Source organism: Bactrocera neohumeralis, chromosome 4 (assembly GCF_024586455.1).
Source record: "Bactrocera neohumeralis isolate Rockhampton chromosome 4, APGP_CSIRO_Bneo_wtdbg2-racon-allhic-juicebox.fasta_v2, whole genome shotgun sequence".
NCBI classification, from domain to species: Eukaryota; Metazoa; Arthropoda; class Insecta; order Diptera; family Tephritidae; genus Bactrocera; species Bactrocera neohumeralis.
The window spans coordinates 44,264,664-44,336,752 of NC_065921.1; the positions used below are offsets into that span (position 1 = coordinate 44,264,664).

The 72,089-nt window shown below is 37.0% G+C and overlaps 3 protein-coding genes across 4 annotated transcripts; all 3 read right to left on the bottom strand.

The window, feature by feature from the left end:
• Positions 1-8,269: 8,269 nt before the first annotated feature.
• Positions 8,270-22,764, bottom strand: LOC126755710 (uncharacterized). The gene is made up of 9 exons (XM_050468456.1): positions 22,276-22,764; positions 19,524-20,749; positions 18,612-18,750; positions 18,390-18,509; positions 15,632-16,539; positions 15,417-15,570; positions 8,789-9,702; positions 8,576-8,720; positions 8,270-8,522 (listed from the first exon to the last, which is right to left on the bottom strand). The coding sequence occupies exons 1-9, from the start codon at positions 22,298-22,300 to the stop codon at positions 8,401-8,403; spliced, it is 3,753 nt and encodes a 1,250-aa protein (XP_050324413.1). The 5' UTR covers positions 22,301-22,764; the 3' UTR covers positions 8,270-8,400.
• LOC126754563 (antichymotrypsin-2) lies at positions 15,219-16,848 on the bottom strand. The gene is made up of 4 exons (XM_050466653.1): positions 16,641-16,848; positions 15,632-16,539; positions 15,417-15,570; positions 15,219-15,350 (listed from the first exon to the last, which is right to left on the bottom strand). The coding sequence occupies exons 1-4, from the start codon at positions 16,654-16,656 to the stop codon at positions 15,238-15,240; spliced, it is 1,191 nt and encodes a 396-aa protein (XP_050322610.1). The 5' UTR covers positions 16,657-16,848; the 3' UTR covers positions 15,219-15,237.
• A 42,270-nt stretch (positions 22,765-65,034) lies between the features above and the next one.
• LOC126754540 (tektin-4) lies at positions 65,035-67,732 on the bottom strand. 2 transcript variants are annotated; one of them, XM_050466617.1, is made up of 7 exons: positions 67,585-67,732; positions 67,445-67,519; positions 67,116-67,390; positions 66,822-67,048; positions 66,109-66,403; positions 65,829-66,051; positions 65,035-65,525 (listed from the first exon to the last, which is right to left on the bottom strand). In XM_050466617.1, exons 1-7 carry the CDS (start codon positions 67,630-67,632, stop codon positions 65,148-65,150), a joined length of 1,521 nt encoding a protein of 506 aa, XP_050322574.1. In that variant the 5' UTR covers positions 67,633-67,732; the 3' UTR covers positions 65,035-65,147. The 2 variants fall into 2 exon arrangements, with proteins under 2 accessions (XP_050322574.1, XP_050322573.1); XM_050466616.1 differs by having other exon boundaries at positions 67,445-67,522.
• Between the last annotated feature and the right edge of the window lie 4,357 nt (positions 67,733-72,089).

Sequence of the window (72,089 nt, forward strand, 5' to 3'; positions counted from 1 at the left end):
TCGGCCTCAACACCCGCGCCGTTAGTTCTGCTTTCTCCAGGCTGGACAAGGAAGCACAGAAAATGGGTCTGGCAGTGAACGAGGGCAAAACGAAATATCTCCTGTCATCAAAAAAACAGTCGTCGCACTCGCGACTAGGCTCTCACGTCACTGTTGACAGTCATAACTTTGAAGTCGTAGATGATTTCGTCTATCTTGCAACCAGCGTAAACACCACCAACAATGTCAGCCTAGAAATCCAACGCAGGATAACTCTTGCCAACAGGTGCTACTTCGGACTGAGTAGGCAATTGAGAAGCAAAGTCCTTTTTCGACGAACAAAAACCAAACTCTATAAGTCGCTCATAATTCCCGTCCTGCTATATGGTGCAGAGGCTTGGGCGATGACAACAACCGATGAGTCGACGTTACGAGTTTTCGAGAGAAAAATTCTGCGAAAGATTTATGGTCCTTTGCGTATTGACCACGGCGAATATCGCATTCGATGGAACGATGAGCTGTACGAGATATACGACGACATTGACATAGTTCAGCGAATTAAAAGACAGCGGCTACGCTGGCTAGGTCATGTTATCCGGATGGATGAAAACACTCCAGCTCTGAAAGTATTCGACGCAGTACCCACCGTGGGAAGCAGAGGAAGAGGAAGACCTCCACTCCGTTGGAAGAACCAAGAGGAGAAGGACCTGGCTTCGCTTGGAATATCCAATTGGCGCCACGTAGCGAAAAGAAGAAACGACTGGCGCGCTGTTGTTAACTCGGCTATAATCGCTTAAGCGGTGTCTACGCCAATTAAGAAGAAGAATGTATGTATATGCTAAATCTCTCAAAAGAGTCTAAATTATCAACACCATTAAAATGACGACTTTGAAATTTTATTCAGTATTGAAATATAATTTGTTTTGCCTAAACATTATAAGCACATTGCTATCCGACTAACTTCTATTGGCTATCGTTGATCGTTATTAAATAAAGAAACTCCGAAATTATAATCGAGCCCAGGCCGTCTGTAGTGTAGTGTCTGTAGGCGGACCTTATTTAAGGATGGATGAATAAGAGTTTGGTTGAATGGATTCAGTTCAGTTCATTTTATTGGATTCTTAAACTTATTATGTTGTATATGTAAGCATTTTTTACAATCTAACTGATATGTTTCTTCGTACTTTTCGCACAATGTTTCAAGCTAAAAATGCATTACCGATTATACTGCAAATTTCAAACGTAGCTCGTAACTAGGTGCTATTTGGAGTTAAAGTGAAACTAGTTAGATTACAAACTCTGAATGCATAGTGCTAACTACTTCATTCAGTATGGGCCAAATTTATTTTGTTTTTACACAGAAAACAAGTTTTTGAGAGAGTGCCGACAAAGTTATGAGCGCTCAATCGCACATACATATGTATGTACATATGGCTCACCACTCAATTGCTCCCATTGGCGCTGCGTCGACTCCAAGCGCTCACAATTCACATTGTAATTTGTTTATCACTCGTCGTTGATTTGTTGATGTGTTCACCGCGCGACGCAGTTCATCCCGAAGTTCATTTCGACTACACCAGCAGCGCAGCAACTGCAGCCGAAGAACGGACCAACTGACAACAGCAGCAGCGAACACGCCAGTTAGCGGCAGCATACAGCGGAGTAGTGGCCGACGAAGTCAGAGCAACGACAGTCAGCAACAGTTTGGCGTCCATCGCGTGAATTGCTGCACACAGCATAGAAGTAACGCGTCGTGTTCGGTTGTTTTGCGCGGATTTTCAACTCAATTTAAATTTATTTTCAGTTCGTGTGCGCATTTTTACGTTGAAAGAAGTGCAATTTAGCGGAAGCGTTACAATTAGCAAAGACTGCAGTTAGAAAAGAAAACAATTTAAACGATACGAAATGCAAAAGCTGCGCAACACGTGAATATCGCGAATTGTGAAGGTGGAAGTCACAGACGAAGTGAACAACAAGATGTGTAAGTTTAGGTAAGTGAAGTAAGCGCGATGCACGCGATCGTGTGTTGACGTTGCGGTTGAGGAGTGCAGTTTCGGCAAGGAAAAAAGGGTTGCGCCATTTAGTTGAGCGGTGGCGAAGAACATGAATTAGAAGTGAAAAATAGGCAATCGTTGCTTGTTGAGTGAATTTAGCAAAAGTTAACAAAGTGGAAAAGTGAAGTGTCGCTAATGAAATTATATAAGTTTTTAGAATGGATTATGCAAATCAGAAGGAAAAATAAATACATAATCTTATATAAGAAATTAGCATTGTAACGGCAAAAAGGGGAAATGCAAACATGATTTCAAAAAATTACCAAAATAAGTGATTTCTGGTTTAATTTGCAACTAAAGCTAAAGTGTTTTTATGTATTTTTTGTTGTTGCTACCAAAGTATTTGTAGCATGCGCAGTAGCACTAACAGAAACAACGGCAGTAGCCGCTTCAAAGCGCTACCGTTGTAACAGTGCGCCGACCGAACCAAGCCGAGATGGTCTCTGATATGCGCGCAAAATCGGAAAAGAAGTGAAAAAGAACATAAGCAGTGTACATACAAATTTTATTCACCTTATTACATACTTACACACATATTTGCACAAAAATAATCGCATACATACTTACGTACAAAACTAGCGCTTGCGTGTCGCACAGCGCGCCAGGAACAACAGCGAACCCTCCTTGCCACAACAAAGCAGTGCAACCTTCGCTGCAACAGCGCAAGTCCCAACAGTCAAACAGCCAGTCGGCGTTTATCGACAAGCAACAATTGCCGACAGCCAACAAAAGTTGCTTTGGTACTCGTACCTACTTAAAAAGCAACAGCCTGCCTCATTATTGACTTCAAAACGGCAGCGCTAAAAAACTACAACAAAAAATATCGAAAAAAATTAAATAAAATTGTGCACAAAAATTGCAACGTTGCAAAGAAAGGCTGACAAAAACGCAGCAGCAGAATTTATGCAGCTAATTTTTTGTTGCAACTTTTAATGCCGTGCAACCTTGTCTGATTTGGTTGTGTTTTCGGTGCGCATTCAATTTACAAAACAAAAAAAAATTTCAGACTAAAGCTGAAAATCGCATTAACAGTGCTCTAGCTACGGTGAAAGTTCGTCAAAGTTTATGGTGTGGCAGTCAGTGAAAACAAATTGTGAATAAGAAATAGTTTTTATACTAAAACAAAAATAGTTAAGGTACAAGTATCCTAAATGTCAAACATCGTTGAAATCTGTAAACCACTAGTTCTACTCAAAAGCTTTATATATATTTTTAAAATTGTGTCGTCCATCCCTCACTTTATAAATTCCTTAGTTAGTTGTCCATTAATCTTGATTTGATCGGTCAGTTTGTATGACAGCTACATAAATATATGCTTTAGCTACTCGATTAACAAACCCAAGTTACTCGAACAATTGAGACTGCAACGTTGCCTGCGACAATAGCCAATGACAAATTTCGTGAAAATATCTCGACAGTGAAAAAAGTTATCAATAAAAGCTCTTGATTCAGATCGTTCAGCAAACTACATATGATTATATTGATCCCATACGAAAAATTTGAAACCTTTTAGATAATTTTGCAGAATTTTTCTCAAAATGCCTCCAGAAATTCTAAGGTTGTTTGCTGTTGGACTTATAGTTCTTTTTTTCTTTTACATTCCAATGTCATGTAATGGATGCTCTAAAATTATTTTACTAAGAACTTCGCAAGTTCTATTTAACTTCTATGGTAACATTCTTCCGAAATGACTTGAAAATTTGTAACGAGTTAGACAAGATAGTGAGAATAAGGTATTGATTATAGTTTTCTTCTTTTTAAGGCGCTTAAGATTTACATCATATAGCCAACGAGTAGTTTATGGAGATACTCCAAAAAGATAAGTGTACATCCAAATGGCAGATGAAAATATATACAAGATCGTCGCATAATTCATCCTAAAAGCCTCAGTATGCTACTCCAACTTTTCATTACCTAGGAAGGTAGGTAGAGTGTAGTGAAACCACCAGGACTAAAATCCCCTCACTTTATTATGTCTGTATTACATGTTATAATGTTTGCCTACTAAATGTCTACAAGTAAGTTTCTTTATATCGTTATCCTTAGCTCCAGAGTCCTCGTCTCTCAGAGCACTAACATTTCGCTACATAAATTACTTTGCTCGGTCTCATTATCGGTTTATCGTACTAAGTTTTCGGACTCCACATTCTAAAAAGTTTGTTTAAAAGTATTTCCCGTCAATTTTCGAAATTACTGTCATTAATTATTTCGAAATGTACAACTTTCAAAAGTGGTGGAATAGTGAGCTTGAAACCGTATATATTTTTCTCTAAATAGCAATCCTTCAAAATTGGTACTTTTAGTACCTACTTTGTGAGAGTCAAAGCTTAGGATACCTACTTTGCTGTATGATCATTGGACTAATTATCTAATTATATTTTTATACTCTGAACAAAAACATCGGAGATGCACTGATTCCCTGGTTTCCTCCTCAATTGGCGATATGCAACGGGGCTGATTTTGACTTAGACCGATATGGTAACCCTACATACGTAAATGTATTTATCTGCCAAAACCCATTATCATTGCTATTTAACTAGATATCTTCACGAAATTTGGCACTGAATTTTGCCTAAAATATCGTTATACTTTTCAAACAAATTGTTCCGAATTCTTTGAATTTTATTTTTTACACCTTATTTCTAAAATTATCTAGTGACTCATAGCTATTAACAATTGTGTCGCCAAATTAAAAAAAAAAAAAAATATTACCAAAATCGCCTAAAATCGACTCCTTGACTTGGATTAGCCGGAATATACATACATATACTTACATATGCAGTTATGTATCTACAAATTGACACAACACAGCCAATGCCTGTCTATTGGAAAAATTAACGAAAAATTTAAAACTGCAAAGAAATGTGGCGATAATAAAAAGAAACCGCTATAATAAATAATGAAGTTAAAAGTGAACAATTCGCCACAGTGGGCCGGTGTGCCATGACGGCCGAGCGCAGCTTCTACCAAATTGCTGGAGTCAGACCTTATAGACCTACTATGTATGTATGTACGTATGGATGCTGACGGTGAGGGTGTCGCCGTTGGCTATTGAGGTTTCTGCGCTGCGCATTCGCATTGGTCGCGCATAATTTGTGATTTACGTCAGTTGATTGTAATCGACAATAAGCCAGTGAATAACTGCAAAAATACATACTTACATATAGACAGCTAACAGTAATAATTTTTGGAAATAAAATAAATGTGAAAAAATCATAAAATTGAATTTTTAAATTATTAATAAAATCAACAACAACAAATAAACGACACCTGGAGCTGCAAAATCTTAATCAGTGCGAAAATCATTAGCCAACACAACAACAGCAACAAAGAAGTGATTTAAATGGTGCGGTGTTATAAATTTTGTGTGTGTCGAAAATAAAAATTATGGAGCAGAAAACTACATATATCCAAGTATGCTTGTGTGTTTGGCTACCTACGGTGGTTCCAGCATAATTCCACTGAAGTCATTAAGTTTTTATATTCACCGCCAAATATTTGTGCTTAGGAATGTGTCGGTTGTGTGACATAATCACGCATTTTCAATCGGTGGAATTATCAAATTTTGGTGAATAAAATTATTTCAAGGTATTCTATCACGCCTAGATACCTACATATTTATATTTGCAACAATTACGCTGAGTTATGATATAATAATGTGTGTAAGAAGCGATTTTTAGAATTTCAAAAAAATTAATAAATATAAATAAAAATAAATTTATAAATGAAAGTAAAATAAGAAGTGAATAAATATAAAATAAAGTGCAGTGTTTAGTGAAATAAATAACAAACTAAGCATCATAACACTAAATACCGAGTTATTCCAGTCTTAAAAGCAAAATTACGGAAATATGGATAATAGACCGCCGAATAATATGGAGCTTGAAAGGTAAGAGATTATTTTTTGCAAAATTAATTTAACCTATGTATATATGTATATAAATAATGTATCTCTAGTTGAATCGCAATTGGAGTTCACCACTCACAAACGTGTTAGAATATAATTAGAGCTTTTTGTTAATTTTTCAAAATTACATTAGGTTAGGTTAGATGACTGATCAAAAATCTCACGTAGTCTTTACTGTGAGGCCATAGAAAATGAGAACTATTGTGTTCGGACTTATAGATTGGCAATACACTTTGTAGCCAATGCAAACTGGCACAGGCGTTTAATTTCCATTCCCGCCAGCTTCGGTCTGAAGGTATGCGGTCCAAAGTGCGTATGACCTTCCAAACGCGAAACAGTCAAAAAGGAAGCGTTAAGTTATTTTTACCTCATCTTCTGCAGATGGCGTCTAGTAGGATTCCCAGGCTTACTACGTGAACGCCAATAGGGCAATGTCCCAAAACTAGGGAGATGCTAACCTTACTGAGAGCAAAGAGATCACTAGATCTCTTGCGATCGATCTTGGGCAAAAGGCTTTTGCGACAGCGCATGTACTAACGGTGGCCCAGAGCTGATCAAGCTTCCGCGAGGCTCAGCTATTCAGTAGTAGAACACAAGACGATACGGACGCACCGATCCGCTCTCATTCTACCGATGGCTTTTCTTACGAGCTCATTAGCTTTACAGTTTACTGCGATTCCTCTGTAGCCTGGCACCTATACCAGTCTTATCACAAACATACTCGATGTTATAGATAGCAAGGTTAGGCCTTATTTGACCAGCTCTTAACGCACTGTTAATGAGTTCAAGGCTAGTATTGCCGCTCTGCTATTTGAGTGGATGCTCACTTCTCTGAAGGAGGCTTCACTCCGAAGCAGTAAATTTACTGCTACCTTAATGGCTGCAACCTCAACTGGATGTCGCTGCAATAGTCCGTGAAATCTGAAACTGCAGTTGATCTCTTGACAGTAAACCCCTCCACCAACCTTCTCCCCAAGCTTTGATCCATCCGTGAAGAAGTTCACTGTCCCTCTCCTCTTCTGACTTCTTCCCACCCTCGTCGGCATATGGGTAGAAAAGGAGCCGCCAGAGTTCGGTTTAGCGACTCCATGATCCATTACATTACATTAGATTAGATTAAAAATTGTTTGCACTGCGACCCGTGGTCTTTTGTGCATTTTTCTGTTCTGACAACACCTCGCTTAACCCAGTCCCGCGGATACAACTGGCCAATAGCCCAACTCCTTCTTCTTGCAAATGCTGGACAACCCAGAAGTCTATGCTATGATGTTTCTACTACATGGTCGCAAAAACGACATTGATTTGTGGAACAATATCCTACCTGTATAAAATCCCAAAAACTGGGAAGGACGATTGGTACAATACAATCTCCCAGAAACAACTTCGCCTGTCGAAGCCCAGGCATTTGTTGCCAGTGTGGACTTCTACCAACTCTTTACTCTTTCCGAAACTCCTCTTGCAAAGTGTGAAGGCACGGTTCCGGACCTGTCGGACTGGTCGCCACCCATTCTTTCACCAGAAGAACGGCTAGCACGTTTCCACTGATTCCTCTATGCCCATAACTCCACCCCAGTAGGATATTTTTTTTAGTGGGAACCCTGTAAATACACTTCAGTACCATTTTTAATTTGTTTCAACGGTTGAGGTTGCTTAAAATGCCTCTTGACTGTGATTGAGTATGGCAATTAGTTTTCCGTGATAGTTCCTCTCTAGAATGATCTCTGCTCAGCTGCTAATGGCATAGACTTTAGCTTGAAATTTGCCCATGGCACTGGCAGTTTGGGACCACATACCACTTATCAGCATTAATTCCATCTAACTTTTTCAAGCCGTCTGTATACTACCGCATTGTGCTCCTATTTCTGCATAAAATTATTGTTGACATATTTTTACCTTTAAATCAACATCTCATTTATGAAGTTGTGTTTGGTATGTAAGAATTTAATATTAATATTAGACTATATTAGTTCGGAAATTTTATAACATTTAGTGAGTGAGGCAAATCATATTACATTGACTATCAATTGAGAGGCATAAAACATGGTTCCATCATTCTCTATGATGATGGTGACCTAAACGAAAAATTGATAGGCCTATTTTTTTACATAATTCTGACATAAAGGGAGATAGCTCGAAACCATAGATAGCCGATTGATACTGAAAATGGACTAAGACTTCATCTTCACTCCAAAACAAAGGATGGATCAAACCATGCGAATCCCGTAAAACAGTCCGTTCAGTATGTTTATTTTTTTTGATGGTAGGGAATCTGAAGAGTATTTTTATTTTTGTTTGCACTCAAAAAAATTTTGTTTTGAAAGATTAAACCTTAGTTTTCTCACTGAATATATTGTATATTAAATAGTAGTTCAGTTAATAACAATTGTGCCTAAATTTCAATCGAAAACATTTTCGTTCAGTTAAAAATTTTAGAGAATTTCCAACACCCACCTAAATTCTTTAAACATTGTGTGTCACATGACCCATGAAAATAATTGAGTCCTGATGTTTAACGGCAAATACAAAAGGATGATCCACTTCCAAAGATTTTGGGCGTGAGAAGGTCAAAAAGCTCTTTATACCTAAAAGATAAAATAGATTAGAAAAATATTTATATATGCCAGAAGGTAATTACCACCGGATTCCAATGAAGGTACTGAACCTTCCTCGGTAATTTCCACATATGCTTTGTGGCTAGCGCTATTGATATAGTGGCTGACGAACATGCGATACATGTGACCGAAATCGCCTTGACGGGTAAACATAGTCGTGACACCGAGCTGGAGGGTTAAGAATTTTTTAGATACTGCTAAATAAGTTAAATATCTTTTGACAATCAAAAACTTACCTTACGGAATGGCTCCTCCAGACTGACACCAAATTCAAAACCGAATTTAGGTAGACGCAACTCAATCTTTTGCGAACTCAAGCGACTATCCACAAGTCCGACCAAATTCTTGCCCACCAAACGTTGTACAAGATTAGACAAACCGTTCATTTGGTTCGGCAATAACACAAGCATTGAGTACTCAGTATTTTGATAGGGTAGTTCGATCACTTTTGCATCCAATTCATTTACTTCAGCATAACGGAAATTATTTACCGTCCACATCATATCCACATTCACTGACCGCCGACCACCGGATGAAAATTCACGACGTTCTGTCTTATCAGCTTTGAAGGCATTCAACCAGGGTGCACTATAGGCAATACCATTGACCATCACACCTTCCGTTAGATCATTTAACAGTTGCGGTTGTAGAATATTCGTGACTTTATTCAAGGTTTTCTCTTGCACTTCTTTGCTAATGCGATCGGCGGTGCGTTTATTGTAGGGCGGATGAAAGTCGGCTGTTTCGAGATCCGACTCGAAACTACGACGTGCCACATCGCGGAAATTAGCCTTGAATTCCAAATTCTCATTTATGTAGATCTTGTTGAATAAACGTAAATTGTTGCTGCGTGTGAAGGCAGTTTGAAAAGCACTGAAACGACGCACCACATCATCGGAATTGGCCGAACCGAGCCGTATGCCCGCTTGTATTTCATTTGCGGTGCGTCCTTTGGCGCCGTAGAAGGCCAAGGCCATGGCGGTTTGTATGGCTGCAGGGGAGATCACGACATTTTCACCCAAATGATTCGAAGCGACAGCCTGATAGATATCGGCAGCAAAAAGATTGCGTTCAGTAGCTTCACTTTGAGTACCTAAAGTGGCGGCATGAGCTACCAGGCAACCACTCAGCGCGACTAATACGGCCAAAACTAGGAAGATGATAATAATTTACCTTGAGTATTTGAATTGATTTTAATCATCTTATATTTTTTCCCCACTTACATAATAGTGATTTCATGCTGTGCGCGGTGTGTGTATTCAATTAAGACTCGATTGTAACGATTAGCGACGCTTAGGCTCCGAACTGCTGTTACGCTAAATTACGACTAAGCGCTTGGTACAAATCTCGAACTTCTCGCGGCACTGACGCATATATTTAATTCGTCAAAGAATTAGACTAGCGGCAGCTGATTAGGTGGTATGAGAAAATTACTACACTGGAAAAAATATTTAATATAAATAATTGATTTTATGAATCAGCATTTTTTATATTTTTAGATTCATAATCATTCATTCATAAGAGCTTGATTTTGATCCATAAGTTCAATCTGGACAATACGTTCTCAGTCTATGATAATGTTTTGGATAACAATTCATCCGAAAGTTTGTACAGATATCTTGCCAATAAATAAAGTTTGCATACAATTTTGGATTGGAATTTTATCTGCCAGTTTGTATGACAGCTTTATGTTAAAGTGATCCGATCTTAACAAACTCTTCAGATATTATAGCAATGCTTCGGTTAATAATCTGAGCTAAAACTCGTGAAGATACCTTATCATATAAAAAAGTTTTTCTTGCAAGAACTTTAGTTTGATCGGTTAGTTCGTATGTCAGCTATATGCCAAGGTTGTCCGTTATCAGCGGTTCCGACAAATGAGCAGCTTCTTGTAGAGAAAAGGACATGTACGACAATTTAGATCGTTTTCTATAACTGAGAGCGACTTTGAGCAAAGCGCAATGAATATTTGTTTTTCTCACTTCAATAACTCTACAAGAATCAAATGATATAATTATCTTGTATGTGGGTCACATTTTCATATTTATAGTGGCAATATTTCTGCTCTAAGAAAACTCAATAATAAATGACATGAATTTCAAGCTTTATACCTTGTTTTGGCCCATTTTCTTTCCGCTTTTACTTGAAGGTATGAAATGTTTCAAACTTATGTGAGTTTAGCATTGACAGGTTTTTTCTCGGGGAGCCTCAAAAGAAAGTCGTTAAATATCTTCGAAAAAAGGCCTCCGAAAATCTTGTTTCTAGGTATTTTAATCTCTGTAGGGTTAAAAGCCCCATTAGTTCTATAGTAATAGTAATAATTCTTAGCGTTGTAAACATTATTTAGATTTTAACTGAGAATGATTCGTCAGGTGAGTACTTTTTATGATAGAAAATATTTACAGGACTGTTTGAGATTAACTGAATGGAGCGCTTTTATAACTGTCTAGCGTTTTGTTGTAATACACGAAAGTCTGTTATCATGCGCAATAACATGTAAAATTATTGGTTCTTAATAGGAGATAGAGTCAAAATCGGACACTAAGTCTTTGAGGAACTATATATTTGATTGAATTTTCATTAGAGAATTTATTATCATTTCTCTATTCTTTTCGAAAAAATATGTAGATTTATGAGCAATTAATATCAATTTAAATTTTTTCAAGTGCAGTCACTTTCTACCGAGCTCACAGTTGTCTATTTACGAAACTAATTAACAACTTCGACTAAGTGGTTGAGGAAAGCTGAAAAGCGAACTCAAGTACCTTCGTAAATATGTATATGTATATAAATACATATATATGCAATATAATTATTTATACACATATATATGTATGTATGTTTGTTTGTATTTATGTATAAGTTTTTTGTGCTGTTTGTTTATGATTTGTGCAATTTTCGCTTAAGAAGAGCAAAAAAAAAACAAATAGAACTTATCAGTAAACAAATGAGCATTTTTAAATGCATACATATACATATATACTCGTATGTATTAATGTAAATTTGTTTATTCTTGAAATATTTTTGTATAAATCAGCCTCTAAATTTATTTCGCTGCATATCAATGAGTAACTTTCTGACCCCAATTTTTTTTCTTATTCATCAGCTGATAAAGAACTTCGTTAACCAAGCACACTACAATTGATATGGTTTGTCGTATATACATTTGCGGAGCTTGATTAGTACAGAAAGCTATGCTTTAAAGGCAAAGACTTCTTCAAAATAATTTGCAGATGTATTTAAGAACCAATAAAATAAAACTTCATACATACATCTTATTTTCATTTGGAAATAAATTTAAAGTATCAATCTTCGGTTCGGCTCTCTATGTTTGAGCTTTGCTTTCTTATTAAGAATGTTTATGCATATTGAAAGACGACAAAAAACCTGTACACCTGACTGCTTCCGTTATAAGTAATTTATGCCAATTGTGTGTTTGATAAGAAACTTACTGAGTTTCACTAGATGGCAAACAGCTGATACTTCATTGAAGTCGAATAATTGCTTGCTGTTTTCTCACTGCTTTTGCAATTGATTTAAACGGGTACCAGTTGATTGTTCGATTCGATACTATCCTACACATTTGGTTAAATCTTTTAATCTTAAAATATTAAGATAAATATATTAGGATTGCACCACGACCTTAGGTCTATTGTGGCCTCTACTAAATCACAACGACCCAAGTAGCTCCAGCATATTGATAAAATCCAATATACCGCTAGGTGCTAGTGAGACGAACTTCCTATTTGGAAACAGGGATCTAAGGATCTTTATAAGAAAATGAGTCTCCGCGAATTTCAATAATATCTGATAGATTGACTGTTATTTTCGCTAAAAAGTCAGCTATAAGCACTGGCCGTAAAAAACAAATTTTCCAAAATTTGGCCTTGTACTTTAAGCACTCTGAAACGCCTTTTCAAATTTGCGTGTAACTTCGAAAATATTCACCGCAACGATAAAAAATTCTTTGGGTATTCTTAAATATATGTATGTGCATTAAGAAAAAAAATTAAAAAAAGAATCTACTTTTTGAAAATTCTGACTGCATAAAACTCCTTAAGCTGAGACATTTATTGGTGTTTCTCTTATAAATATGTAAATATGTATACTGTAAAATGAGAGAATCATAAAGAAAAAATCATGGGAAGTATGTATAGGTGTTCTATTTTTCCAATTGTCATACCAATTAATAATAAGGTTGAATAATAATTTTGTTGCAATTTTAGTAGAGTTTTCCCCTTCATTGAGGCGTTTTGTGGGCGTGGCAAGAGTCCGATTCGGTTCATCTGCAATACCAACCTTCTATTGTGCAAATAAAAAGGTGTACAAAGTTCCGTCAGTATATTTAAATCTTTACTCAGTTACAAATTGCACCGATGGACGGACAGACAGTCAGTCACCTGGATTTTAACGCGCCTGGTCATTCTTATTATCAAATATATGTATATGTATACTCTTTATCTGTGGTATCTCGATTTGTATTAGGTGATATATAAACCGTTTTCATCAATATGTTGCCATAAAAATAAAAAATTTTAAATTTCATTTTCTTTGTTAACCACTGTAACAACTCAACTATGAAATGTAAGTATGTAAGAGTTGAAAATCTTGTTTATGGTAAACAAAATGTAAGCAAAATCATAATTTCCAAGAAATTGTTTATGCATGTTTCGTTTCCTATTAATTGTCTATAATATATAGCATACAAGTATATACACATAAATTCTATTCGGAGAGATAATTGCGGAAACATATTGTTAATGAATCAGTTAGAAGCTCTTTTTAAATACTTTGACGTTTAGCTTGCATTCGCAAACAAGTTCTCTCACCTATTTGCAAATGCAATTTATAGCGCTCTTTCAGTAAGCCTTGTAGGAAAAACATGTAGTTCACTTTTACTAAGCCTTCTTTTTTGCTATTTTTTCATTTACTTCTCTACTTTGAATTTTAATTCTTATTTCAAACTTAATTGACGGATGATATATTAAATAAACTCATTCGCAAGTTAAGAGTGAAGAGCATACTCTTTTCTCAAGTTTAGTCATTGACCTTTACTTTCATCTAGCAAATTATTATTTAAGTTGAAAGGAATGAAAAAATTGCAATGGTAGTGAATTATAATTCGAAAACATCTCGGCAATTGTCAAATACTTTTTTAACAAAAATCTATTTTAAAAAATAATATTGTGAAATTGCTCTCTCTTTGGGTTTTTCAGAAGTGAATTTCCTACAAGGAACCTGTCGCCATTGCACATTCAAAGAGCGAGTAATCAAACTGCTGCAGAATATTGATCGGTTAAAGAGGGAAATTTATTATTATGAAGAGCAAAATATCGATGCGCAATATTTAAGCACGCATTTTTGTATTTATCTTGTCCATTGCATCACTATAATCTAAGCTAGCGGTTTATTAAGTTCATTTCTCTGATTCGTGCAGTGTAAGTTTGGTGCTGGTCCATAAGCTACTCCGAGATGGAACAACAAATACACGTGACAGAGTGTACCTTTACGGATTTGGAGGAAGAAAAAAAGCGGCTTCAAAATGCTGCTAAAGAACCGGCCTCAGCAACACGTTTCGTAGAGTCAGTGGGACCGACTGCAATTGAAGCGCCTGCGGACGATTTTTGTTTATTTCTGTGTTGTTTTGAATGGTGTTTTAGCGGTGATATCTGTTCTGGCAACGATGATGCAGATTGTTGTGGTTCTTGTTTTGATTAAAATAACAACAATATAGTTTTATATATTTAATTTATATTTTTTATATTTGCATTGAAATACAATTTTTTAATAAAACGAAAATGCATTGATTTCTTGTTTAATTTCTATTCATCGTTATTTGTAAATCTCCGTTAACCAAACCAGTTCGGTAAAATATGTATTTTTTCGTATTCGCTGCTTGAAGTCACATTATTTCGTACTGACCCAGTGGCAAGTTTTGCCGGTATACTGAAAACCACTTCTACATCATCATATAATATTATCTAGTATCTTTATTTATTTTTGAAGTTTTTATTTTCTTTAAGGAAACACTACATTCATAGCAACACTAAAGCTGTTCATTGTCTTTTGCCGACGACTATAATAGACGAAGCTTTCTGAGCTTACCACAAATTTTTTAAGGCGGTTAAAATCCATTCTAGTCACTTCGCTAAGTCCGCAAAGATGATATTTCAATCTCAGTCTGGCAAAAGCCATGCAATAGAGGACGAAGTGAGAAGATAATTCCACCTTGCCTTCTTCCATATATCTTTGGCTAAGAGCATGCCTCAGAATATTGAGCCGTGCCGTATGTAAATCTATTGGACAGTGTCCAGTCAGAACACCTACACTTGTGACGAGATTGGCTTTGCTAAAAGTCAATGGTTCGGAGAACCTTCTACGCTTTACACAGATCATAAGGATCTCGCGGTCGCACAATGGAAGTCCAAAGGTCCAACGGCAGAACGCAAGAAGACATCGAAAAACCGACTCGCTTTCAATAGGATGAAATTGAGGAAAAGTGCTCTGTCTAGCAAGCTCTTCATTTTTGCAGCTTCCGGGTACAGTAATACTCAAAATATTTAGAGGTGTATATTCCACTCGCAGGAACCTAGAACTACTATCCATGGCTTTCTTGAACTTCACAATGGACATTCTTCAGCACATTTTGAAAAAAAAACTGTATCATAATTTGAAATTTCTTTATTCAAACATTCACAATGTGTCCAGCCATTAAAACGGCTGTTTCGGATTTTATTAAGAAGTAAAATGGATGATTTACAACTAGCTGCATGGGGCGTTTAAAAAATCCACTGAGTGCTAAAGAATAGAGATTATAAAAGTCAGCGAACAGTGTTCTCTTTTTATTTCAAAAGTCAAACTTACAAAATTCATCCTCGGCAGAAGCACCGCCGTCTTCATCCACACGCCAGACCGCTTTATGTGGCACATTTGTCACAGCTGGTGAGCGCGTATTGAAAAACGAGGAGAACATGTGCGTGAATTTTGTCTCACCATCGAAAATGCGTGCGAAGCCCAACTGAAAAATGTAATAAATTTATTAATATATGAGCACAGAAACAACATATTATGCAACAAACAGCACTCAAGGCGCCCTTGAGGTCCACATCATATTCGGCACGGAATTTCGGCACCGTTAACACAATTTTTTGCTCACTCAATTGCTCCTCAAGCTTGGTGAGATCTTCGTGTAACAGTTGCTCTTCGAGCTTTATCAGCCCATCCACTTGGTTGGGCACCAGCAGCCACAATTTGAGTGTCTGATTCGCGTATGGCAACTCAACTAGCTTGGCATCCAAATGCGCTGATTCGGCATAGCGGAATTTATGCGTCACATACATGCTATCCACTAATTTATGCTTCGTGCGATCGGTGAAAAAATTCAATTTCTCCGTTTCTTTCACATTGAAGCCTACCGCCCATGGTGCGTGAAATACCGCCGCGGAGGCCAAAACAAAGCGATCACGCAAATCGGCCAACTTCGGGTCAAGAACCTCACCACAACTATAGTTGGATTGTTGCAAGAACCAATAGTTCAGCTCATCAATGCTTTTCCGCTTGAAGTCGCTCATTTGTGTAGGTGTTTCAAAATGTCTGGACATTTCCAAGAACTCATCCTGAAATTTGAATAACACATGTTCCTGCACATAGATGGCGCTCAGCAGACGCGCTTTGTTTTGAGCTTGTGTCTTAATCGAGCTCAATAGCAGTGACATATTGAGTGTGGCAGTTTGTTTGCGCTCCGTTTGTGGCAAATGCAAGGCGGCGCGTAGTGCTGCAGCCTCTTGTTCGTTGGTGCCATAGGAAAGTAGTGTGAGCAGGGCTTGTATGAGCACTGGCGAAAGGAGCACATTCTGCGCCGGTGATTGCAGGCCAAGCGCTGTGCTCAGTGTCAAGGCGAAACGATCGCTGGCGAGCTTCGCAGTGAGTGCCGGTGCATTGGCGGTGATCGTCTGAAGCACGAAAATGCGACTGAGCGCAACGAAGACTGATGGCAAGTGTGATAAGAAAAGGGAAATTAGTAGGAAGTTTTAATTTTTTGTAGTTCATTTCTATATTTTATATAAAATTATTTATTTTGCAACTTACATGGCCTTAAAATCATTTCACTTTTCTAATTGTTACGAAAGCCTTTGATCGAAAGTGAAAAAATTAAAAACGGAGTACGTTTTCAAAGAATGTGTACTCTTATCGCCTGCTAGTTGACTAAATTCTAGAAGCGCAGCTCAGTCTACTTTTTGTCATATTTAATTTTTGGCTAAATAATAGCTGCGAATTATTGTGTACATATACATACATATGTACATAGTACAGCTATGATTAGATTTTTCCCAAATACAGTTTGGTTCTAAAGTCCAGCATTAACTTTTGATTGCCTTTATGATTTAGTTTAAGACGAGAAAATAAGAAGAAAAAATTGATTTAATCTTTTCTAAGCCTATAAATTAGTTCTAGCATATTTTGCTTATTGACGAAGCCATTCAGCCAGAAATAAGCCTCATCACTGAAGACGATTTTTCAGCCCAATTCACGAACATATGACGGCTCTGGTGGCCAAGCGGTTTCACTTCTTGCGTCAATTCGATCTTGTAAGGATGTAGGCCAATATCAATATATTGATAGCGACGTGTGAGAGACTGATTTGGGTCTTCTTCATTTGATGCATTAGCGGCAGCAATGCTATCGACACTACGGGGACTTCTTTGTCTCAGAGGTACGGGAATATTTTGTACTGTGCCTGTGGATTAAAATTTTTCCACTAGACGTTTAATTGTTGATCTGATAGGCCGATTATGACGACCTTAGAGTGGACGTAACGCTCTTAAAGTTAAGGCCACTCACTCCGAATTGCGGTACTAAATTTTAATAATTTCGACTCGTTGTTGGGTCGTATTTTTTTCCATGATGAAATGGTAAACCTTTCTTGAGAGAAATGTCAAAAGAGCGGGGAAAATATGGCGTCGTTTGTTGTCCCTATCGGCCTACTTTTGTAGCGTCCCTATTGAAAACCCCAAATAACTAGAAGAGGGCCTTGCTGATAACACCTTCCCTCAGTTTTTCGATATTGTCTTTTCATTTTTTGCAATGGTGGATAAGAGACAAACACGTGGTGAGTTTCTTGTCATGCGCTCTTTAGATTATGTTTTTGATCTTGCTCGAACCAAATTAAAAGTAGCTCATTTAAGTTCGATGTTCAGCAGTCGATGAACACAGCCGTTCAAAGGCCTTTCTCAAATAAGCGCTAGATCAGGGGTCTTTTGTTGGGGCTCTCTCGGCGTTTGCTCTTTAATAGAAAGTGACTTTTTACCCTTACGGTTATGCTTTCAGAAAGATATTTAATATTAGAACAGCGATCTGCTTCCACAACAGACCGATTATATGGAATAAACTGAAATTTTTATTTAGATGAGGACTGTCAATTCCATCACATCTTACCAGAAAAATTTAGGTGAATACAACAAAAATAATTCCAAACATTTATATTTTTATTTGCACGCACATTTTTCTTCAACACTGTAACAAAAATTAGTGTGTTTCTCTTTCAAAAAGTTTGCTTATCACATACTTGTATGAACTGAAAAATACTAATTTGTAGGTTTGTTGATATAAAAACTTTTATTGAAAGCTCTTGAAAGCTTATTATTACTGCACATCATACACACATACATATCTCCGTGAGTATTTAGTTTTAAAAGTATTCTTAGTTTTCTTTTTATTTTGCGATTCTCTTGTGCAGTTTCTTTCTATCTTTGTTAAAAATGTTCTCTCTAAAGTTCTTTAGAGAATGTATAAATTACTAATTATGAGTAAAAGTATTGTAAGTCTTATTTTATTATATTTTAACGACATGTCCAATGAAGAAGACAGCTTGCGGACTGCGAATGGCGAACATGAACGGATGATCGGCTGTGAAGCGGATGATGCGGTTGGGCAGTGAGAGCGGCACTAGCTTGATAACTGCAATGAACGGAGAGTGCGAAGATAAAATTAAATGAATTTAGTTATTCCAATATTTTTTTTATAAATATTCAATATTTTTGTGTGATGTAAATTACTTACATGATGCTGCAGCCGCTTCGGAGCCTGCCTCATTGACATCGAGGTAGGCCTTGTGATGTACTTGCGACACACTAACTGTTTGTGGATAGAAGAAATTTTTTAAATCAGCGCGTTCGCTGAAAAGATCTGTAATTCCAAGCTGCAATGTAAAAGAGGAAAAGAAATTTAACGGTGGATTATAAAGAAATGTTCTTAAATTAAATAACGGTACAGATGTTCTTGAGAAATTCGTTGCGACTTAATGGCGTGGATGACGAAAATGCAGACGCCTCAAAAATTGACTTTAAAACTATGATGCCCTTACTAAGACTTTTCCTTCTAAATATTTCAGACACAGTCAGGAGGTTTTGAACGGTTATAGAGGTGTCATAGCGTGAGGAGCTTAAATTTTGGAATTTTATCTAAGTCTGTGCCTACATTGAACGAAGGAAAGTAAGTGTTGGAAATCTCTAAAAGCATCACCCTTTTTTCTTCAGAAGAGAGACGAGTAAACGCCCACCTTTTTCAACTGTTCGATATGTGGTTATGTCAGATCCAATAAAAATTTTCTGGAACTTTTCTGTTTCTGTTCTTTGCTTAAAAACCATTTAACTATTTGAAATGGACTAAAAAATTTTAACCAAGTATTAGGTTCCACAGAGACTACCAGAATAGAAAACTTTTCAACTTTTGTTTAGCCATAGTTTTAGTCCCAGTTATGCCAATCAACCGGATAAGATCAAGCAATTGATACTTTAGAACCCCTTTCAACGGAGAAACTGTGATGAATTGGTAACCTAAAACTCGAAGTTTCGGTTTGTAACATTTGTACGTTGTCGATAGTACTTACTATTTTGATTTATTGCAATTTCGTCTTAACTAATGGAATTTTTTCGGAAAAATAAATAAATAAAAATTTTAATCGTAACTCACCTTAGTTAAAGGAGCTTTCATATTTACGTCGTAGCTAATGCGAAATTTGGGTATTCTTATCGTCACTGTCTCCGAAAGCATGCGCTTCGACAAACTATTCAAGTCGACGTCATGCATACGCTGCTCCATCTCTGCCAAGCCGTCAAGCTTGTTCGGCAGCAGGATCATCATTGTTAACTGCGAATTTGCATATTTCAACTCCACACCGGTGGCATCCAATTCCGGAAATTCACCATAAGCGTATGTGTCATCACCGTACATCATATCGACCGGCACTGTACGCGCCGGTGTCACATAGAAATTCTGTCGCTCGGTGTCACGCGTAGAGAACTCCTTCGCCCATTTGGCCTTGAAGTAGATGGCATTAATGAGCATCGCCTGCGTTTGCCCATCCAATTGTGCTGGTGTAACGAGTTCGCGTATAATATTTTGTGTCTTCTGCGCAACCCAATTGTTAATAGCCGACGCTGCAACATTCGGCGAACGGAAGTCGATCGCTTCGATGGCGCTGTCAAAATTGCGTGCACGTTGCTGTACGTACGGCTGCAGCGTCAGGTGTCGGCTATGATACATTTTATTCGCCATCACTAGCTGTGCACTACCGGCATACAGTTGAGTCTGCAACAGATTATAGAACAGTTTATCCGTGTCCTCTCTATTGGCAGGTAGTCCAAGTGCATCCTGCAGCTGATTATAGGTCTCCCCACCGGCGCCAATAGAAACGAATGCCAACAACAATTGCAGTGAAATGGGCGAGTAAATGACGTTGTATTGTGACGATGGTCCGGTGATTACGCGGAAAAGATTCGCATTGAATTTGTTGGGCGCGTATGTGTCCCGATGATTGGGAGCGATAACACCAGCCGGCTGACGTTTCGAACTGTCCCAAACGGGATTCCGTTCAGACACTGTGGCGTGCGGTGAATATGCTTGCAGGAGTGGATAATTTGGTTTAGGTGGTGCTGGATACCGTACATTGAGCCCTGCTGGGTGCGCGACAGTAGGCGCTGTTGTTGGTCTTATGTTATAATGCGGCAATAAAATCGCGTTGTTATAGGAGGTTGTCGTCAATGATATCCTTGTCAAGTAAGCGGGTGTGCTCTGCTGCTCTCTGCGTGCTGCATACTCAGCTTGTTGTGCCTCATATTGTTTCTTATATTGTGCTTGTTGTTGCTGTTCGTAATAGGATTGTGATTGTGCGGCTGCAGTAGCGATCAGTAAGGCAACTGAAAATGTGGACGGACATTTTTTTTAATTTAAAAGTATATTTAATATTATAAATAAGTAAATGTATATTCTGAATATTATATAATTGATATGCCGTTATATTTACTCATAGCATTTGTTGTGGCAAAAGTCGCGGTTTCAGTTAATCTCACAGTTTCAGTTATTGCGTCATCAAATATGCGATAATTAGCAGCTGCAATGTTCGAAATGCAATCATATTTGTGAGTAATGATCTTTCAAGAACGCTCATTGAGCAAATATTTACGATAAGCTGTTTACTCTTTCTCGTTCTCTCCCAAAGTGTTTTAAACGAGAATGTGTATCATTAACCTGAGAGAAATTTTCAAAATAATCGGGGGATTTTAATATTATTTTTTTGTATATCATCTATAGGTGGGAAATTTCTAATATTCGCAAGTACTGAGAGCCCAAAATCGGCTTCATCAGAGCAAGCCAATGCCAAATACATGTATGGCTACCACATTTTTCAACAGATCCCCTGACTCTTTTCGTATCAATGGTGAAAGCATATTTGAAAGCCCGTCATGTTATGAAGTAGAGACCACCAGGTTCTAAAGTGAGTCAGACAATGCGAAACACCAAAGGAATGTGAGAGTCGATCGATCGATATTCTCATTTGTGTTACTGACCCTGTGAAGTAGTTCCGTAGTGTTTAAAATTCAAAAGGGTCTTGAGCTCGTGTAAATGATCAGCGTAACGAGCTGAATCGTTTTAGTCATGTCTGAGTTTTTGAGACATCGATCAAATTTTGTAGGCGTCCTTTTCTCACCAGGAACCTGATAATTTATCGGAACCGCGGATATCGGACAACTATGACATATAGCTGTCATACAAACTGTCCGATTAAACTCAAGTCCTTGTATAAAAAACTCATTCATTTGACAAGCTATCTTCATGACATTTGGTTCAGATTATAACCCAAAGCATTGCTAAAATCTCTGAAAAAATTATTAAGATCGAACCGCTGTAGCATAAAGCTGTCCTGCAAACTGGCAGTATGCAAACTTATTTTTATTGATAAGATATCTTCACAAAATTTGGCATGCATTTTTATCTAAAATGGTACCATAATCTTTGAACATATTGTTCAGATCGGACGACTATAGCATATAACTGCCATACAAACTGGGCGTTCAAAATCAAGTTCTTGTATGGAATTTTGCTTATTTTTGATTTTTTATTTTCCGCTTTATAAAATTTGCATTGCAGACAGCTCCAGAATTTCTACGATTTGCCGTTTTGTGTGTGTGGTGCAGCCCAAATTTAAACCTTCTATGGGGTACTTCTGTATTTTGGTTTATTAGAATAATTGGTGATTTAGATTATAACTTCATGTAGCAACACTGAAGAACGAGGTTTTGCCATTTTATATTTCCGAATAATTTATCTCAGCGTCTTCTGATATTTCTGCTAAGCCTCACTTTTTAGCCGTCTGTGAATGTGATTACTCACCAAGCTCTCAGTTTAAATTTAAAACTAATTAAATGTATCTTATTATGCTTACGTAAAATCCCCTGCATTGTGCACATTTTTCTTGTTGTCTTAACACTCTCGCAATACAGCTGGTCAGTCTTCAAAAAGATAGTCTGTTGCTCTCTACAAACGCGTATTTTCCAGTTTCAGCAACTGGTCACTTGTTATTCACTACTGGCTTGCGCTTATGAAAAACACCTTACCGGTCGGATTGGTACTCGTGCACTTTATCTGTTTGTTGTAGTTATAAAAATCGTATGTGCATCTCTGTTTATATATCACTTGTACATATGCACGCATGTAATTTGCACTGATTTGCCACAACAATTTTGATATGTGCCGATTTTATTGCATTTTATTTTAACTTGCATATATATTTCTTCGTATTATTATTGCTTGTATTCTTATTGTTTTCTTCTATTTATATGATTACCAGTTCTTTGTCGCGAAAAAGTTCTCGAGCGCGCCTTTCGAAAACCTTTGTCGTTGCGGCTGCTAAGGCGAAGCAGCACTGATCGCCCGTTTAGCAGCTTCGTAGTATAAATATTTCTTAAATCGCGCTCACAGTTAAAGAGAGTCACGCAGAACGTCGTCAAATTGTATTTGCTCTGTTTTTTTTGGCCGGCCGTCTGTATTCTCCGCTTTCAATATAACATCCCATTTTGTTTTGTTTTTGTAGCAAACACGTTTACTCGTTTCGCCGATTACTCGTAAGCGGTTAAGATCAACTGTTATCAGAGCCTTTTAGAATATACGAGTAGATGCATGTAATATTTCTGGGCTTTTTCTATGTTTATTCAATGAAATTTCCATTCGATTTTGCAAATTATTTCCATTGTTTTCACTTAAAGTGGCATTAAACTGAAATACTTGTATGTAAATGCCGAACTGATAAGGGATCGAGTAAGGTCGGTATAATGTGGCAATGCTTTAAAATGCTGTAGAAATATAAGGAGTAAGGTGGAGGTCTCCACATAACATTTAATCAGAGAATTTTATTATGAGTTTGGGATACTCCCAAAATGCGAAACTATAGAGTGAAGTGTAGCAGTTGAGTGAGTAAAATTTTTATATATATAATGCAGTTCATTTCTCATATCACGGTATTATTCCGGGAAGCACAAAAACAATCCGAACAATGATTGGCATTATAATAGTATTGTCGTTCTGCATACGAATTTCGTCCAATGGAAACTTAGCTTTCCTATATTGTCATAAGATTCATCCTATGCCATATTCAATCATAAGATGCATTCTATGGCATATTCAATTCTTTTAGTTTCTTGGACTTCCAAAAAGTTTATATAATTGCCGTTAATAGAATTTGAGAAGAATCAAAAATTCAGTCAGCTGGTTAACTGTTTGGTAACGTGTGAAATGAAAAACAGATACTCGTCGGAACATAAGCAAATAATCTGGATCCATACTGACATAACTGAAAAATCGAGCCGAGAAAGAGAAAGCCAAAGGTCTAGAACTCAGGACTTCATTAGGTCCAATGATTTAAGTTTCTTATAAAAACTTACAATACTCGTATAACATAAAACCATGAGATCAGAATTGTTTAAAGCAGCTTTATGAATAAAAGTTTCCGTTATGGGCTATGTAGCAAACTCTAGTCCCATCGCATTGATTCTCCAACCTACATCTACTAACAGTTCTGAAATTGAAATGTGATATGGGATTGTAGAAAATATTACATGTAAACACTCAGAATCGTGACAAAACTGTCAAGTAAGGTATAAAGTGTATATTTTAACGTTTCTGAAATGTGCCATTTCGGAGTAAAATACTTTTGGGGATTTTTGTAGGGAGTTTTTTTGTCATTTTATTTCAAACCTGGACAAAAATAACTTTCATTATACTATAAAAAAAAGAAAAATGGGGAGAAAAGGACGTGTAAAATTTCAGATGTTATGTAAGAAAAATGTAGGCTCGAAATAGTCAATAATTCGACGAATAGCTAGCTCAGGTGGACGATTATTACAACAATAAAATGGCAAAAGCGTTTTATGGGATCTCAGACATTTCCTTCTGGGTGTTACAAGCTGCATAGCAAACTACCCTGTACAGGGCATAAAAACAATATGAGGTCAATTGTTTGCATTTCTGCCAAAGTGAATGAAATATAGATTAATTGTGTTTAATTTACATATTTAATCTCTCAACGAGATGCCGAAATACGCAATCAAGTTCTGAAGAAAAAGCACTGAAAAACTGAAATTCCCACAATCTTTCTTGGAAGAAATAAATTCAGTTTCTATAGAATTCAACAGATAAGCCTCTAACTGGGTGAAGATGGCTACATAAATAGATGTTTGGAATTTCCCAATGAATCAGTTTCGACAAATATTATAATGCGTTTGTGTAGGAAACATTTTAGGTAGGTGTGGTTAATGACAAGATTTAAGAAAGTGATATTTCTCTTTATTTGCGATGAAGATTATAAAAGAGTATATATTTTTTCATCCGTAATATTTCTGAACCTCTAATAGCCTTTAAATGCCAATTTTGTAATAGTTACAGCATCTGAAAAGGTTTAATTAAAACTTGGAACATGTGGCAATATTTTCCATGAAATTATTTCGTTCTAAAGCTATTTAAACTTTAATAATTTAACTACTATATACTTATATCAATATTGTAGATTTTCTTTAGAAAAGTCTTTAGTACCTACTAATTTTCAATTGTGTGGCAACCCTTCTTGTGTTAGTTTTTGATGCTCGGATATTAATTGGAGATTTATATAAATAATTTTTAAATTTATTTTAATATAGATACATATTTATTTTCATGCATAAATTTTTATTTTAAATAGGTGGCAACGTTTTTGATTTTTTTTTTAATTTAAATTTTCTAATTTCTTATGGAAGTTCTTCATTCTATGGGAATAGATGACAAAGAGATTCGTTGCATAAGAAATCTATATTGGCAACAAATTGCCCATGTAAGCATCAATGGTGATATAACCGAAGAAATATCTATTTCACGAGGTGTAAGACAAGGATGCATTCTGTCACCCTTGTTATTTAACATACATATATTCGGAAGTAATATTTCAAGAAGCGGTAACCAGTATTGATCAAGGTGTGAAAGTGAATGGTATTTTCATAAATGATATACGCTATGCAGATGACACTACACTTATAGCCGATAGCTTGATGGGATTACAAGAACTTGTAAACCGAGTTAACTTACGTAGTGATGAATATGGCCTACGCATTAACATAAACAAGACGAAGTAGATGATTATTAGTAGAAAAAACATATACAATGACACACACCTCATGATTAATAATAATCTAATCGAAAGAGTTAAAAATTTCAAGTACCTTGGTTGTCAGATCAATGAAAGTTGGGATTGTTCAAAAGAAATAAAATGTCGAATCGAATTTGAGCGAACAACTTTTCTCAAATACAAAAACATATTATGTGGTCATGAATCACAACCAAAATACGTTTTTTAAATGCTATGTTTGGTCAGTGCTTCTCTATGCGATGGAAACGTGGACTCTAAAAATCATAGATATGAACAAGCTAGAGTCCTTCGAGCTATGGCTTATTAGAACAATCCTAAAAATTCCATGGACAGATCGAGTTATAAACAGTGAAGTTTTGAGAAGAGTGAACCGCAATAGAGAGTTGTTAAAGACTATAAAACAAAGAAAAGCAGCCTACCTAGGATATATTATGAGGAACTCTAAGTATGAGCTACTACAAATAATTATCCAAGGAAAAATTGAAGGAAAACGGGGTATTGGCCGTAAACAACTTTCGTGGCTTCGAAACATTCGACAATGGACAGGAATCCAGAACGTTGCCAACCTTATAGATGTGACGAGAGATAGAGAGAAATATGCTGCGATAATTCAAAATCTGTGAATTTTTTTATTTTTTTATACCCTGAACAGGGTATATTAAGTTTGTCACGAAGTTTGTAACACCCAGAAGGAATCGTCGGAGACCCTATAAAGTATATATATAAATGATCAGTATGTTGAGCTGAATCGATTTAGCCATGTCCGTCTGTCTGTCTGTATATATACGAACTAGTCCCTCAGTTTTTAAGATATCGTTTTGAAATTTTGCAAACTTCATTTTCTCTTCAAGAAGCTGCTCATTTGTCGGAACGGCCGATATCGGACCACTATAACATATAGCTGCAATACAAACTGAACGATCGGTATCAAGTTCTTGTATGGACAGCTTTCACATTTGACAAGATATATTCACGAAATTTGGTATATATTATTTCCTAAAGCAACAATGTAATCTCCGAAGAAATTGATCAGATCGGTTGACTATAGCATATAGCTTCCATACAAACTGAACACATAATTACTAAAAGAAATGCACCTGTGAAGGGTATTTAGCTTCGGTGCAACCGAAGTTAACGTTTTTTCTTGTTTTTTAATAAACAATAGATATATTACATTATTATATTATTATTAAGCTTATTAATATTGTACATTTTATTAAATGTTATATGATCACCAATATTCGAATACGAATTGGCAAATAAAGAAGAAGAATTTTTTTAAAATTTATTTCAGTATGGATGCATATTTATTTTAATGCATGTAAGTTTATTTTAAATAGGTGGCAACGCTTTTATTTTATTTATTTGTTCGAATTCTAATTTTTTTAATTCTAATTTTTCTAATTTATTTTAATGTAGATGCATATTAATTTTAATGCATAAATTTTATTTTAAATATGTAGATGGCAACGCTATTTTTTTACACTCTAAAATTATTTAATTTTTTTACTTAATGTGAATATGGTAATATATCGGTTTACTCAACAGAACTTAATTTAAAATTAAAACTTTTCAAACATGTGGCAATATTTCTCAAAAAGTTTACAGTTTTGTTCTTTACCTATATAATAGTCTTTTGGTATTTTATTATTTTTTTACTAAAATTTTCCAAACAGCTGGCAACCCTCTAATTATAACTTTATTTGTTTAGCTAAAACCGTTTTTTATTGGACTTTCTTACTTCGTTGGACTTTACTTTGCACGTGACATTAGCACTATTCACCCAGTTTGCACAATACGGTTGCCACCGGGGTTTTCCAATACATTACAAATAGTGACAGCTTTTATAGACAACATAAATAATATTAAATCAAACCATATCCATTTATACAAGAACAAATATGAATAATAGCATCAAAATAGTAAACAAATAATAAATTTTTTTATAACAAAATTCAATAATAATAAAATTTAGCCTTGTTTGGGGCCAAACCATAAACAAAAAAATACGTAAAAGACAAAAAAATATAAGCAAAATATTCTGAATACAAAAAAGTTGTGTTTAACCGTGAATGATTTGTTGCTTTGCGATTAACCAGTTTTTAAGAGGTTTAAGCTTCATAATTGTCTTCAATACTACGAGTATTACGATGTATTTGCATACCTATGTACATAGTACATACAGACATGTACATATTTATGTCGGGAATTCAGAGTTTAATAACGCTAGATATATATTACAGATACGATTATTAAGAATGCTTTTATACATTGTGACCAAAAAGCATCCAGAAATTATAACTAAATTCCCCGGGTAAATGATATCTCTAAAAAATGTAATTTGCCAAGTTGGTAGGACTGTCCTTAATTACTGTGCCAAATATGAGCAGAAGCTGTCAACGAGTTTATTTACAGCAGCTGCTTAAGTCGGTACACCTCAGTAATGCGTTGCGATTTTTATAATGGATAAATATATCGTAGAAAGAATTTCCCTCAAATTTTGTATTTCTAAATATATTTCGTGTGCGGAATTCGTTCTGGATGACCTTCGGTCCATTCAACTTACGAAAATATTAAACAAGTGAAGGATATGGTGCTTGAAAATCGTCAAGCAAGTGTTGGAAAGATGGCAAGAGAGTTCGACATCTCTCGCGAATCGAATGATTTTGGTGGAAAATTTGGGTATGAAACGAGTTCTTGCTCGACTCGTCCCGATAAAACTGAATTTTTTTAAGAAGAATACCGTAAATAGGGCTCTTTGGACATGCTAGAGTATTACAATTCCCGATAAGATATGGGTTTATGAGTTTGACTTGCAAACAAGTCAAAAATCATCGGAATTGAGGGGAAAAAACGAGCCGAAACCTAAAGAATCCATGACAAAGTCGCTCAAAAATCAAAGTGATGCTAAGTGTTTTTTTTCGATATTCGTAGTTTGGTGCATCATGAATTTGTGCAGGAGGGACAGATGGTCAATGAGGAGTTCTACTTAGCCGTATTGAGGCGTTTGCGTGAGAACATCGGTCGAAAACGGCCGGAATTTCCCAAGAACACTTCATGGATTTACACCATATCCACCAGATTTGGCTCCGTGTGATTTTTTCTTGTTCCCCCAACTAAAGTTGTCGCTCCGTGGAACCCGTTTTCAGCCGATCGAAGTGATAAAACAAAATTCACTGAGGGAGCTGAAGGCTTTCCCAAAAAGTGCTTATTTAAAGTGTTTCGGGGACCAGAAAAATCGTTGTCATATGTGTATTACATCTGGTGGGAATTACTTTGAAGGCGCCCAAATAAATATTAATTTCCGGGTAATTTTTAGTCACAATGTATCTCACGGTATTCATAACAGATTGTGTTTATCGTTTGTAAAACAGGAATTCCCTAAGTAATGCGGTAATACAGACATGGAACTGTCTGCGATAACAAACGAACTAGTTGGAAAACCTGCAAACGTCCAGAAAATCTTACATTAAGGTGTATATATCTCAGTCTCACCGCAATTATCTCAGAGAATATTGAAATAGTTGTCTACTAAGCTTAATGTATTGAGAGTTGCTACTTGTTATGAAAATCAACAAGTATCCAGAAGATATACAGGGTACCACATCTACTAATTTCAGACTCGTTGCCTTTCACAACGGAATCGCTGGAAAATGTAAAGCTGATGAGCTCAAGAGGCGGCATCTTCCATTCAGGAGTAGGAAGTATTCTAGCGTGTATGTATGTAGCTCGCGTGAGTTTAGCAGGCGTTTGTCGATGATCAGCAGCTTTGCAACTGCGTGATCCTTCTGGCCTAGAATAGAATACAGAAGATCCACTGAACTACTTGCTCTCAGGAAGATTCAACTTGACGCAATCGAAGCTAATTATCTGTTTGCGGACGCAAACTGCCGGAGGATGGAGTCATGTGTAGAAGTTCACGTGAGGAAAGTTCTCTGACCGCCATTCACTTGGGAATGGCCAGAAACGATTCTTTTACACATGGCTCAAGCAGCTCACTACTTCCGGTCTTTGACCAAGTATCCTCTGGGTAGCCTAAGAACATCCGTTCGAAGGCGAGCTAAAGTGAGAAGGCGAAACATTCCCTACAAGGGTTGTGCGCTGGGTTTGGGACCCGCCACGTAAAAAAAACACCCCCAGTGAAGAGCTATAACCAGCCTCGGATGAGAGACCCCCCTTTTGATGACGACCATTGCAAACGAAATAAGGACTACGAATTGAGGGCATGCACCTGGAATGTCCGGTCCCTTAATTGGGAAGGTGCCGCTGCCCAGCTGGTTGATGTCCTCGTAAAAACAAAGGCTGACATCACCGCCGTCCAAGAAATGCGATGGACGGGACAAGGACAGAGACGAGTAGGTCCTTGTGACATTTACTACAGTGGCCATATAAAGGAGCGCAAGTTTGGTGTAGGATTCGTGGTGGGAGAGAGACTCCGTCGCCGAGTACTATCATTCACTGCGGTGAATGAACGTCTAGCCACAATCCGCATCAAAGCGAGGTTCTTCAACATATCGCTGATCTGCGCCCACGCCCCGACGGAAGAGAAGGACGATGTGACCAAAGATGCCTTTTATGAGTGCTTGGAGCGCACTTATGAAGGCTGCCCCCGCCACGATGTCAAAATCGTGCTGGGCGACTTTAACGCCAGGGTGGGCAAAGAAGGTGTCTTTGGCACTACGGTCGGTAAATTCGGCCTCCACGACGAAACATCCCCTAATGGGTTGAGGCTGATTGACTTCGCCGGGGCCCGAAATATGGTTATCTGTAGTACTAGATTCCAGCATAAGAAGATTCATCAAGCTACCTGGCTGTCTCCGGATCGAAAAACTACCAACCAGATCGATCATGTTGTGATAGACGGAAGACACGTCTCCAGTGTTTTAGATGTGCGTGCGCTCCGAGGTCCTAACATCGACTCGGACCACTATCTTGTTGCAGCTAAGATTCGCACCCGCCTCTGTGCAGCAAAAAACGCGCGCCACCAAACACAAGGAAGGTTCGACGTCGAGAAGCTGCAATCACAACAGACAGCCGAACGATTTTCTACTCGGCTTGCACTCCTGCTCTCTGAGAGCACTCGTCAACAACTCGGTATAAGGGAACTGTGGGACGGAATTTCAAACTCCTTACGTGCAGCTGCAACCGAAACCATTGGTTTTCGGAAAGTGCAAAAGAACAGCTGGTACGACGAGGAGTGCCGTGTCGCAGCGGAGAGAAAACAGGCTGCCTACCTCGCAACGTTACGATCGACCACTACACGTGCGGGATGGGATAGATACCGAGAGTTGAAGAGGGAAGCGAGACGCATTTGTAGACAGAAGAAGAAAGAGGCTGAAATGCGTGAGTACGAAGAGCTTGATAAGCTGGCCGACAGGGGTAATGCTCGAAAATTCTACGAAAAAATGCGGCGACTTACGGAAGGTTTCAAGACCGGAGCGTATTCTTGTAGAACCCCCAAAGGTGATCTAGTCACTGATGCCCAGAGCATACTTAAATTATGGAGGGAACACTTCTCCAGCCTGCTGAATGGCAGTGAACGCACAACACCAGGAGAAGGAGAACCCGATTCCCCAATCAATGACGATAGAGCAGACGTTCCATTACCCGACCATGAAGAAGTTCGAATAGCAATTGCCCGCCTGAAGAACAACAAAGCGGCAGGGGCCGACGGATTGCCGGCCGAGCTATTCAAACACGGCGGCGAAGAACTGATAAGGTGCATGCATCAGCTTCTTTGTAAAATATGGTCGGACGAAAGCATGCCCAACGATTGGAATTTAAGTGTGCTATGCCCAATCCATAAAAAAGGAGATCCCACAATCTGCGCCAACTACCGTGGGATTAGCCTCCTCAACATCGCATATAAGGTTCTATCGAGCGTATTGTGTGAAAGATTAAAGCCCACCGTCAACAAACTGATTGGACCTTATCAGTGTGGCTTTAGACCTGGCAAATCAACAACCGACCAGATATTCACCATGCGCCAAATCTTGGAAAAGACCCGTGAAAGGAGAATCGACACACACCACCTCTTCGTCGATTTCAAAGCTGCTTTCGACAGCACGAAAAGGAGCTGCCTTTATGCCGCGATGTCTGAATTTGGTATCCCCGCAAAACTAATACGGCTGTGTAAACTGACGTTGAGTAACACCAAAAGCTCCGTCAGGATCGGGAAGGACCTCTCCGAGCCGTTCGATACCAAACGAGGTTTCAGACAAGGCGATTCCCTATCGTGCGACTTTTTCAACCTGCTTTTGGAGAAAATAGTTCGAGCCGCAGAACTAAATAGAGAAGGTACCATCTTCTATAAGAGTGTACAGCTACTGGCGTATGCCGATGATATTGATATCATCGGCCTCAACACCCGCGCCGTTAGTTCTGCTTTCTCCAGGCTGGACAAGGAAGCACAGAAAATGGGTCTGGCAGTGAACGAGGGCAAGACGAAATATCTCCTGTCATCAAACAAACAGTCGTCGCATTCGCGACTTGGCACTCACGTCACTGTTGACAGTCATAACTTTGAAGTCGTAGATAATTTCGTTTATCTTGGAACCAGCGTAAATTATTAACAACAATGTAAGTCTCGAAATCCAAAGCAGAATAACTCTTGCCAACAGGTGCTACTTGGGACTGAGTTGGCAATTGAGAATCAAAGTCCTCTCTCGACGAATAAAAACCAAACTATATAAGTCACTCATAATTCCCGTCCTGCTGTATGGTGCAGAGTCTTGGACGATGTCAACAACGGATGAGTCGACGTTGCGAGTTTTCGAGAGAAAAGTTCTGCGAAAGATTTATGGTCCTTTGCGCGTTAGCCACGGCGAATACCGCATTCGATGGAACGATGAGCTGTACGAGATATACGACGACATCGACATAGTTCAGCGAATTAAAAGACAGCGGCTACGCTGGCTAGGTCATGATGTCCGGATGGACGAAAACACTCCAGCTCTGAAAGTATTCGACGCAGTACCCGCCGGGGGAAGCAGAGGAAGAGGAAGACCTCCACTCCGTTGGAAGGACCAAGTGGAGAAGGACCTGGCTTCGCTTGGAATATCCAATTGGCGCCACGTAGCGAAAAGAAGAAACGACTGGCGCGCTGTTGTTAACTCGGCTATAATCGCTTAAGCGGTTTCTACGCCAATTAAGAAGAAGAAGAAGGACGCAAACTGCCAAAAGGAGGTAGGTGAGATAAGAACATCCAATCACCTTATTCTTCATTACCCAGCTTTTGCAATACTGAAGCTTAAACATTTCATCAATTATTCATTCGAACTATTTTGGATTATAAATTTTACTTTCAATGGAGATTCAAGTTATTCGAGCCACTTTGTGTTGGTATTCCACGCATTGGCGGCGGTCTATTGACAATTTTATATGTGCCCATAGGATTTTCTTTGATATGCTAACAAAACTGAACGACTTTTTTCAATATTTTCTTCAACCTGCTGCTGGAAAAAATAATTCGAGCTGCAGAACTTAAGGGGCTAGGGGTAGTCAGAGGCACAAAAAAATGAGAGTTTTCAGAATTTTTTTTTGCTTTTTTGCGGCCTCAGGAAATTTTTTTTCTAAATTTTTGCGAAAAAATCAACAGTAAATTGGTCTTAAAAAGTCGAAATTTTCGAAAAAATTAAAATCCTTTGAGCAGGCCCGAGATTATTATGTATTCTAAAATTCGTAAATGCCAAAAAAAAAAATTAATTTTATGAAAATTCTAACTACCCCTAACACCTTTATCGAGCAGGTACAATCTTTTATAAGAGTGTACAGTTGCTGGCGTATGCCGATGATATTTATATTGGCTCTCATGTCACTGTTGACAGTCATAACTTTGAAGTCGTAGATAGCTTTGTCTATCTTGGAACCAGCGTAAACACCACCAACAATGTCAGCCTGGAAATCCAATTCAGGATAACTCTTGCCAACAGGTGCTACTTCGGACTGAGTAGGCAATTGAGAAGCAAAGTCCTCTCTCGACGAACAAAAACCGAACTCTATAAGTCACTCATAATTCCCGTCCTGCTATATAGTGCAGAGCCCTGGACGATGACAACAACTGACGAGTCGACGTTGCGAGTTTTCGAGAGAAAAGTTCTGCGAAAGCTTTATGGTCCTTTGCGCGTTGGCCACGGCGAATATCGCATTCGATGGGACGATGAGCTGTATGAGATATATGACGCCATTGACATAGTTCAACGAATTAAAAGACAGCGGCTACGCTGAGTAGGACATGTTGTCCGAATGGACGAAAACACTCCAGCTCTGAAAGTATTGAAGTGGAGAAGGACCTGGTTTCGCTTGGAACATCCAATAGGCGCCACGTAGCGAAAAAAAGAAACGACTGGCGCGCTGTTGTTAACTTGACTATAATCGCGTAAGCGGTGTCTACGCCAGTAAAGAAGAAGAGGTTTGTACAACTATTTTAATAATGATGCCAATTAACTCAAAACGGTTTCCCCGGAGCGGTTCTTTGAGTTACAAGAAAAGCCAGAAGTCCCATGGAGCTAAATGAGGTGAATACGGTGCTTGCTCAATGAATTTTGTTGAGTGTTTGTCCAAAATGTAACACAAATATCGACTAACATAAACAGCTACTGGAAACACACTGGTTGAAAGGTCTCGCTAATTTTTGGCATCACCAAATGTACCAACCAAAAAAATTTACTTGTCTTCCTTATAAGTGGGTGATGAGAGGGGGAAATGAAGAATTTCTTGACAGGGTGTATATCCAAGGAATAACTATAACATCGCCTAGATCAGCTTTTTAAGTCAGTTGCCTTAGAAATGCAGCTTCGGCTGCTAAAAAGTGAAATACAAGTATGTACTATATACCATGTGATAGGCAATCCTATAACAAACAATGGCATTGTGGTTCCAAGGTAACGACTTTTTCATCAAGTTCATAAAGTTTTCTAAATAAAACAAAAACGGTTTAAGATATCAATGAAATTGCAGTCAAAGTACATTCGATGTCATTATGCCATTTGCATGGCAACCACGGGCATGCTTGCAGAAGTCCAGACTCTGAACTTGATTTTCGACGGTTTCTAAACATAAATTGGCCGATACTGCTGCAATTTCACGTTCGCTATTTGTACCAAGTTCATCAATCGTCGCTGGCTTGTTGACATATGTATGTAGACCTATACCATAGACTTGAATGGGCCATTTCGTAAGATAACACGTCCACCAAACTTGGTCTTCAATAAATCAATTGTGACATTCGCTGTCTGGCTTGTGGCGCCGTCCTTTTGGAACCACATATTGTCCAAGTCCATATCATCAAATTCGGGCCAAAAATATTCGTTTATCATTGAGCGGTAGCGATTCCCATTCACAACGTGTCGGTCTTAATCATCACGGAAAAACTACGGCCCAATGACGCCACCGGCCCATAAACCGTATTTTTTACGGGATGCAGAGGTGACTCATGGAGTACGTGTCGATTGCTGCCTGACCAATAATAAAGCCATTCAGCTAGAAATAAACCTCATCACTGAAGATGATTTTTCGATGAAAATTCGGATCATTTTCAAGTTGTTATTCATAAAACGTTTCTGGTGGTCAAGCGGTTTCAATTCTTGCGTCAAATTGATCTCGTAAGGATGTAGGCCAAGATATTTTTGTAAAATTCGCCACAACGGCATCACAGAGACGCCCAACGCTTGAGAACGACGTGTGAGATATTAATATTGGGTCTTCCTCAATTCATGCGCTAACGGCAGCACTACAGTACTTTTTGTCTCACTGCCACAGAAACATTTTGTACTGTGCCTGTGAATTCAAATGTTTCGACTAGACGCTCAACTGTACGGACGTAGCGCTCTTAAAGTTGAGACCACTAACTCCGATTTGCGGTAGTAAATTTTAATAATTTCCACTCGTTGTTGGATCGTATTTCTTTCCTTGACGAAGTGGCAAACCTTACTGAAAAGAAATGTTAAAAGAGCGAGAAAAAATATGGCGTTCCTATTGAAAAACCCGTTACTAGTATATGGTTTTAAATTTTTTCCTGTCGGTCGTCGATGATCTGTAATTGAGCATGTCGGAAAGAAGGAAGACTACTTCGACGATTGAAGAGGGAAAAGATGTTTCTTAATATATGTAGATATACAAAATAAAAATAGTTACCTCAAATATACGTCTTTAATATTTTCTATATTTATTTTTTTGGTTACTACTTTGATTGATTTCATACAAAACCATTGTCGTCTTGTGATGCTAATAGCAGAAACAGCCAAAAACGCTACTCCCTTCCTTCCTTTGCCTTCCTTAGCGAGCAAAATGTGGAAAAAACTCAGAAATCCATTGCTCAATACGCATATATAGTTTTGTAGACATCTATGTTTTCAATTACAATTTTTTATAATATAAAATATCAAAACTGAAAACAAACTATTAAAAATAGTTTATATTTTTATGAATAATAGCATTCGACTCTGATTTTGAGTTATTTTATGAAAATTTCAAACATATTGAAACATATTGAACATATTGAATTATAAAAGTTGATAATTACTACAGTATATCGATATTGGCAACTCTGCGTTGTGAGAGAGCAATCAGCTGACACGTTTCTACGGCAAAAATCCAAATGCCGTGAATTCTCACGGCGTCCTACGTCAAAGAGAGAAGGGAGTTGCATTTTTCACTGTTCACTTACATTGCGCGCCCATAAGATAGGTCGTATCAGCTGAAACGGGCAACGATTCTACTTTCTCCACTGTTTCTGCTATAAGAAATTGAAAAGCGGTTATGTTGTTCTGCATTAATGTTGCACAACGCTGTTTCTATGCAATGAACTTTATATTTCGCTGTTTCAAGGCACGAGTTATGCTCTATCTCTCTTCCTGTTGTGCATTGTAAAGGCATTGAGTGATCTATTTTTTGTTTGTATACTAATATATGTCATAGCTCAAAGTGTAAACACAATGGCTACGACAGACTGCAAACTACATCTGTCAAATATTAAAATACACACGTTCTTATGGGCAGTGTTATTTTGACAGCCTTGCAACATAGTGCAGACTGCAGGCCGACATGGAGTCATTGTCGTTCCATTTAAATGGAAATAAACAATATCCATCCTATTTTTGCCAACGACATTTACGACGACAATTTTACAGAGTTGACAGTAGAATGGAAGATAGACAGATGTGGTAAGGTAATTCCGAAAGTGGTGATGCCACTAATATTTGAAATGTAAAATTATTCACAGCTCTAAAAAACTTGACGTTATTTTACAAATAAAAGCATAAAATAGCTATATTATAGCTCTATTATATCATTTGTAATAACAATTGATAATTTAAAGCAAAAATATTATATATTTACTTATTTTTGCATAAAAATTTGAATATTGAACAAAATATTAAAATTTCATTGAATGAAAGGTATTAGTATGGCCACAACGAAATTGTGTACATTTACAAAATATTTGGACAAATAGATGGTTGTTTTGTGTAAGCCGGCCATTGTGTTGTTGTTAACTTTCAAAATGACTTATTTAAGATGAACAACGACGTTTTCAGTTCACAATTTGTGAGTTAAATTAAGAACTGTTAGCCATTGTGTTTACACTTCTATTAATCTACATGGTTAATTCCTAATATTCCAAAGTTCAAATTTTATTAATAAATGTTATTGCGAACTGCCGTACTTATTACTATATCCAAACAAACCAATGTTGCACTTATGCTTAACATATGCTCGCCTTGCAGCATAGTGCAGTTAATGAGCTGCCTCACATGGAGTCATATGTTTATTCCATTTAAATGGAAATAAACAATAACAAATTTGACTCATCAATTACACTCTGTTTACATTTGAATTTTCTTTTTGTTATCACAATTTTACACACGTTCCTCCCCACGTAGGCAAATGTAGCATCACTACAGATGTGGTAAGGTAATTCCGAAAGTGTGACGCGTCGCTCTGCCGCCGTTGCATTAAAACAAGTCAAACAAAATTAAATCCAGAAAGCTGCCAAGTAGAACAAACTTACTTTGTTTACATATTCAATTAGCTTGGGTATTAAGTTCAATTCCTACGAAATTTTAACATGTGTTTGTGAGCTAATTATATATTTGTAGATTGTTTGTAAATAAAGCTAATTTGAATCTCTTTGGTTAAGATTTAGTTATACCGAGTATGCAAGTAGTGCTAGCGAATGATAATATGTACATTTTCTATATTTTTTCTAATAGATGGAATAAGAAGAATTCTAAACATATGTACTGCAGTTAAGTTTAACATTCAGAAGACTTATTTATAATAAGAATTCCAGCACAATTTGCCGTGAGTTAAATTAAGAACTATTTCTTGGCGAAGGAAAACGTCTATTAATCCCTAAAGTGGTTTAATGCCTCTATCTGGGGTATCGCTGAGGAACGCCCGCCCAATAAAGTTAACCGACATACTTAGCTAATATTCCAAAGATATCAAAGTAACGTATTAATAAATCGTTATTGAATATTTGTGTATGCGAAAGCTCTGATCTGGGATCTGGAAATCGATGTCTACCCTATTCTTCAAGTCTGATTTCCAGCGCCTATTTCTTATTTTTAAACCTCAAGATAATTTGCAAAACTACATACATATGTATAAGCATACAGGCAAAAGGCCGAATGTAACTTAAAAATAAAAAAGACGTTAACTTTGGTTCCACCGAAGTTAAAATACCCTTTACATATAAAGTAGTTTCTATAAACGGACTTGAATTTGATTATTAGGTTTGTATGACAGTTATGTATGTATATGTTATAGTGATCTGATCTGAACAATTTTTTCGGAGGTAACCTCAATGTTTTAGATAATAATCCATGTCAAATAAAATGTAAATATGTATCTCGTCAAATGAAAAAGTTTTACATGTAATTACTTATAGCGGACCGATATCGGCGGTTCCGACAAATGAACACCTTCTTGGAAAGAAAATAACGTGTTCAGACAGACGATGGATGGCTAAATCGACTCAACTCTTCACGTCTCCGACGTTTCCTTCTGGGTGTTAGAAACACCGTGGCAAATTAATATAACTTGCTCAAGGTATAATTATAATGTAAAGTTAATGGGTCGTTGTTATCAGTGCATTGCCCATATTCAATTTTGCCAAGACTACTTGTATGTTTTCGTTGAAACAATGTAATATAAGGAAGAAGGTTTGCAAGACGAAATCAGCCAGCATTCACTTCAATTAATTCTATTCTTTAAAATTATAAATTAAATTTATATTATAATAAATTATTAATGTGTAATTAAATTAAATTGTGACCTTCGTCAAACAGTAAAATATTTTTGTACCCTGAGCAGGGTATATTAAGTTTGCCACGCAGTTTATAAGAAACGTCTGAGAGGTTATTTGTAAGGAGTATAATAGCATCGATGCGGCCACAGTTAACATTTTTTACATTGATTTTTTATAAAATCTCTTATCAGTGAGTGACTGAAAATCGGCGGAAAAAGCGAGTTATTGGAAATAACAGTTAAAAATTCTAAGAACTTTCTGGGTCGGCCGCACCCTTATCGTCAAAATTTACATTATTGTACAAACATATGGTACATATTAGGATGCAAGTTCAGTACAGATTTTTGCATTTAATGATGAGCTCTTATCTAGATGTCGTACAACAGACAAAGCATAAAGTCAATATTACTGGAGGGAGGGATTCGACAAATTTGTGCTTAAAATATCGATAATATTCGATATGGAACTTAAACAGAAAAGAAAAAAAATAATTGCGGAAATCAACTTTCAGCGTATGAACTTAAGATTGTACCAAAGGGTCAACCTTCAGAGTAATAAATCATTTATAAGAGTGTACGATACTCATATTAAAAGGAGAACAAAATCCATACAGGATAATGACTGATGTTATCATATCGAAAATCTGCTACAGGATGAACAGTTTTGCAACCAAATTTTGGCGTAGCCAACTGGTTAGTGTCGCATCTCTGGTTCTGCTGTTAAGTATTTGGTACTCGTCCTTTAAATCAAAACCACCCATATGACAGTTGTATTCACGTATAATTTTGTTCGGTTCACACAATTCCTAATTTGTGCAAATGCATGTTTACCTCAGTAGTTCCTAAAATTTGGATACCGATATATGTAAGTATAGATACATATGTATGTACTTATATCATAATTCCCATATACTAGTGAATGTCATTAAAGACTACTCTGAATCGCAATAGCCACGCGTTTTTTTAATTATCTTATTAAATTCTACATTACTTCTAAAATATTGTTCTAAACTTTCAAATTGATCCGAATAATAGTTTCGGAGATACAGCCATCAAAACTTGTGCGCTCGAGGCTAGCTAGGCTACATACTTACATAAGTGCGCCATCTTCACACAAGTTTTTTTCGAAACTTTGCTGTTAAGATTTATCACAGATTTTTCAGATACAATTCATAAAGTCTTGTACGAAGGATTTTTTTTATTTCAGTTTTTTTTCCTTCATCCAAGTTCAAAATAAGGTTTTAACTAAAACACGTATTATTTCACTTTAGATGATCCTGTAAGGAGTTAACCTGCTAACGCGGGCGTATCTTTTTCTGATAGGTCACCGGAAATGGCGTCGCAATGGGCGAGTTTAAATTTTTTTTTCAAAAATTTCAGTTTTTCTTCGTTAATAGTGTATGTTTGCAACAATAAAACATTTCATTTTTTATATGGGAAAAAAGGCCGAGGAAACCCATGTAACTGTTAACAAATTCGATCCCTCATATTTCGAACTCTTAGCCCAGTTAAAGTGTTGATATCTGTTTTTATTAAAAACATTTCGCAACTTTGACCCGTTGAACCATAGTCAGAGAGCGGGTACAATCAGTGTACAGGAGCTACACTTAATATTTCATTTACGACGAGTCGTAAATGCAAATACTATCATATAAAGCAGACAAGTACGAGGAGGATGATTCCGTTAGACAGAAGAGCGTTAATCCTGAGCAGAACAAAATTAGACCTTAGGCTCAATCAACACCGAAAATATAGTATCATTCTCGAGTACTTTTCATATAACGTAAAAGATATGAAAAGATAATTTTCTTGATTTTAAATGATTAGCTTGTATGGCATTTATATGCTATAGCGGCCGGTTTGAATAATTCTTCTTCTTCTTTATTGACGTGGCTACAGCTTACATGTTTATAGTCGAGTTAATAACAGCGTGCCATTCGTTTATTCTTTTCGCAATTTGGCGCCAAATCGTGATACCAAGTGCAGCCAGTTCCTTCTCTACCCTCTCCAACGGAGTGTATATCCTCCTCTTCCTATGCTTCTTCCGACTAAGTACTGAATCGAAAACGTAACGGGTACAGTTACAGTTATAGGACTATACCCAATTTCTACTCTTGTGTCATCGTAGAGCACTTAAGGTACTCTTTTGTAAGATGCGATAGCCAACCCGTGTGAAGCCTGGGGTCTTGGCTAAAAGAGAGGAAGCTTCAGCGAAGCCACTCCGACATATTCTGTTTAAGGTTTCGCTGAAGTCTAATTGTAGCGTCTTTTAACCAGCGGTGCGGCTACGAGCGGGCGTCGCTCTTGAAACAGGCGACTCTCTATATAAATTTGTGTAAAGCTCTTTACTACTCGCATAGCGAGGTTTTGCGCTGAGTTTGGGACCCGCCACTTCGAAACCACTCCCAATGAAAAGGATTTTAAAAATTGGTTCGGATATACCCTTTCAGTGCATAAAAATATGCCAAACCAATCCAGGGCGAAAACTGATAGTTACGACGAACTGGTATCCCAGTCAATGTTGTCAGTGATTCGACTGGCACTTGTTAATTTTGTATATACAGTGGGCGACAAAAGTCTACGTACGACCCATATTTTTGATGTATTGCTGAATATAAAAATAGTATGGAAAAAGTAATAATGCAGTTTGGTTTTAATTACATTTTTATTAGGAAATTATAAAACAAAAAGTGTACTCCAATACAAACATAACAAACTATTCACAAAAAACTAAAAAAAACATTGACAAAAGTCTACGTACGACTAGCATTTTAATAAAAAAACATTTCAATAAGGCACTGAATCTTGAAAATTAGTATTTTGTTGGCCCACCATGGGCATCTATAACTGCTTGTAAGCGTCTAGGCATTGAAGAAACTAAATTTTCAATCTCAACGGGTGTTATATGTTGCCATTCTTCCTGTAGTTTCTCTCTTAGTGTTTTCGCACTGGTAATGACATGTTTTCTCACCTTACGTTCCAAAATCTCCCAAACATGCTCAATAATATTTAAATCTGGTCTTTGTGGTGGTGTATTTAATTGACGTGGGGCATAGTAAAGCAGCCATTCCTTTATAATGTGGGCCGTGTGCTTCGGATCGTTATCCTGCTGGAAGAGCCAGCTCCTACCAAGGTTTAGTTTATCCACGGATGCTCTTAAATTTTGTTCTAGTTTATTCTTATATTGAAAACGATCCATGTTCCCCTCCACAAATACTAAGTTTCCTACTCCAGATGCAGCCACAGCGCCCCAAACCATGACATTTCCACCGCCATGTTTGACAGTAGGGATCAAGTGTTTGAGCTTCATTGCTGTATTGGCTCTTCTCCAAACTTTGGCTCTTCCATCACTTCCAAAAATGTTGTACTTGGATTCGTCGGTGAATAAAACTTGTTTCCAGAAATCAAGATCTTTATCTTTATACTTGTGGGCGAAATCCAAACGAAGCTTTCGGTTCTTTTCACTGATAAGGGGTTTTCTGCGTGGAGTTCTGCTGTGAAATCCATTGTCATTTAAAGCCCTTTGAACTGTTCTGGAATGTACAATTTTATCCGATCGTACTGTTAATTCCGTGGCTAACTTAGTGGCATGAATTTGTGGATTCTTATCAACTTCTTTTAAAATAAAAGAGACATCTCTCCTACTAAGCTTTTTCGGTCGACCGGTTCGTGGTTTATTTTCAACACTTTTATTTTTTATAAAGTTTTCAAATATGGTTTGAACAGTTGATTTAGGTAAATTAAGCAGTTTTGATATTTCACCAAATGATTTATTCTCCTTTTTGTATTTTACCACCAGGTTTCGCACATCTGTTGAAATTTCTTTCCGAGGACCCATTGTGACAACTATACGTTGTGTAAACTATACGCGATTATATCGAAATGTGCTTAACATGAAGCTTATTGTAAAGCATGAACACAAAATAAACATAAACGGTACTTTCCCGTTACTTTCTAGTTTGCAACATGAACATAAAGTATATAATACATGCCGTACGTAGACTTTTGTCAATGGTTTTTTTTAGTTTTTTGTGAATAGTTTGTTATGTTTGTATTGGAGTAAACTTTTTGTTTTATAATTTCCTAATAAAAATGTAATTAAAACAAAACTGCATCATTACTTTTTCCATACTATTTTTACATTCAGCAATACATCAAAAATATGGGTCGTACGTAGACTTTTGTCGCCCACTGTACATATACTTGTAATAATAATAATTTTAATGTACAACACAGAGGGAGTAGAAGAAGCACATCAAGCCGCATTCATTGGACAACAGCAGCGGATACATAATTACATTTGACAAGTTGTCAACAAATCATTGACTCTAACTAACTGTAGGTGAACCAGAGCAACAAACGAGGCGCAACTTCTGCGCAGGTGCACGAACATGCCATGTTTCAAACAAGTTGCGCGTGTGTGAGTGGCATGTTCCCAATGCGACTTACAAATATGAAATTGTCAGGCAATGCTTTGATATTTGCTGTTTTTTTTTTTTTTGAAAATGCGCATTTTTACATTTAAATAACACTGTTAATAACTTTATGCAATGAGTGTGTTTGTATGTGTGTGTTTCTCATTTTCCATGTGGTACTTTAATTAGTGTGAACGCAAAGGCGCATTTATATAATTAAATGGTCTTGGGCAAAACAAAATGGCCTTAAATTTGGAGTGGGCTGGTGTTGGGTCTAACATAGCAACAACAACAACATGTAAAGCGGCTGCATGTGACACATGAAAGGCGTCGCTTTGCTGCCACACTATCTACAAGCTTATGTGTGGACTCAATGCGCGCCGCTCGCGGCTTGTTGCCTTTGCTCGCTCGTTGATCGCAACATGAAAAACGCATTAAATGTGCAGCTTGTCGATAATTGCAGCAATAAATCATGCATTTGCAATTTAATATCACAATATTTGCTTTTTCACTGCCGACGAATGAGTGCGAGCATGGAATTTTGTTTTGTTTGCCATTTCAATTTCAATGCATTTGCTGTGATTTCAGTTCGCTTTTTACATTTTCATAGAAATGTTGGTAGGTATGTATGTATGTATGTAGTAACATAAGTATGTGCTATTTGTACGTAATTGTATGAAATTATGTATGCAGAAATGCACTGTTTTATGGCTTGTAAGGCAATTGCTGTGATTTGCCACACTTAAATGGGCGTTGGTGTTTATGCCGCACACACACACATAGACATACATATGTAAGCGTCCACATAAAATTTGTAATGGGCGTGAATTGAATGAGTGTTGATAAGTACCATTTATGTTGGATTACAATTGCCATTTTACACGGATTGCGCTTTTAGATGAGGACCTGGTAAGCATTCTAAGCGGAAAGTCCATATACACAGATCAGCTGGCTGTAAATGGAATAACCACACATATTATATGTATAACAATAACATATGCTTCAAGGAGTGCAGGTTATAGTTTGAAACCATTTATTCGTGAGCATTTTTCTACTACTTTTTTCTCTAAACTTTTAAATCGGACATTATAGTTGACTACTCTGATGGGTATATAAACTCAATAAATGGAATATTAAATAAAATTCAGATAGCAAGAAATATTTGAAAACTAGAAATTAAATTATTTCCTAGTTTGGAGATGACCTGATATAGCCATAAATATCATTACTGGTTCATCTAAACTCCAAAAATCAACAATATTTCGTTGGTACAGGGATAAATTTCGTTAGGGGATGAAGAAACAATTTATTCTTGTCAAAATGTAGCAAAAAAAAAGTTTGGTAAAAATCGTTCGTCCAATGACTGTCCAATGTTGTTTCAAAGATGTGTAAAAATTTGAACAACATTACCTCATAACTTTTCAAGAAATCTTGTCCACCGACTTAAAAAAATGTTAATCAAATTCCGAAACATCTACATATGTACGCCATCTTAGAAGTTTACACGGGCCGATTTCAAATTATAGTAGAATATTTTAAAAGTATTGCACTATTCAATAAGAAAAAAAAACAAATAAATTTTTTGGAAATTTTAAAGCCCAGGGGTTAGCTCTTAAATGAATAGGTCTAAATGGAAACTTATAACGTTTTCTTTCATCGATGAAAATGTTGCTTAATTATATGCCAACATGCTATAAATGTTCCGTTTCATCCTGCAGGAAAGTTTAATTTTTTTATTGTAAAAAAGAACAAAAAATGGCACGCTATTCTAAGTCTGCTGTTGCATTATTTTCGTTCATAATTAGAACATACAATACAATAAGCTTTTTAAATAAACGAAAATAATAAAAAAAATGTTTCTCATTTGACACTTTTTCTGTAACCTCTGAATCTGAGAAAGGGTGCACAACGTCTTTTACGAATTCTTTCAACCTGATTAGGGAATCTGTTTCTACAGCTAATATGCCCACTCACTCTCTGATGATGACCAACTCAATTGAAATTTCTAATAATGGTTTTAATAAAATTTACTGATTATTTTTACTTTATTCAATAACTTTATTAAAATACTTCGAAACTGTCAGAAACCATAAATAAAAATTCATTGTGACTCTTAAGTTTTGAGAAGGGTAGAAAATGTTGCACTTTTGCCTGGTTAGAAGGCAAGATTTTGAGAAAAGAACAATCGAAGCTGATAACATTTTGAGAAAAGAACAAGCAACTTTGACAGCCCGAATACAGGGCAGTATAAACGCAGCATTTTTGTGAGAAAGCAAAATGCTATTAGGCGAAGAATTGATCCATATGCATTTTTTTTTCATTGTTATGCTGAGGAATGAGAATTTTTTTGTGCTTAAATCAAGTACTACAGACAACAATATTTTGGGGCCCTGCTGGGCATCGGCATCTTCCCAATTTTGGAACCAGACATTCCAGGTGCATGCCCTTAAATCATAGTTCTTGTTACGTTTGCTGTGGTCATTAAAAGTGATGTCTTTCGCCCAAGGCTGTTGTTCCTTTTTCATTGAATTTATACGTGGAGGGTCTCAAACATAGGACATTGTAAAAATGACCGAAACTACATTTAGAAATCGTATCATTCCCATTGTAAAACCTGGTTAGGAATTTCCATATGTAACGGAAGATTATGTTTGGTTAGAATAGATACTATCCAAGGTTATGCTAGCCGAAACACCAGTTAGTTATCAATGAGTCTGCTGAAAACTTTTGGTATATTCAGGCAGCCATTTGAATTTTTCTATATATTTCTTTGAAGCCCTGAACTGAAGCCGAGACATTTTTCATTTTTGTTTGCGAGGTTACAACTCAGGCAATGGTTGTTTTTTTAAGTAATTTCTTCAAATCGTTTGTAGTAGTAGTTGTTTTGTATATTGCGACATAACGTATGAAACATGTCCACGAATATTGTCAGATCTGCTTAGTTGCCTTACAGATGATTTTAGGAAAAAATTATGATACCGTTAGAAAAGCCGATAATCAATATAAAAACACAAATATGGAAAGTTGCTTCTATATCTTGATACTTTTTTGGAGAAAGGCTTAGATATTTTTTCAAAATTAATTTTCGCGACTCGTAATCCCGATATTTTTAATAGACCTTCTAAATTTTTATAAGATTTATAAAAATGGGAAAAGTTCTGAAAACCCTTTGACTATGATACGAGGTTTGTTATAGATAATAAAAATTCTGAAAATCATTAATGCTGGAATGAAAACCTTCAAGTATTAAATAGAAACTTAAGAAAAAGTAAGTCTGCTTACAAATTAAACGAACAAAAGCAAATGCTTGTTTTGAAAAACTTTTTACTTGACAAGGCAACGCTATAATATCCCATAAACTTTGGACTACTGCAGTATGACAGCTATATTATGCAAACCGACCAATCGAAATGAAGTTTTTGAATTTTTGTGTTTTTAGTATTGAGTTACATTCGGTTATGTGAATAATGATATTTGAAAGATTCTGCACTTATAACGCTTGTGGTGCACCATAATCTAAGCTTTGGACTCTTTCACCATATGTGTCATCAAAAATTACCTCTTCGAGTATGGATACCACAATTGATCTGCTTGGATCTAAATTAAAATTAATCGCTAAATACACTTATAAATATATTTCCTTGAAATTGTGCGTTTGCCCCGCTGGTTTTTGTATGTGATGACTTCATCACTCATGTGCTCCTTAACAATGGAAAATTTATTTCTCTTGCCGCAAGAAGACTTGAACAAACGCACCGCTGCGATAGCGGCAAGTTGCTCTGAAGCGAACGCAGCTGTTGGTGGCGGTTTTATTAAAATCTACATTTGTATATACACGTGTCTGCCAGACTACTTACTGGTATGACTGGATGAATAGTTGATGTCGCGCAACAGGAAGCCCGACTTAAAGCGAAAATAAAGTGCGCTCACAATACCAAATATTTGCCTACATTTTCCAAACTAGAAGTTATTAAACTCTTCGTACGCTCATATGAATGTAGAAGTTTTGTCGAGAAAAAGTTGTTAAAAAGTAATAAAATCTAACTGGATGAGTGTGCATAAAGCGCACGTTAGGCGAAACCCTGTGGCGCATGCGTAGCCAAGCGGCTGTTGGAGAAAGATCATTGCGCCGCCGACGAAACTGGTATGCGTTGTGTGCTTAGCTTCAATTTCAATCGCCACATATGTATGCATATTTAAGTGTGTGTGAATGTGCTTGTGTGTGTTTTCCAGAATATGTAATCTACAACGGTAGTTAACGCTAAGTCGGGGTAATAAACCCACTTTTTCCATTAAATTTACTGCCAACAACTGGTATATGTACTTACATTCGTATGAACAAACTGAAGTGGTTGTTGTTGTTTTTGTTGTTATTCTATATTTTTTATGTTAATGGCCTAACGCTTATGTAAGTCTAGATGCTATTACAAGTTCGCGCAAATAGATTTATAAAAGACGAGTATAACTTATGGAAAGGTGTCTCTGAAGATGTACTGTAGGAAAATGTTAATTTCGTTTGTTTTGGTGTACCTCAGTTATTGAGATATCGATCTAAAATTTCGCAAACGTCTTTTTCTCTCCAAGTTGCTGCTCATTTGTCAGGACCGCCGATATCAGATGACTATAACATATAGCTGGCATACAAACTGAACTATCAGAATCAAGTGCTTGTTTGGAAAACTTGTTCACTTGACGAGATATCCTCACGAAATTTGGCAAAGATTATTGTCCGAGTCTAACTACTATGAAACTTTGACAATGATTCTATTCTGTCAAGTCCATTAGTGAGTACGAACTGTAAACTTTTCTCATCTGCATATTCGTCCTAAGGACTAGACGAAGTTAGTTGTGTTATTCGGCAAATTCCATTATTATTTTGCCACACTGTATAATATAATCTATATATATAAGAGAAAGTTGTTGTTACTTACACCATTTATAACTCCAGAACGGCTGAACTGATTTGGCTGAAAATTGGTGGAGAGGTAGCTGAGAACCAGGGAAAGGACATAGGATGCCTTTCATCTCTTTATGTTAGAATCCAATACAATTCATAAATACAAAAATTATATTTCAAACCATAAGCATTTGTTAAAAATTCATGTTTGTAGGACTCATTTGAATATATGCGTACAATTTCAAACAGAGTCTTTAAAAAAAAAATACAATTGCTAAATATTTGGAATAGAAGAAAAGAACTGCAACCAAATACGCAGTAAAATAGATTATAACTGGTTCAGTAATCAGTCGTTGAGTATGTATTATATCACGTGCATCCCAAAAGACTGATGTCATAACCTTTCCAGCCGACTTTTTCGTTTTTCCACGCCTGAGAACCGGTTCATCATGTGCAGTCCACTAGAATGACTGTCGATTGGACTCCAGTGGGAAATGATGGAGCTATGTTTCTTTTTGGATTATGAACTTGCGAGGCACCTACTTTGCTCATTTCGCCTGTTTCCAGCTTAGAAAATGTCTCTTCAATGGTGGATTTCCCTGATCCCAAATTCAACAGTATTTTTCCCAAAAAGCAATGCTTTATTAACACACGAAATGCTTTATGATCAATTTTTTTGTAAACTCATTAACTAATAGTTATAATCTAATAGAAATCATATAGATGGTAGTAGTAGTATTATCTAAGTATCAGCCACAGTGAAGCGGGGTCCTCTAGTATTCTATATTTTGTAAATTCAATCTTACGTCGATACCCACTATCACACCAGAATAGCTCGAATGAAGAGTTATAATACAGTTAGAATCCGAAACTTCTCTCAGTTTTGAAGTAGATTAGACAAAGAATCAGTTCCCATTTTCCTGCAGGGTATGTTTCTGTGACAACCTGAAAATTTTCCAGCTTATTACTTCATAAAAAGGTATATATATGCAAAAGTATGTCTCCAAGTTCATGAGACGCTAGCAAAAAAAAACTTCTCGTAATCTCCACTTCTCATAAGCGTAATTAAGCGTAAAAGCTGTGCCACTTTCCGCCATCTTAACATGCAATAATCGACAGTTGCCTTCCATTAGGCGGTCGTACTTGTTTAGACAGCCATTAACACCATTCCGGCAGCAATTGACCATTGAATATGCCAACTGCATATAAATCGCTGCGGGAGGGCATTCGTAATCTTTGAATTTACGATCCGTATTAGTAAAATGCAAGTAATTTAAACGGAATTTAAATTTGACTTGAGTTAGAATATTTATTACAGAAAAACTCTTAAAAGGTGATCGGTTCCCTACATTAAAGAAAAAACAAGAAACTTCAAATTTAATAGAAAATGTTTATTATCATTCGAAATAACATTTTTTTGACTCGTTCGAGCATTTCAATTGGTAACTGGCGAATGACATGCGTGATGTTTTGCTCCAAGACCTGAATCGAAGTGGTATTGTCCGCATAGACTTTAGATTTTACATATCCCTAAAGTCTAACGGTGTGGTATCGCACGATCTGTCTTGTTGACGAACTTCAATTTCAGGCATGAAATAGTCGGTTATCATGGCACGATATCGGTCGCCATTGACGGTTACGTTCTCACCGACAGAATTTTTGAAGAAATATGATTTCATGATTTCACCGGGGAACACACCACATCAAACCGTTGTTTTTTCTGGATGAAATGGAAGCTCTTGTTGTTCTTCGTCCCCAAAGCGGCAATTTTGCTTGGTTTACATGCGTTGCTGCGAACAGCATCGAATCGACTTTCCACGGTTTCCGTGTAAACTCTCAGCTACGGCTGCTATATGTCTTTCACTGCATGCTGGACGTAGTTTATTCGGTCGAATATTATCCCATAATGACGTAAGTCTTCCCGTGATGCAATGTCAAACAGTACTGAACAAAAATATCGTGACTGCTTGACAAGACTCACGCGTGATCTGTCAAAATGTCAAAAAAGGCTATTGAAAAAAGTACCTCTACTTGGATCAGCCGTCAGTATTAAATCGAAGTCCACAGGATTTTCTGATGAAGACTTTTTCAAGAACAATATTTGAGTTCGTTTTTTTTTTATTTTCGACCTTTTAAATTATCCGCTCAATATTTTCAACTAGTGAAACATTAAAACATTTTCAAATCTTCACGTAAAATTAATTGATTTAGGAGTGATGAGAATGATGCATCAAACCATATGGAGATCTGTAGGGATTCTTGTCGGTGAGGTATACCCCTGAATTTTTGTTTTATGATTTGGGGTCATTTTCTTAATGTCTGGCTAGCAATTACGTTCTTGTTAGCTTAACCAAGGCTCCTTCTTTCGTTAAAGAAGCGTTTATTTTAACCAGACCTTAACCGACAGATGGCTGCTCATCAGGAATTAAATCTAATATCTATCGATAAAATGATATATTTCTTATTATAATGTTCGCTAAATATGTACATGAATTATTTATATATTATTGAAATTGCATCGGTTAATTGAGCGAGAATGTTTATACATCAATGACGTACACGTAATTTTCCTCTTCACCCCCGTAACTTCATGCAAAAAACGTCAGCAACATTATTCGACTTTCAGTTCAGCGATTAATTCGGTCAATACAATGTAATTGATGGCAATTTATTGAAATTTACGCTCGGCAAGCATTTGCGTCAAAACGAAAATGAGAATAGAGAGAAAATATCAGCAACAATCAATTGCTTTAATAAATAAAACAATTTGGAGAACAAGTTCAAATTAGCTTTTGGACCACCGCATGCAACCATGCAAAAGACACTCGAGATAAAAATTAAGTAACAACATAAGTTGTCAGATACGATTATACAATGTACGATAGGCAGACAATGTGAGAGAAACTGTGACAAAAATTAGATAGGATCTTTGCAGGATTATTGAAAGCAATAGGAAGTAACTAAAATTATAGAGCGACCATTCTTCTCACAAAACATTCTCTTGGTTTAAATAGAAAAACTATGCTTGGGTCAGATTCGGCGAACATTGTAAAACCCGTCGTGCTAAGAGTCTCAACACAAATACACAGTAAGTTAGTTCAGTTAAGAGGTTGACCCCAACAAGGATCTCACCTGGACAGCTTAGAACGTTGATCCTTTGGTATGGTACCTAAAATATTATATAATAGATCACCCATACAAATCGACAAAGTGCTTTGAGCACATTTGCTGAGACTATTAATGTTAGTTTTGGCTAGGGCTTCTGGTTCGTCGAAGATAAGACTACCGAGATGTTTCAGCTTCAGTCTTGCAGAAGCTGGACAAAGGAGGATAAATTTCCTGAATATTTCCACCTCACCTTCTTCCATATAACTTTGATAACTAGCGTCCGGATAAAGCCTATTGAACAATATCCAGTAAGAATCTCTACGATTGCGGCAAGATTCACTAGATTTTCTGTTTTCTGCTCTAAGACAAAAGGATCTGGGAGTCGCGCAGGAGCTGGTCTTCAAAAGCAAATCTGCTAATTCCAAAAAATAATCTAAATTTCACTTCTTCCTTTTTACTTACTAGCATCACTTCTCTCCTCCAAAGTCGATTAGCTAGCCAAAGAGGGCCCCCTTGCCCCTCGCACAACGGAGTGGGACTGAGCTACTCTACCTTTTCTTGGAACGCAACACATATGTGTATATATGGTATGTAGCTACTCTGCTACAAACCAGTGGTCCAGTGGCTATTGACTTGTGCGCAGCGAACAGCAATAAAGTCAAGTTTCTCAATAAATGCGTCACAAGACATGACAGTAAAGCGGCGAACAAGATGAAAAATTATATTGCACAAGTCATGTGGCATGATCCATGATCCCTGCGCATATGCAGAATATGACAAACACATTGGCTGGCCCCGCTGCAATCCTGCATTTGAATGTTTCTGCAGTTTGTAGATAGTAATAACTGACAAAAAAAGCAATAGTGAGCCCCTTTTTGCAACAGGCATTATTGTAGGGCTACCAGCGCATATGAGGAGTAAAAGAGTGCCACGATCACTTTGCAGCATTGCTCTATGTCTTCATAGCCCACAATGGGCACTCCTACTAGCTGTAAACAGAGCCCAACCCAATGTGTTGGCCACAAGTTGACCTCTGCCTTGCCACAGTTTAGTTCGCTCGCTCGGCTGCACTCGCCAATAACTCGTGGCAATTTGTGGCTGACGCACGTAGCGTGGCCACGAACAGCACAGCGTTTAAAGGCATGTGATTTTCCTCCTTACTCTGCTTCTTCTTCTTATTTTTTCTTCTATTTCTCTAGTTAGATGCACGAGTCTTTTGCCACAGCATCTTTTGTTCTATTTTTGAGGGCATTTAAGTTTGAGATAAAAGCCAGATTTGCCAATCGTTCGGGTCATTATGGCGCCTAAAGTGGATGTTTACGAAAACCAGAGGATCATTTCGGAGGCTTTGTACGTGCCTCTGTGTATAGTGCTGTGTACATATGGGCGAGTGGAAGTGCAAGTGAGTTGGTTTATTTGTGGTTTTCGTTATGATCTTTGATTTCGGTTTCTAGAAGTATATGTACTTGTTGTTGTTTACCTTACAATTGCCCACAAAGCACAAATATTTGCTTACTCTGTTCATATGCGTCCGGAAAATTGTTTGAGGAATTTGTGTATTTTGTGCTTATTTTCATGAAATATTTAACAATATAATACATATTTACAAACTTATATACAATCATATGCACCTAAGTAATTTTATGCCTAAAAGCTATCATTGTATTCTTAAGTGGTACAGGTCTATAATTGTAATTTATGAGAATTTATTTCGCAATCAGTGTAATAGCGCTTTAAAGGTGATCCAATGATATTTATGAGATAATAAAAAGGTTCAGTCAAGAATTGAAAATAAGCAAAGAAAAAGCTAAGCAATTATGGTTTGTCTAATGGCAGGCTGTTTGGATGTGCATAGAAATAGTTGTATACCCATGAACGGGAAGACTTCCTGCATAGTTACTTTCTGAAAAAATCTTTGGAACCACCACAAATGCTACCATTTCATGCAGGAAATAAGGGAAGCCTTTAAAGATAGATTTGCTTGAATAGTCAAGAGGTAATACTATGGGAATAAATAGTAAGACTTTGTTCATAATTTTAAAATTTTTAACTTATTGTTCAAAATCTATGTCATCCCCTTCAAAGTAATTCCCCTTCTGAAACCTGACTTGTCGGTTTCACGTCAATTTGTCTATAGAAAACCAAAAAGCTTTTCATGAATATTTATATATTTTACTGATCTTTCTAGTTTTCTATGAAAAATATTATGTATAAATTCGTTTACCAAATTTTCCACTAAACAGTTGTTACTTCGTATTGTCAAACGCATTTGTACTTATGCCGTATCTGACACTTGATAAACGACTGATTATGCAGTGACATTTAAAGGAAAATGCTTACTCCTTCTCGTAGTTGTGCGAAATATCACCGATCAGCTGATCACATATTGATATATATTTTTTTTGTTTCACTAGAAACTATATATTAAACTATAACTATTTATATATAATATAAATTGTATTGCCTTGAAAAATATTAACAATTACAAATAAATTTTGCTTTTCTTTCTTTTTCTAGGTAAGATGCCGAATACTTACATTTAGACCCTCCAGTGAAAGCAAAGAATAATAAGGCTTGTTTCGAAACTGTAAGATCTCATACGTAAAGAAATGTTTTAAACATTGCCATCTGTAACAAGATAAAATTCATGGAACTGCTAAAAACTCGTTCTGAAGAGTTTCCTAAAATTATAAGGCAAAATGTTCAGCGTAATAAGCCACCAAATCTATCAAGCAATTTTTGAAAGAATGAAGAAAATGTCATGTTCTTATCAACTATTTAAGTTTAAAGGCTCGCTTTAATAGACAAGTAATTTCTTGACGAATACCCTTTGGTTTTCTGAAGATACAAATTATTTGGTGTTTCCATATGTTTGTATGAGATAGAGCAAAGTATGAGGTTTCAAATAAGATACCCAAAACCCTCTCTGGAACATTCAATTACTTTTAACCACGTAAGGTAATTTCGACCTGCACTCAACGACTCTTTTGTACAGGATTCAGGATACGAGTCTAACATTGATACGCTTCCTACTCAAAACATTAACCAAAATGTGTTGAGCAGAATCTGATGCTGAGGATTTTGAAGCACTATTTCATTAACTTGTTTGATGTTATCATCATTAATAGAGGTTCATGGAGGACTCACGTGATGCCAGCTTATGATGAGGTCACGACTTGCACTGATAGCTTTGTGTCACTCAATTACTTGAACTCCTAATAAAGTAGACTTCTTAAAAGCCGTCTGCAACATTTTTAAAGCTTCTATAGCCATCGCAAGGAATTCGGAGTGCACCATACCTCGATGATCGAAGAAAACGGACAACATTACCTTGATTTTTGACCTGCTTTAACGTGATTTTTTCGGCTTCGGCTCACCATTGCCACGGTATTTGGCCGACTGATCGTCTGTTTGCGTGTGGTAAGCATAGATCTAAAGCTCACCGCCAGCAATAATACGTTTCATAATATCCTAGTAGTCAGAAAGCATTGTTTCACAGACGTTCACTCGACGCTGTTTTTAAAAAAAAATCGAATTATTATGGAACCAACCGTGCTTTCACTTTCCTTTCCAACATTCTGAAGGTTTCGGCACCGGAAGTTTGATTTCGCACAACAAAATTTAATAAAACTTCTTTGTTGGATAATTTCACTCATCGTACAAATCGCCTAATGCACTTTATATATTTCAGAAAGACAAGCGTATACTAAACACTACTGATTATTTTGACATTTAGCACAAATCAGATATTGAGGATATTTAAACAATAATCTATGCCGAACGTCCTGGAAAAGTTTTTCTTACTAGAACCTTATCTGTAAAGTTCAATTTGTATGACAAATCTATGCTATTGTGGTCCGACCTGAATTTTTTGTTTGATATTGTAGCGACCCCTTAGCAATAATTCAGGCGGATTTTTGAGGAAATACCTTCTCAAACAAAATAGTTTTTAATACGAGGACTTGAGTTTGCTCGGTGAGTTTGTATGGCAGATATATGCTGTAGGGTTCCGATCTGAACAATTTACTCCGATATTACATTATTGCCTTAGACAATAACCCATGTCATATTTCATAAAAATACCCAACCCAGTTCACTTCCTTTACAAGGGTTGTGTTGAAGACTGCTAAAAAGTGTGGCCATAACATGGCTTAGACATTATTATTCTATATTAAGAAAATGGTAATAACCGAACTACAACCATGCCCACATAAAGCATGTTACAACATTTAAATTCATCTTGTTCTCTCATTTTACAGTATACATGTAAATGGGGAACTAATGACGTTATCAAAATAAGCCTTTGTGCAAATAATTTATTAAGGTATACCATCTCCCCTCAATTGTCGAAACCTTACCATAAGATTCTAAGCCCCCATATACCGAATACATGAACCCTACTGCCTATAGCTGCATTTTTATAGAAAACATTGATCGATATGTGAGGTAACTTAATGAAACTCAGAGAGTTTGTTTTCTGGTAGTGATATATCGTCAAACCAATAATCGAGTCAATACTAGCCCTAACACCCATACATCAAGTACAAAGATTTTCAACTTTCCGGTTGACGCAAATACATTATTACAAATTAAGTAAATGGATTGAAAAAGTGTGAAATCAGTCCATGAATTACCTCAGCTCCCACATGGGTATAGTATCCATACAGATGTTCACAACAAAATAGGATGAGAACATTAACGAAACGATCCTTATAATTTTCAATAAGAAATATGTTTTTTGTCTCACAATCTCACAATCTCACAATTTTCACATCATATTCACTAAAGATGTATTAATATTTTCATAGTCCATTTATTTAAATTTAACATAAAGAAAATTGTCAAACAAACTGAAAATCTAGTTCCACACAAAAGCAGGAGTATTCCATATAAAAATTAAATGATTTCAGATTAGTAAAATAAATTATATTTCATTGAATAGCTTCGGGTTTTTTTTTTAATAGAGAGTCACAATTTCTCGAAATGGAGTCTATGAGATCCTGGCAGTTTTCAAAAGGCAATCCTTTCCAAACCTTTGTCACTACCTGTCACAAATTATTATTGGCTTTTGTTCGAAAGAATTTTTTCATGCTGATTCTGAGCTTTTATATGGAGTTGAGGCAAGGAAACAGTACAGACTGACGCTTAAACTCAACTCCGTTGACTTTAACCAATTTTTTGAGCACTTGATGGTATTATTACTGCGTCAAATACTCTCAGAGCTGGAGTGTTTTTATCCATTCCAACAACATGACCTAGCGAGCGTAGCTGCTGTCTCTTAATTCGCTGAGCTTTGTCAATGTCGTCGTATATCTCGTACAGCTTATTACAGCGATTGCGGTATTCCCATTGCCAATGCGCAAAGGACCATTCCGCAGAACCTTTCTCTCGAAAATTCGTAAAGTCGACTAATTAGATGTTGTCATCGTCCATGCCTCTGCACCATGCAGAACGGGAATGCTGAGAGACTTATAGAGTTTGATTTTTGTTCGTCGAGAGATGACCTTACTTCTCAATTTATCGAGGCTGAAGTTATTGTTGGTGTTAATGCTGGTTCCATGATATATAAAATTATCTACGACGTTGAAGTTATGACTGTCAACGGTGACGTAGGAAGCAAGCATGAAATTAAAACATCAAACTGATGTTTTTGGCTACCCATAGGATACTTGGTCAAAGCCGGAAGACGTGGCTGTTTGAGTCTTATGTAACATAATCATTTGTGGCTACTCGCAAGTAAATGCCGCTCAAAGAACTTTCCTAACTTGCATGAACTTCTACACATGGCACCATCCCCCAAGCTAATGCTTTTAGCTGTCGCAGCTTGTCTGACCGATCAAAATCAAGATACGATTTTTTATACCAATTTATGTTTTGCTAGTGTATTAAAGCTTCGGTGCAGTGTACCCTCCTTGTTGGCTATAAAAATTTCTATTTATAAAATTTTAGGTTTTGTACATACACAAATATGTATAATAATATAGTAATGCTTAAGCACATCCACTGTAATACAATTAACCTTATTAGAAACCGATTTAGAACATCAAATGGGAAAAATCTCAACAATGCACTATAATGCCACTAAAAAGATATGAACATAAATTGTTGAAAACATCAAGTATAATAATGATGAATTGCAAAATTATACCAACACTTAGTCTTTGTCGATGCGAAAACACGCAAGAATAACTTATAGTGGCAGCGTAGAGTTTAATTTGGAACATGCCACGGACGCAGACGCCACCGGCTTACACATGTATGTATCTACAAGTATATAGTTGTAGTAAGCATGTGTGTGTTTGCATCGAGGCCGCTCCACCTAAGGGGCTTACCTAGACTAGAATCACAGCAGTTAAATAATTTCTTCCGCGAAAGCTAGACGCAGCGCAGCGCTTGCATAAGCATCAGCTCTGGCTCTGGCTCCAGCTTCGACTTTGGCAATGGCAATGAATGATCCACTGACGCATCGACAACGTGAAATTGTGCTTTGATGAAGATTTATTTAAATTGCATGTTTGCCAGCGCAGCCCAAACCCAAGCAGCGGCTAATGAACATGTGCAGCATCTATGTGTGAGTGTGTGTGCGGTGTGTGGCATGCAACTCCTGGTGTGCGCTGCAGTCTGGAGTGTGGCGGAAAACCACAACGGCACACGCTGTCTTGTGGCTTTGAACCTGAGACCAAAGTAAGGCCCACAGTTTTGCTGCTCTTCCTCAAGCCAGTAACTAGCATTGGCCTAGTCGCCGGAGTAACAACAAAATGTATACGAGTATATGCGTTTATGTACGAATGCCAGCTATAATAACAGCGCAATAATAATCATAATAACAAAATAAAGTTGCGCATGCGCGTTGCATTTCGGTTTGCAGACCGCCGTTTGCAGTCTTATTATTCATATTATTGATGAAGACACATACATACATTTGTTGTTATCGTTGTTGTTGTTGTGCACACTACCGCTTTGCGTGTTCATTACGTCAAAATGCACCGGCTGTGGCATGCAACAGTCGCTGACGCTACCACTCTTTCTCATGCCGAGGCTCACTGCAGCATTCCGCGGTCGCATTAGATTACAGCTGCATAGCAACATAGCAGCGCATAGCATAGGTAGACTGTCTGTGCCCCTCATTCGGATGTAGCTTTCAATGGCCTCATAAGCTTCGATTGCGGTTAGCATGTGGCACCGTAGTCTTCGCATACAATTTCATTTACTGCATCACCTGCTGCTATTCGCTGCGCTGTTGTTGTTGCTGTGGCGTATAATTTAATTTTATGCAACGAATAATTTATGTCATTTGCTGTCTTCACCGGCGCAAGGTTAATGGGTCAAACTGTGGGGAGAGACAATCTGTTGACAAGTTCCGTTACTTTTGTTGTTAGGTAGTTGTGGATTTTGATATGAGACCGGGTGTAAAAGTGTCGCTCAGGACGTGGTTAAGCTTGTCTTCGGGGCAGAAAGTAGATAACAACTTATTTTACAACAGCGAGTTGCAATATAATGTTGCAAAATAAAAAAGTATTAACGACAGCTCTCTGGTATTATATATACAGGAATGTGTTGAAATGAGTGAGCAGCTTGTATTATAGTTAAAATCGAACTCAAACTCAGGGTTTGTTGATATCTAATGATTACACAGAGTTTAGAAGAGCTGACTGTCTCTCATTCAAACACTATCTCTTATAATATAATTTTTACGAGAATCCAACTTGAGCCGAAACCATATGCTGTGAAAAGTAAAAAGGTCTTTTTACTCGACTTGATCGAATTTGAGGACTCGATCCACCGTTTGGCGGAGACTTCGATATAGTAACAAGATGGAATCTAGAAAAAGCACAATAAAGGTTTCACTGAATTTCTTCAAGTTTGTGGTATTTTGAGATACAGAATAAAACCCCTGTAAGGAAGAAGGTTTCGGTTTTTTATTTTTCTTGATTCTCTGGATCTTTCATAGTTAATTTGTATGCTGGCATACTTAAAATTGGCTCTTTCGAAGTACTTCCCAATCAATTGTAATACCCTAAAATGGGTACATTAAGTTAGTCAAGACCCTATAAGGTATAGTATAAGAATACCTGGGATTAAATTGAAAGTTAAATTTTGTCAATTTCATTTCCTTCAAAGTAATCCCCTCCCGCTGCAATACAGTTATGCCAAAGAAATTTTCCAGTCATCAAAGCACTTGGAAAATTTCTCCGTCGTGATGGCCATTAGAGGCTTCTTCGATTCAACTTTTATATCTTCAATCGAGACAAAACGGTGTCCTCGGAGTGGTCATGTGAATTTGCTGAAAAGCCAAAAGTTACAAGAAGGTAAATCAGGCGAATGCGGTGGTTGCGGCAAGAAATTAGTTGAAAATGTGGCGAAATAATCAGGAATAACCAATGCAGTATAAGATGGTGCATTATGCAGACATAGTAAAAATTGAAAATTTCACTTTTAGAGCCTGGGTAGTGCAGAAGTTCAGGAAATTCAGACGAGATTTTGGCTGCACTTTTCTGAGTAAATGGGCCATTAGAGGGTTGGTAAACATGTTTGCCGAATCTGGAAGTATCACAAGAATATCGTACCATTGTGATCCGTTTCTTCGTGTTCAAGAAAAAGGCAAATCCAAGATTTAACAGGCGGTCATTACAGCAGATAATTCATGACGACTTAAATCTGTTTCTGCACAAAGTTCAAACAAAAACCGGTTACACTCTCCACATTTGCCTGTTCGCCTGGAATTTTGCCAAAATGTGGTGTGTAGTCTCACCAAATTGTATTACCGGGCAATACTTGTACTTGTTTGAAGAAAACGATGTAACAGTAACTGTCAATGGGTACCGTTACTCAAAGATGTTGAAGACGTATCTCTTTCAATAGAGTTTGGTTACAGCAAAATGAAGTAACCAGACCGGTTACTTCGGAGCTCCAACAAAAATTTGAAAACAAGTTAATATCAAGAAACTCTACCCTTTGCTGGCAACCGTGGTAATCTGACCTGACTGCTGAAATCTTTTTTGTCAAGCAAGATGTGTACAAAACAAAACCCAGAAGTCTGACAGAAGCAGTTCATTAAATCAATAATTATGGCAATATGGTGCCAAATATGCTTGGGTGAGCATAGAGGTCGTTTACGATCCATAATTTATATAACTATGGTTGGTATGAGAACCATACCTGTTAGGATGTAGCATTATTTGATCATATGAGAGATAAATTTTGGAAATTTTGGTGGCTATTAAGAATATTAATCTTAACTTTTTTATAAGTGTGCTCATTCTGTGATAAACGGAAAGGTAAATTATACGTAGGTCAGTGAAATACTTTGAAGTTCTGTTTAGTAGAGCCAGCCGATCGATACACTTTAGCTCGAACGTAACTACTGATATATCCAGAATTATCAGGATTGTACATTCATTCAGCACAATCATGTAGCATTTCGGCAGATATCACCCTTAGTGACCTAAACCCAGTGTTAGTGATCGAGTTTGATTGGTAGATCGGTTAGTCTAGTAAATATTATAGAAAGCTGCCGACTGGAAAACAATTAACGCGTTGAAAGTAAAATGGTAAGGAATTGGGAAGGTGATAATCATTATATTTTTATGCGAGGAAGAAGAAAAGGAAAAAGAAGCATCATATTGCTGTCGGATTACTTCATTTGTACAGCTCCGGAAACTAGTAAGAGTTTATTTGAACTCGGAGTTGCATTTAAAGGGAATTTCGCTGAATAGGAGATTATTTGTACATCCTGTTATATTGCAGTCCAAAGTTATACAGAATAAATACTAAGAAGGATTACTTTGAATTCATAAACTATGGATTCAATATATCCAGTTTTATACCCATTTATTTTCCAGAGTGGGTTGATTCTTTATAATAATAACTTGATATAATATGTGTATGAACAAGATAGCTAAAAAATCCCGTTATTCACACCTTTACATATATCTACTTCTGTAATGTACAGATAAATTAAAAAATGATTTAAAACAACTCGAATGGAGACTTTCAACAAATTTGTAGCAACACCTACACTATCCTAGGAGCCGCTCTCAATTCTCGTTCAATTTGTCATCTTCTCAGCTGCGCCTTAAACTTTGACATTTAAATCTCGAATACAAAACTACAACCTACTAGATACAATACAGACACACACATACACATTTAGACAAAAATATTCAATTTAACTCATTCAAACGGCAACTGAAAAGGCACCGCAGCTGCCTGCCATATTTCCGTTGTCTTCACAAACCATGAGTTGGTCACCTGAAGCAACCACTGCTACACATTACATATGTGTACGAATGAATGTACGCTTGCAACTCAGCTGCTTGGATGAACACACCTTAAAGAACTGCCAATCTTGAAATGAAATTAAGCGCGCAATTTCAAAATCTACAAGATGAAAAAGCCATGAAAAATAAAACTCAAGCAGCCAAAATGAGAAATCAAAAGACAAACAAAAGAGACTATCAGCAAAAATAAGCCACAAAATGCATTAGGCTACTGCAAGATCCACCCAATCCAGCCTTAATCGAGTTAGACCAGATCAGCCGCGCGGCGAACGCGGGCCAACAGTCTCGAAGGAAGCAAAAGACCCGAAACATGGCTGGCTAACTGGCTGAGTAGTTGGTTGGCGGTTCAACAGCAAAGGCGATGGCGGTGCTGGTGGTGCGGCTGTACCACGCTGGCGAGCGGACAGACAATTGCATTTGACATTTGCCGATATGCCAGCAAAACAAAAACCGCGAAGCCAACTTAGTCAGTTAGCCGCGCAGCCAACCAACCAGCCAGCCAATTTAGAGCTGTAAGGGATTACAGCTAAAGCATAACTGTATTAAAGCAGCCGTGTGCACAAGGAAGCGGAAGAAACGGCGTGGCAGCGGCGCAAAATGGTTTGGTGTGGCACGAAAGCTGCAACAGCTGCTGCTGCACACATAGTAAGCGCTTTGTAGCGTTGTTGTTGTGTAGCAGCAATCGACACAACAATCGACATTGCAGCGTGCAAGATGGGGCATGGAAAAACTGCAATTTGTTGTTATTTTTGTGTTGCTTGCCAGCCATGCCATGCTTGTGACATATACGAGGGCGGCCCTACATGTACTTAGGCTACAAAAGAAAAGAAATTTGGATAAACATCGATTTAGTTCTCCACATAGCCTTTTTTTTAACTCGATCCACTTGACCCAGCGATGCGAAAATTTCTTTAGCCCTCCCGAAGAATAAATTTTCCGTTTATCTAACGATGATCCCATCTATAGCTTGACTTTATCAAGTTTTGAAACAAAAAGAAGTTACACGGGGCTATATTTGGAGAATACTCTGGATAGGCATTGATTCGAAGTCTAACTCGACAAATTTTGCCAATTTTGCCAAAGGGATCTCTTTTTCTACAATTCGCTATCGAATCGACCCAAAAGGTTAACTTAGTAGAACCCGTGGATCGTTTTCTGAATCTCATCTCAAGGTAGTCGTTGTAGACTATATCTTGGGAATTCCAAAAATTAGTCAACACCTTTCCGGACGATAGAATAGTCTTCGCGTTCTTCAGCTCAGGTTCGCCGAGTGAATTCATCATTTTTGACTGCTTCTTTGCCTCTAGTATATACCAGAGAATCTATGTTTCGACGACGGTCATAAAAGATGCAAGAAGTCTTGCGAATTGCCAATACGAGATAGTAGACTTTTGTCTATACAACTTCCAAACTATTTGATTCATCTACTATTTCCCACCCAAAACCAAAAATCGAATCACCGACTGTGATACTGTTTTTTTTCCTATTTCTCTAAGAGCCGTGGATAGTATCTCTTCAAATCGCGGTCAAAAATATTCTCCGAATGAGATTCGTTTGCCATTTTGAATGCAATATGTGAGAGTTGCTCTCACGATAGTGACGCTATCGGCCGGTAAAGACAAGAGCTATCGGACCGCCCTCGTACATTTGATGGTCGGCCGTTCGCAATTGGCAGGCGGCAGGCAGGCAGGCAGGCAACGACACCGCACCTAAATACATATAAGTATCTGTTAGATACTCGCATTTAGTTGTGTCTTTTGTGACAGTGGCAACTGGCGTTTTTGCTCTGGTTAAGTTTTTGTTCTTCTTTAAGTTCTTTTGTCGCTGTTGCTGTTGTTGTTGCAATATTTACCACTGCTAGTTGTCAGTGCCTGTTGCATTTATTGAGTTTTTTGCGGTTATTGCCGCCTGCCAATTGCTCTGAAACTGCGCCGAAACTGGCCATAAGCCATTTTGCCATTCAACTGCTAATAAATGCCGGTCCCTGGACCGAACCAACATTCGGTGCTCGCGCGGTCGCCGCTCGAAGTCGTTGTCGTTTTTAGATGTTTTTGTTTTAGCTCTTGCGGACCGTAGTCTTTGTGGAAAGCTGCCGCATAACCGTTAAGAGTTGCCAATAATTTCAGCCATTCACCGAAATGTTCGCCTGGCACACGAGTATGGCACCATTTGCTGCCTGCTTTCCACCAACAACTAGCATTTTCATGCATTCAAGCTTTAATAGCTAGTTGCCTAATGTATGCATGAGCCGAGTCTGTATGTGTGTGTGTCCAGTGTTGCACTCTGCGGTGAATGTTTGGCAAATTGACAGCTCCCGGGCGCATGCGCTACCGATTAACTCTTGTGATATTGATGAATATCCAAAGCAATCGCCACCGCCCACACATCACCGAGGCCTAGTCCTCTTCGTCAGGTTTGTATTAAATTTTTCGATCATACAAACTGTAATTTATTCTAATCAGCGGTGAATGTTCATTGGGCTGCATAAAGCAAGCGATTTGAAACAAAAATTACATTTGTCTAGTTTGAGGCGCAAAAGACATACCGACGCGTCAATAGATTGTAATAATGCAACCACTTACTTATTTATTAGCATAGATAAATAAATTATAGAAAATTTTAAATATTATTAATGTCTGTTTAGAGCTCAAACCTCGTTTCGGGAATTATTTAGACGAAATTTCAAGACTAGTGAATGAAACAAAAAAAGCGTTAACTTTGGTTGCATAAAGTTATGTATAAGACTCCTTAAAAATTGAAAAGTTTTTTACAATAACTTCATTTTGATTGGTCAGTTTGGATGGTAGCTATATGCTATGGTAGTTCAATATGTAGAATTTCTTTGGAGATTATAATGTATGTATACCATATGTCAAATTTTATGAAAATTACTCGTCAATTGGAAAAGTTTTATATAGAAGGACTTTATTTGATCGATTGTATGCCAGCTGTATGCTGATATCGGCTTCCGACAAATCAGCAGCTTCTTGTAGAGAAAAGAGCGTGCGGAAAATCTCATAGCGGTATCATTAAGATATACACACAAACAGACGGAGAGAAGGACATAGCTGATTCGACTCAGCTCTTCATGCTGATCTGATTTTATAGGGTCCTATACAGACAATAAGGGGTTATTTGATTTTAAACATCCCAGAATTAAATTCCCTAATTAATAATTAATTATCTTTATATGATTAACTTCAGTATTATCCTGCTACAGTTTGCCTTAACGACAAACAAAAGAACAAGAAAGGTTTTACCAAAGTTAAAAGGGTTTGCATGGCAGACATTGTACACTCTGTGAGGTTGGCCATTGCCTGCCAATAATTGACCGAAATTTCAAAAGACTATTGTAATTTTAGTGGGAGGAGGGATCTAAATTTGGTTCCGAGTAGTGTAAGGGCGCAATTCTTACCATTATACCAAAGCTATCGATTGATTTCAGAATTTACCCTTTACACTTACTTTGATTTATAAATAATTCACCAAAAAACGGTTTTACCACTTAGATTTTCATTACGAACGAAATTTTAAGCGGTCTCGAAAGACTCAAATTCAACTTAAACACAGCTTCTAATGCTGATTACCGATAATAAGATATCCACATGTTTTATTAATTTTAACATTAGGAGTTTTGTTCATGGTCAAATATGTATATTTCTTATTACATACAATGTAGTTTTTATCTTTCATAATTTACATGCTGGCGAATCCACTTAACGCACTTGCTGATGGATAGTGGGAGCGTAGTAACATGCAGCGGTCTCGATCTAACCACAATGTTCGCCGTTTCAACATGATTTCCCGTTCCAGAATGCTACGTGTTTGCATAAGGCCAGTTTTGATAGTTTCTGCTGCATCCAACTCAGACAACATGGATGTGACGCCGCTTTGTATTGTTGCCACCTCGTCGATGAGATCTTGCTGCGCAAAATCACGACAATTTTCAACATTAGGCCTGAAGCTACGATTATCCATGCGAGTTTGAGCCACCTTCATAGCTGCATCAAAGCTACGAACTGCACGATGTAATTGAACAATACGTGTCTCAGTATCAGCCAGCTTTTGGAGGCACTGGATGTTTTTTTGGAGAGAAAACAAACATTAGAAATCAATATAATAAGTAATAATAGATAATAACACTAAAAAGCTGAAGGAAAACTTTGCGACTGATGTGATAAGAGGTCTGAGAGGTATTTGATAACGAATTTGAGTTAACAAACTTTCTATTACGTACAGCAACACAAAAATTCTACGTATTAGAACATTTTTACTGTAATTTTATCACCAAAATTAGCAAGTAACAAGCCTCTAATATCTTAGCATCGCAAAATGACTGTAAACTAGTGTAATTAGTGTTATGGTAAATATGCTTACATCGCGCAGCTCATTTTCAAATCGTTGTAGATTTTCTTGAGTGCAATTTATGCGGGCAATAAAAGCACGTTCTACTACATCAGCCTGATTGCGTATATCACGAGCAGCATTCATCAAGATTGAATTGAGTGTTTGTCGTAGTTTAATAGATTTTTGTCGACACTTTTCACATTCCTCCAATGTTTCTTTACTGAAATGCTCCCAGTATTGTTCGGATGCTTGCCTGAAAAAAGTGCTCATATACACATATTTTTTATACTCATTTTATTAGTATACTCACTCAGGTGGCTGGCGAATTGCCCCAGGACGAAACATTATTGTTTTTGAAAAGTTATTAAGTCCCACATTAATTGTATCGATTTCATAAGCCTCTTTTTTGTCGCTCCAATCATATTCAAGGCGTTGTCTTGCCGTACGATTTTCTACCTGCTGTTGTTCAAAATCTTCCAATGTTTTTTTAAGCTGTTGACGTATCTCGGCAATAAGCGCCAATTCATTAATAAGCTCTTCCTCAGGCGTGTCTCTAACCAATTCCGTATCGGGTCGTCCTGCACGCTTCTCTATACACTCTTTAGCTAAAATACCGTAAATATTCAACATTATTAAGCTTAGCATATTTGAACCAAAAAACTAGTGCTTTAAAAAATAAAGATTTTTAAATTTTCAAACTAAAAAATGGGGTAAACTTTAACCTTGGTCCTTAAATTGTATGAAGTAAAGATGTGCAAAATATTTTGCGGTGTTAGACATATTTAAATAATAAATGTCTCGCATATGAATTATTGGTTGTAAATCGAAATACGTAGTAGAATGTTTGTAACGATGGTAAGTTGTGTTAATAATATAAATAACAGTAGAAGATGTGGAACAAAATGCATTATATTAGATAAAAGGTGGTATACGAAGGATCGATGTTATATGTGAATTGAATTTTATTACAATATTTCAAATAGTAAACCGCTAAATTTCTCACTACTTTAATGCAGAACTTGCCTATCGATTCAGGAACACCCAAAATAACTAATGATTTTTTTAATCGAATTCGTTCCTCTTCCAAAGTACTAATTTCATCTGCCATATTTTTTATAGCTGTTTCCAAAGTAGTCTTCCACTTTCCTACAAGTTGGCCGCGTTGTTTCAAATTTTTCGTTGTTTCCGCCTGTGTCTTCTCGACCATCGCACTGATACGCATAAATGCAGTTTTCGAACTATACTGGTTTCTGTTAGTGTTTAAAAGAAAATTTTAATGGGATATACATACATATATATTTATTTAATGAGAAATACTTGATAGCTTTATCGAAAATATCATTGGTTTTTTGTAAAGTCTCCTTATTTTTTGCACGCCATTCATTAGGACTGAATCTAGTTATTGAATAACGGTCTACAACCGGACGTGTGCCTGTTAAACCAGCCATGGGACTCCAATCCACTTTTCCTGTAGCCCATGGGCCTATGGGACCCATCGGTTTGAGTAGATCTTTAGAAGGAAGCTCATCGCCCGGCTGTGGAATATAGCATGGAGGATTCTCAAACTCGTCTGCCTTTGGATTGATTGACAGCTATAAAAGTAGGAGTTTATATAAGAACTTATCTTCCTCTTCAATTTAACTTACGGCTATGTTCAATTCCTTATTTTCTGGCAGCTGCTTAACTGTATCCATTCGTTCACACTCATCGTTTAAGGTTAGCTTCTTAAAATATTAAATGGTCAAGAAAGTGACAAAAAAAGCGTTGCGTTCATAGCTAAACATACATTATCCACCTGCTCAACAAATTGAGTATTGCAAGGGTCAGCTTCCATTTTGAATTCTAATATAAAAAGCTGTGTACACTTATATACAAATAAAACGAATAAATTTTTAATTTCACTTAGACATAAATTTTTTTCTTTATGAAGAATTGTTTTGACACTCTAAACATTTTTTTTCATTTCGTAACCAAGCAATTTCAACGCGATAACTATGTTTGATAGCAACGATAACTTTGTTTGATAGCACTACATATAACTAGTTTTATAAACTAACGAGCGGTTTGGCTTTAATAGCTTACAAAGTTTACAAAGAAATTAATTCCTAAATTTCTTGAATTTCTTGGTATTCTAACTACCAACTAAATTATGTGAATTTTTGGACATAAACGACTAGAGAGCTACATATGTATACATACATATGTCGGTCTAAACAGAGACTTCTCGCTACCTCATTCACATGTTCATTAGGTCTTTTGAACTGGGCCTCTGCCAGAAATCTTATTTCTTCTTAAATCTTTCCCCTCCGCTTTTTTTCTCTTTATTCAATGCTTTAAAAAGTGTTACAGTAATCAGATTTAGTTCAAATATGCGCCATTTCGTTCGATAATCTGTTGCCATCTAGACGGCAACTTCATAATAATCCCCTCGTAGAAGCCCCCTCCTTATTTGCGAAGAACTCGGACAGCCGCTTTTCACAAGCCTCTGTTGAGTTCAACTTTACACCAACAAGGGCGTTCGCCATGGACAGGAACAGGTGGTAATCACTTGGCGCTATGTCCGGGCTATATGGTGGATGCGATAAAACCTCTCATCCGAGCTCCTGTAGCTTCTGACGAGTCATCAACGAAGTGTGTGGTCTGGCGTTGTCCTGGCGGAACACTACACCCTTCCTGTTGTCCAATTCTGTACGCTTCTGTCCAGAAAGCGGTCCAGTTATTCGCAGTAGATGGTAGAATTAAGTGTCTGGCCATATGGGAGCAGCTCATAGTGGATGATTAACTTCCAATCCCACCAAATCCTGGCCGTCAATCCCAGGTTGGCCACTGCTTGTGACGATTCACCGGCCTTCGACCATGACCGTTTTGACTCGATATTGTCGTATGTGATCCATTTTTCGTCGCAATTACCATCCGCTTCAAAAATGGGTCGAGTTCGTTCCGTTTCAGCAGCATTTCGTAGGCGTTGATTCGGTCCGGTTTGCGTTAAATCATGCGGCACTCAAACATCAAGCTTTTTTGTGTATCCAGCCTTCTGCAGATAGTTTCCATGATTTGATCGGTATTCATCGTCACAGGTCTTCCGCCGGCTGGCTTACCCATGGTGTCGTTTTCACCTGCTCTGAATCGTCGAAACCATTTCTCCGCAGTTTGAAGAAAACTTTAAGAATAGCGTGAATTTCGGCGTTAGTGAACTCCATGTTTACACGTCTATAACTGTTGAACGCAATATCCAAACTATTCATGCATAGCGTCGTTTGGATGTTATGTCAAGACCTTTCAAAGATGTATAGTATTGTCAGATACGAGCTCTGTAGCGCTTTAAACATAGCCGCGAAATTCAAAAGGCGGAAGGCCAAAGTACCAAAACCAAATAACTATTTTATTTTTAACAATATTTTGTTAAGTTCAAGCTTTTCATCTTAAAGCGTTCCTTCCAGCGTAATTTAGCATCGAGTGTTATGTCAAGACATTTAGCAATATTGGAGTATGGTATGCAGACATCAAAAATATGTACTTATAGAGTAATAAGTGATTCTTTTGCTGACTTGACACCGTTTAGTTTTATTCTCGATTTAAGTACGGAGCAGATTGTATGTTGCAGATGTTCTCCTGTTTTTTCGATGCTTAATATTAGCTTATCATCACCAAAAGTGGCATTCATACTGTTTGGTATTAACGGTAAATTCTAGTAAACAGAATAAACAATAGAGATCCTACAATACTTCCCTCGAGCGGTACCTGCTCGAGATGACATACGATTATACTTGTAGAAGAGTACAATTCACCTTACCGTACGTCTACGCAACGTCAAAGGATACCGCTGAGCACACTTTTCCCTCTTCCTGGGTGTTTTCTATTTTAGATGTTATTCAATGAATTTGTTCTATTGTATTGTTTCTGAAGCCGAACTGATGCGATGGGAGTAATTGCTTTTCAGCGATGATAAATTTTAGTCTTTGGAGTATTAATTTTTCAAAAAGTTTGAGATTTGTCGAAGTAGTGAAATCGGTCAATAAGACGCGACTATATAACGATCGTTACCAAGTATAGAAACCATGATAACTTCAGCAACATCCCACAGATTTGGAAAATGTGTCAAACTTATTGATGAATTGAAAAGTTAAGTGTGTTTTAAACATTTTTTGTTTGGTAATTGCTTTAACAATTTATATGTTGTAACATCCGATCCGGTCATTTTTAATTTTAAGCCTTTTAGTTACGTTCTTGAGTTCACAAATAGAGATTCCCGAATTGTTACATGATCTGGTTGAACATTACTAAGGAACGCATTTTCACTACTCTTATTTGAACGAGAAGTTTCAGCTTCAGAGATATGTTGCGAAGGCATTTGCTTTATCAGTTGCCTATGTATTACTATTAATTTTTAATGGCGCAACGTGGCATGCTGGACTTTTAAAATATTTAGTACTTTTCCAGAGCGAGTAAACATCTTTTTTGTCAGCCGATAGTTGACATAAGGATTTGTGTATTGACTCATTCTTAATATGAGTGATTTATCGTTTTAGTGTGTTTTTATACCCTGACTTACTATACCCTTTAAGTTTGTCACGAAGTTTGTAACACCCAGAAGGAAGCATCGGATGCCCTATAAAGTATATATATAAATAATCAGTATGTTGAGCTGAGTCGATTTAGCCATCTCCGTCTGTCCGTCCGTCCGTCTGTATATATACGAATTAGTCCCTCAGTTTGTAGGATATCGTTATGAAATTTTGCAAACGTCATTTCCTCTTCAAGAAGCTGCTTATTTGTCGGATCTGCCGATATCGGACAACTATAACATATAGCTGCCAAACAAACTGAACGATCGGAATCAAGTTCTTGTATGGAAAACTTTCACATTTGACAATGTATCTTCACAAAATTTGGCACAGGTCATTTTCTAAGATAATAATGTAATATACGAAGAAATTGTTCAGATCGGATTACTATAGCATATAGCCGCCATACAAACTGGACACATAGTTACTAAAAGAAATACACCTGTGAAGGGTATATTCCAAATCGGTTCAGCAGTTCTTGAGATACAAATTGTTTAACTAACACGATTATTGTCCATACACTCGTGGCCACGCAAATCTTACCACTATACTTTCTTAAATTTTTTTTCGGACTTTTTCGTAATTTTCTTCAATTTTGTTTTTTTTATGTTTTCAGTAAGCATAAATAAACTAATTTATTTTATCGAATTATAATTACAGTTTTTAGGTTCTGACGTTTAATGAGTAAAGTACAAACTAGCTTTTCTGTGTTTATACAAAAGTGGCGATTTTATTGTTTTTGTAGTGATTCACCTATTAAGCTTCGTATATCAATTAAATAAAAAAAAAAATAAATAAATAAAATATTAATTTCAAATATAGTGTAAATGAAATTAAAAAAAAAAAAATAAAAAATTTAATTTTTTCATCGCATGTTAGTCTTTTACATTTCGAGCTAAATCTTTAAATTGATTTATTTATAGCTGAATCATTAACTTATTTCCGAGTGGTAAGGTTTGCATGGTCACGAGTGTAAATTTAGTTCCCACACGGTTGCTTATTTTTATTTCTTGACCGAAGGTATTCGATGCAGTACTCGCCGTTGGAAGCAGAGGAAGACTTCCACTCCATTCGAAAGACCAATAGAGAAGGACCTGGCTTCGCTTGGAATCTCCTATTGGTGAACCCACACACAAATCAAAATACACCTGCAGGAGCTACACGCTCAAAACAGGTCGTTAAATTCATTTCACAAAATGACCGTTTATTAAGATACTGCATTACCTTTATCGTTATTAGAAATAAAGGGCCATTTTTTTTTAATCGAAATTATTATCAACAAGTAAGGAAGGGCTAAGTTCGGATGTCACCGAACATGTTATACTCTCGCACGATAAGTGATAATCGAGATTTCATTATCCATCATTTACATATTTTTCAAATACCGTATTTGTGTAAAGTTTTATTCCGCTATCATCATTGGTTCCTAATGTATATACTCGTATTATACAGAGAAGGCATCAGATGGAATTCAAAATAGCGTTATATTGGAAGAAGGCGTGGTTGTGAACCGATTTCACCCATATTTTGTACATGTCATCAGGGTGTTAAGAAAATATTACATACCTAATTTCATTGAAATCGGTAGAGTAGTTCCCGAGATATGGTTTTTGGTCCATAAGTGGGCGAGGCCACGCCCATTTTCAATTTTTAAAAAAAGCTTGGGTGCAGCTTCCTTCTGCAATTTCTTCCGTAAAATTTAGTGTTTCTGACGTTTTTTGTTAGT

Coding starts and splice junctions, on each gene's coding strand:
- LOC126754563 (XM_050466653.1), bottom strand. Junction 15,571..15,631: donor TCAAGGGCGCCTTGAGTGCT/GTTTGTTGCATA, acceptor TACATTTTTCAG/TTGGGCTTCGCACGCATTTT. Junction 15,351..15,416: donor TTCTGCCGAGGATGAATTTT/GTAAGTTTGACT, acceptor TCTATTCTTTAG/CACTCAGTGGATTTTTTAAA.
- LOC126754540 (XM_050466616.1), bottom strand. CDS start 67,632: ATGGAAGCTGACCCTTGCAATACTCAATTTGTTGAGCAGGTGGATAAT. Junction 67,523..67,584: donor TTGTTGAGCAGGTGGATAAT/GTATGTTTAGCT, acceptor TAATATTTTAAG/AAGCTAACCTTAAACGATGA. Junction 65,526..65,828: donor TTGAAAATGAGCTGCGCGAT/GTAAGCATATTT, acceptor AAAAACATCCAG/TGCCTCCAAAAGCTGGCTGA.
- LOC126755710 (XM_050468456.1), bottom strand. CDS start 22,300: ATGTGCACAATGCAGGGGATTTTAC. Junction 20,750..22,275: donor CACAATGCAGGGGATTTTAC/GTAAGCATAATA, acceptor CCACATTTTCAG/TTGCCTTACTGATCGCTACT. Junction 18,751..19,523: donor TGAAAGCTCCTTTAACTAAG/GTGAGTTACGAT, acceptor TTTACATTGCAG/CTTGGAATTACAGATCTTTT.